At 56.4% G+C, this 69,428-nt stretch overlaps 2 protein-coding genes across 2 annotated transcripts; one reads left to right on the forward strand and one right to left on the reverse strand.

Moving 5' to 3' along the window:
* Window positions 1-19,740: 19,740 nt before the first annotated feature.
* Window positions 19,741-45,173, forward strand: LTF (lactotransferrin). Its single transcript, XM_028518622.2, is given in 18 exon segments — window positions 19,741-19,892; window positions 24,025-24,194; window positions 26,992-27,100; window positions 27,416-27,598; window positions 27,917-28,064; window positions 28,974-29,029; window positions 30,006-30,184; window positions 30,627-30,801; window positions 31,695-31,715; window positions 31,718-31,848; window positions 33,128-33,218; window positions 34,985-35,032; window positions 35,966-36,121; window positions 36,764-36,905; window positions 39,855-39,922; window positions 41,787-41,971; window positions 43,187-43,376; window positions 44,940-45,173. Coding segments are annotated over 18 exon segments (2,130 nt in total). The 5' UTR covers window positions 19,741-19,849; the 3' UTR covers window positions 44,975-45,173.
* An 8,602-nt stretch (window positions 45,174-53,775) lies between these two features.
* On the reverse strand, window positions 53,776-54,926 carry CCRL2 (C-C motif chemokine receptor like 2). The gene has a single exon (XM_028518624.2). The coding sequence runs from the start codon at window positions 54,894-54,896 to the stop codon at window positions 53,832-53,834; it is 1,065 nt and encodes a 354-aa protein (XP_028374425.2). The 5' UTR covers window positions 54,897-54,926; the 3' UTR covers window positions 53,776-53,831.
* Between the last annotated feature and the right edge of the window lie 14,502 nt (window positions 54,927-69,428).

Here is a 69,428-nt window from a genome sequence, read left to right on the forward strand (position 1 = left end):
CACTTCCGGTTCAGTGCTGCAATCGATTCTTGCTCAAATAAGCTCTTAAAAATGATAATATGCCTCAGTTTATTTTTTCAACAGTTCCAATCATGTCTCTGAGTGGCAGAGGATGTTTGTACGATCTGTCTGCCTGCCTCTCACTGCCCCCTGAAGAAGTCAGTCCCAGGGAGGGAGGGACCTGCATTCGCTGGCATTTCCTTGGCTGAGCCCAGCCCTCAATGTCAGCTGGGTGAGGGGTGCCAGGAGCCCCTTGGGCTGTGTCTGAGTCTCCGGGAAGGAGGGGGCGGCTGCTGCCATGCACTCCCCCCACCCCTACTTCAGGGCCTGGCTGAGCTGGAGAGACCCCTAGATTGTTATTTTCAGGAGTTAAAGCCCGGACACGCTCACCAGGCCTGAACTCCGGCTGCCTCAGCCTCCCACCCTCGACTCCACGGAGGGCACTGGACACAGGACATCTGCTTGCTCACCCTTCCCAGGGGTGTCCAGCTTTCCTGGCCCACGGCTCTCTGCCTTTCAGGACAGGGTCTGATTTATTTGAGAGACAGACAGAGACAGACACAGAGAGAGAGAGAGAGAGAACAACATAATTATTGACCATTTCCACAAAACTACTCACTCCCCCACACCTGTTTATACAAGCCCAGCCCCTTCTGGGGTGTCGCAGGGCCACTATAGAGGAGACTCAGGTGTCCTTGCAGTCGCAGAGGCATTGGGGGACTTCAAGCGCTTTCCTGCCCTGCGGGTGAGGCAGCCCTGCCTCTCCCTGGAAACCTCCACGACCCCTTGGCAAGTTGGGTGGAGTCTGCAGTCCCTTGACAGAGGCGGTGGGGTGGGGGTGGGATGGGGTGAGGAGGGATGCGGGCAGGTTTGGGGGAGAGCCCTGCTCCTGGAGTCCTAGGTCCCTTGGAACCTCCCGGGGAGGCCCGAGGAATCAGGAGTGGAATCTCAGTGACCAGCAGTCCTCTTTCCTACACCCTCCCACCCCACCTCCTTGCGCCCCTCCCTCCCGGGGCCCTCCCCCTTCCCGCCTCCTTTCTCCCACCATCCCTTCTCTCAGGCCTCTGTCGTGTAGGGAGGGGCTGCATCACAGCAGCCGTATGCAGCTTTTGGGGGTGGCAGGCGGAGCAGAAAGGAAGACTGGAACCCACAGTCCTTCGGGTCAGAGACTCTGAATTGTCTGTGCCAATTTTTTTTTTACATAAATGATCTAATCCTCACTACAACCCAGAGATATTATTACCCCCATTTTATTTTTTTAATTCTATTTTATTGATTATGCAATTACAGTTGTCCCGATTTTCCCTCCTTTGGCCCCCCACTCAGTGCCACCTACTCCCTCAGGCAATCCCCCACCATTGTTCGTGTCCATGGGTCATGAGTGTAAGTTCTTTGGCTTCTCCATTTCCTGTGCTGTGCTTCACACCCCCATGGCTACTCTGTAAGTACCTACTGGTACCTCTTAATTCCCTCACCTCTTCACCCATTCTCCACCCCCCACCTCCCCTCTGGCAACTTTCTGGCAACTGACTTCTGTCTTTCTTTTCTTTTTTTTTTTAAGATTCTCTATCTTTAACCTTTGGCCTTTTAATAATGACGTGTCTTGGGGTGGGCCTCTTTGCATCCATCATAACTGGGACTCTCTGTGCTTCCTGGACTTGCATGTCTATTTCCTTCACCAAATTAGGGAAGTTTTCTTTCATTCTTTTTCCAAATAGATTTCCAATTTCTTGCTCTTTCTCTTCACCTTCTGGCACCCCATGAGGTGAATGTTGGACCCCTTAAATTGTCCCTGAGGCTGTTTGTACTATCCTCATTTTTTAAAAATTCTTTTTTCTTCTTGTTGTTCTGCATGGTTGTTTTTTGCTTCTTATGTTCCAAGTCACTGATGTGATTCTTGGCTTCATCCACTGTTGTTTCCCTGTAAATTGTTCTTTACTTCAGTTAGTGTAGCCTTTGTTTCTGACTGGGTCTTTTTATGCTGCTGAGCTCCTCACTAAGTTTCTTGAGCATCCTTATAACCAGTGTTTTGAACCCTGCATCTGATGGATTGCTTATCTCCATTTCATTTAGCTCCTTTCCTGGAGTTTTGATCTGTTCTTTCATTTGGGCCATGTTTCTTTGTTCCCTTGTTTTGGCAGCCTCCCTGTGTTTGTTTCTATGTACTAGGTAGAGCTGCTTTAACTCCGTGTCTTGGTAGTGTAGCCTAATGTAGTAGGTGTCCTGTAGGGTCCAGTGGCACAGCCTCCCCCATCACCCAAGCTGGGGACTTAACATGTGCCCTTCGTGTGGGCTGAGTACACCCTCCTCTTGTAGTTGAGACTTGGTTGCTGTTGGCAGGTCAATGGGAGGGATTTACCCAGGCCAGTAAGCTGCAAGGACTGGCTGTGACCACTGACCACCAATCTCCACTGTCCTCTGTCCACTGTCCAAGATCAGCTGTGCAGGTACAGGGTGGTGATTCTCTGGCATGGTCTGTAGCTGTCCACTGGGTGTGCTGGCCCTGAGTTTTCTCAGGTGGTGCAGACCAAGGTCAGCCCCCACCTGTGTTCTGCCTGGGCCACCCTGCCTGAGCTATAAAGCAATCTGAGATGGCTGCTACTTATGCTGGGCTTGGAGACTCCCAGGTGAAGCCTAGCTGTGACTCTAACCTGACTGCCACTAGGGGTCGCTGAAGCCAGCTGTTCCTTGTTCAGTAGGATTCAGGAGCCAAAACGAGCCATTCTTACAGAAAAGCAGCTTGGGTGGGCCTGTGAGTTGGGTGGGGTAGAGCCTCTGTAGATCTCCAAGCTGGGTGACACAGTGTCCCAGGTTGACGGAGTCCCAGATATGGCACCAGCCTACTGTTGGGGGAGGGCTCAGCAAAGGGACAGTGGCCTCTGCTCACCCGATGCCAGACCCTTGAGTGCCACTGGTACCCTTTAAGCTGCTACCCCAGTGCTGGAGCTCAGAGGGAGCCAGTCTGAGCAGGTGAGTCCATGTGTGGGTTCCCCAGAGGAACTGCTTAGGGCTCCAGGAGCCTCCGCCACCAACTCAATCCCTGCTGGTGTTTGCAGCCAGAAGTTGTGGGGACTTATCCCCCGGCCCTGGAAGCCTGGGCTGGGGGGGCCTGGTGTGGGTCTGGGACTCCTCACTCCTGAGATACCCTTCTCGAATTTCTATCCAGGTGGGTGTGGGGCCAGCCCGTTCCATGTCTGCGCCCCTCCTGCCACTCTGGGTGGAGGTGGTTTCTTCCAGGCTGTAGATGTCGGACTTCCATCCAACTTGGTTTCTGACGTTCCTGAGTGATGGCTGTTCAATACTTTAGTTGTAATTTTGATGTGGCTGTGCAAAGAGGTGAGCCATGTCTGCCTGTGTTGCCATCTTGACCAGAAGCCTATTCCCCCTGTTTTTGGAATGAGAAAACTGGGGTTCAGACGGGAGAATTAGAAATGCTGTTCCCACAGCCCACGTGCACTGTTGGAAACTGGAGGCTGCCCTTCCTCTCGTGGCTGGTTTATGTCACCCTCAAGCACCAGGTGACTGTCCCTGTCTGAGGTCATGCTCCCCAGCCCCGTATCCCTTCTCCGGGCAGTCAGGAGGCAGGAGACCTGGGACCTGCTTTCTTGCTCCCGCCCAGGGGCAGGGGTCTGTCAGTGCGGCCGCAGGAGAGCCTCTGCATGGCACGGACCAGCCCTTCCTCCCTGGTTCACGGAACCCAGACACCTGTGCCCACTCCCTCCTTCTCCCCTCACCTTTCTGGGTCTCTTCCAGGGCTGTGACAGGCCCTCGGAGATTCAGGGGACGTTCCCCAGGAGGATTTTTCCTTTGAGCTCCTTCCTGAGTCCTTTGCACGGAGGGTGGCAGCCCTGATCTTCCTTTCCGGAGTCCACCGGGTTTGATGCCGTCCGCTGCCTCCCGGGACATGGACGGGAGCCCCCCTCACACACTGGCACAAAGGGGAAGCTCCTTGTGCTGTGGCCACAGCACATGCCTGCACCCCATTGGGCAGCCTTGGTCCCCGTGACCATGGGTGGGCTGCTGGCTGACTTGGTTTCTATGCCCAGTAAGCAGTAGCCGCAGTTGGTGTGACGGCCGATACCTGTGGGAGGCGGAGGGGCCGGTCAGCTCGAGGGGGTTCTGTGAGGGGCTGAGGGCCTCCTGCAGACCCTTTCCTTGGAGGGGGCTCCTACTCTCTCCAGGAGTCAAGTCGGGTCCCCGGAACCCCAGCCTCCACCAGCCTCGGCCTGTGCCCTCGGCATCCCCAGGGTTGACATTAAGCAGGTAGACCGTCCTCCTTCACCAGCAGCTGTCTTGGGACCTGTGGGCGGACGGCCTGCACCGCCCTTTGCCTTCTTGTCCCAGAACCTCTCACCCGTTCCTGCTCACTCTCGCTCCCCAGCAGGGAGCTCTGCTTCCCCTCCCGGGGGACAGTGTCTTGTCACCCTCCCGGCTGCTCTGGGCCCAGAGCACAGCCAGAACCGAGAGAACAAGGCCAGAGCCCAGCCAGCAGGGCTTGTCCCCGCTTCTAGGCGCCTGCCTCTGGCTCAGCCAGGCTGCACCCCGAGACTTCCGAGACCAGCTCCCATGATCCCCGAAACTCCAGCTGCACCCTGGGCTGAGGTCGGACCTGATCCAGAATCTAATCAACAAAAGAAAAGGAGGAAGGCTCACTCCTTGGGAGCTGGCAGGGGCTCAGGAGCGCAGGAAGCGGGACGGGAGGAAGCCAGCCTCAGTGGCCAATCCACAGGGCACGGCACCTCCTCCCGGTCCGGAGCTCCCTCTGCAGACCCCAGGGGGTGGGAGAGCTGGCCTGCCTGCCCCAGGGCGGCAGGTTCCTGCCCTGCCGCCTGGAGGTGGGTGGGGTTGGTGGCATGATACGAGAGCGCTACTTCATGCACCAGCACTGGCTGAGGACACTGGACTCCGTTTTTCTTTCATTTCCCTATTCCTTCCCGGGCCCCTTTGATGTCCCTGCTTCATGGACCGCGGCTAATTTTGATTGGCAGCGCTGCGATAGGGCCGCAGGTCATAAGGGCTCGCTGCCAGCGTGGGAGGAGGAGGGCCACTGGCAGAACATTCTGGAGCAGAACATTACAGGTCCTTCTGGGCACTGCCTTCTCAGTAGGGACATGCACTTCCCAGCAGGGACACCTCTACTCCCCTCCTTTTCTAGGGGCCAGTGGTGGAGGACAGCACAGCTCCCGGGCTGGTGGCAGGCTGGAGGGGGCTCTGAATTCACCTCCCTCTGGAGCCTTCCCACCGTGAGCAGGGCTCTGGGGATGCCGGCACGACCGACCTCTGGTGTAGGGGTGGCTGGGACCCGAGGGGTCCCGTACACACAGCACCCACAGCAGGGCCTGGCGCTGAGTCGGGTCTGCCGAATACCTTTGTTCCTTGTTCCTTCCTCTCTCTCTCCTTCCTTCTTCCCCCGACCCCCAGGCTATGCTCCACCTCAAACACCCATTCCACTCTGACTTGGGTACCACAACTTCCACTCATTTACAAATATCCACCCCTCCCCTCTCCTCCCTTCTCTCTGCAGCCATCCCCAAGGGGCGGACTTTGAGGGAGGAGGTTGTTTTTCCCAGAAAAGCTTTGCTCTGCGGGTTGCAGGGGGCCTCCTGGAGGAGCATTCCTGATGCCCCCAAGCAAGGCAGCACTTGGGGGTGCCCAGGGGAGGGGCCGACCTGGAGAGGCACCATCACAGGCAGTCCCCCATGTCGGGGCCGTCTGGAAGAGACTTTTCACTGGCGTAGGGCACCCATTCAGAGACGCGGGTCGGGGTTGGCGGGGCTGGGTGAGTCATCGCAAACCCACACCTTCGTGGGATCCCCACCGGCTCAGGGGGAAAACTGAATCCTGAAGCCCGGCTTTCCCCCCAGCCCCTGTCAATCACTGTCCTGCCTCTCGGCCCAGAAGTTGCCCTTCTCCCATCCTGTGACATCACAGGCCGATTTGGCCTCTTCTGGAGCTTTCTATGAATGCGGTGAGGTGGGAGGTGCTCCCCTGTGTCTGTCCCCTTTTGCTCGGGTTATATCTACGTGATGATGCAGTCATATTGACACAGGGTGCAGCCCAGAGGGGGTCCCAGATAGGGATTTGGAGTGGGGTCCAGAACTCAAGGTGTCCAGGAAACACTGGAAATATGTATAGGATGTCCTCCCCCCTCCCCCCACAGGTGTGAGTTGGGGGAAGGGACACGTGGAGCAGGAACATGCGGGGCTGTTTTGTACAGCAAGGGCTTTGCAGCTAAATTCTGGCATGGTCATTCAACATATCTATAACCTTTAACTTGGTTGTGTAGATATGCTAAATAGCTGTGGCCATGCTTTGAGCCAGGGGGATGGAAGTGACTTCCATCCAATGTGACTGGGGGGCAGATCCCCCTGGTTACAGCGCCTGCGTGAGAGCTTGGAGAAAATTGGCTCCATGACAGGGGGCCACCCCTGCCTAGACTCACGATGGCAGCCCAGTAAACTTGGAATAATACAGGAGTGCTGGCAGGCGTAACTGACTGTAGGAGGAGTTGGAAATGGGGGTGTAGAGGAAGGTTGGTGAGGGGATTTAAACACAGACTCGGCAGTCATGCGAGGAGGGAACTATACAGTTTTGCCAGAGTGGGGGCCCCTGCAGCTTTGGGGTGCTCCCTTTGGCCACATGGCTCATGGAGCAGGAGAGACTTTGCCTGGAAGAAAAAGGGTGAAAGGACTCTTGTTGGTGGGCCATGAGAAGGTGCCCCATGGCTTTGGATTAACTGGAGATTCTGGCGACGACACAGCTGATGGTGCCGGCAGCCTGAATCACAGACTTCTTTTCCTGAGATACGGTACCCCAAATTAGGGCAGAGGGAGAAGGAGGGACTGTGTGTGTGCATCTGTGGGTATCCTAAAGGACTTTAATATTTTAATGAAGACATTAGGTCACTACTTTAAGTCTGTATAACTTTAAATAAACATTTCCTTTCCTTTTCACAAATCTCTGGCATTGAGAGAACGTCTTTCCTCTGGCGGCGGACATAGCGAACCTAGTGGGGGGTCCTTTCGGTAATAGTATATCATACCCCCCTGGGCCCTGTTCTGTAACAACATTGCAGCAGGTAGTAGCACATGGCTCATTCTCATTGGTTAGTTTGCTTCCTTGTCCCAGCACCTGCCTACCACGAAGAGATATTTTGGCTGTTCATAGGTGTGTTTGTGGGTAACACACCTATGAACACTCTTGTTTAGGTTTTTGGCACGTGCACACTTCTGGAGGGTGTGTACCGAGCGAGGTGTCGCCTGGTCCCAGGCAGAGCTGTGCGGGAGCTGGCTCCTCCTGGCTGCTGAGAACCGGCTGTTAGATTGTTGGGGATTTGAACCATTTGGCGCCACTCTGACCTTCTCCCCCCTTGCATTCCTGCGGCTCTTGAGGTGACTTACGCCTATTGCCTGTGTATGGAGGGGATGCTGTATAATGTCACATTACTCCTCTCTTCCTAAATCCAAATTTAGTGATGCCCACCCATGCTGGTAGTATGGAAATGGTCATGGGGAGTTGGCGGGGGTGGGGACCTGGGGGCACTTCCACCGGCAGATGTGCCCCTGCTGTCTGGATCTTCTGTCCTTTAAAGCTGCAGGCTCTCAGCCCACCTGGAGGGAAGCCTGGGCCAGGCAGTCCCCTGGAGCAGACACCGAGATTGAGGAAGCTCTGCTTTCTTCTAGAGGCCTCTGCGACAGGCCTCATTCTCACGACTTTTGCGTCACTGTTCAGATGAATGTCAATAAATCTTCGGTGCACTGACATTTGCGGGCAGCAGAGTGGCCCGTAGAATAGCAAATATTGTCCAGAACGCACAGGAGCCCTTCCGTGGCTCGTGAATGCACCATTGTTCTCCCTGCCACCAGGGCCAGCGCTCCCTTCTGCTCTCACGGGCAGGCCATGCCGAGCGAGTGTGGCCAGTGGCCGACCGGAAATGAGGCTACGTCGTGCAGCTGGTGGAGGCAGGCTCTGCAGCAGACGCGGGCTGCACGGAGAAAGGCTTCAGCCTCCCTGGGCTCACGTGCAAGGACGGAGACACGGCATCCTCAGGAGGGCCGCTGAGCCGAGGGCTTGCGCGGGGAGCGTGGTCTGCACTCCGCCGCCGCTGCAGGCGAGGGGTGCGGGGTGGGGGCGGAAAGGTCAGAGCGGGGCTGGAAGCAGGGGCTAGGGAAGCTGTGGGGTCCTCGAGTCCCGCGATGTGAGAACATTCACGGACACGACGCAGAGAATTTCAGGAGCCTGCGCAGTCAGACACGGTATTCTGTGTAACTAGGCCTCAGCCTTATCCTGGGGAGAAAACGGACCCATGGTCCAAAACAGAATTTTAAACAAAGTTCCAGACCTGTACCTTTGACTGGTACCTGTAGTGCCAGTGACACTCTCGGTGGCAGCAAGTTAGGGAGCTTTGTTTCTTACTATCCACTTGCAGGCCCAAGGCTCTGTTGACTTCATGGTATCCAGAATGAGACATCTGGTCTACCCCCTTCCGGTGTTTCACCCACAGCCTTCCCCATCCCCGTCACTGCAAGCCCATCCTTCTGGCTTCTCAGGACAAGCACCTCGGTGCCATCCTCCACCCCTGACCTTCACGCCCCACATCCCTCTGTACTGTAAGCAAATCCCTTCAGCTCCACCTTTAAGACACGTCTAGCCTCCCCCATCTCCCGCTTCCCCACTACTGCACCCCAGACTGGGCTGTCTCATCTCTCTCCTGGGTTATTGCTGAACCCCCACAGTTGTCCCTCTTCTCCTCCCTCGCCCCTTTCCCTCTCTCTGTTCTCAGCTCCCTCCAACGACTCCTATTCCCCCCGGAGTAAAGGTGGAAGTTCTTCCAGTAACCCACAGGGCCCCCAATTCCTGGTGCCTGTAACTGCCCCCTCAGTTGTTTGGTTCCAGCCAAGCCAGCCTTGTACAGGTTGCTGGAAGAGGTCAAGGTGAAGGAGTGTGAGGGGGGGGCTTTCCCTTTCCCCTCCAGGGCTGCCACAGGTGGGAGGCCGACTCCCTCCCCCAATATAAGGTCTTGGGTACATGTCTTCCACGCCTTTTCCTGGACGTTTTCCTCTCCCCAGTGGGGGTAACTCCCTGCCCCCTTGCCTGTTGTCCCTGGGGGAGGGACCAAGTCTGACCCCTGTTGATGACCCCGGCACTGGACGAGGGCCTGGCCCAGGGCACATGCTCCAGGAGGATGTTGTCAACTGCAGTGAGCTCCCTGCCCCACCCCCCGATGCGGCGAGGAGCCAGGAGCCTGACTCTGTAGTCCCTGCAGGGTAGGCCTGGGTAGGCCATACGCCCCCTTTGGGCTTGGAGACGCCATTTGTAAAATGGTGTCGAAGGAAACATTCAGCGCTGGGGCTGACTTTTTTTGGTCAAATTATTTCATAGGAGCAACCTCAAGCCAGAATATTTCCAAATATCCTGGAAATTGCTCACTTCCCTGACTCTTTCCTTCGTGTCCAAATAGCCGACAGGTTCTGCTTCCAGTCCACGGGCTTTGCCCCCACTTCCTCTTTCTCCGAGCCATCTTCTGCTTTTACCCCCTCTCTCTCGGTCCCCCGGCAGCCACGGTGCCTCCTGCCGCTGCTTCCTCATCCAGCTGCCCCTTCCCTGGTCACCAGGAGTGATGGCTAAGAACCAGCTGGGCCTGGACTCTCCCCTTGGTCCCCAGCATCCTCTGTGGCCCCTGCCATTGCCTGCTGAGAGGCAGAGTCCATCACCCGTCCTCGGGCACCAACATAGTGACCGTCAGCTCTTGGGGAAGTGACTAAGTGGCCACACGGGTTCTGGCAAGGCACCCCTGCAGCCCAGAGAGCCTTGGAGGTGGGAGAAGGACCAGCCGTGGAGCAGGGGAAGGACGGACAGCCGGGCGGCAGCAAGCTGGGGGACAAGTTAGGGAGTGCCAAGAGGAGCTGCTGAGGCTGCTGGGAGGGGAAGTTTGAGGGGCGGTGGGGCCAAGAGGAGAGGGCGGGGGTGGTGAGGGAGAGGCAGAGAGACACACAGTGACACTGAGGCTGACAGGTGGAATAATTCCCCCGGATCTGGGAGGCGGGTAAGGGGCAGAGCTGAGTTCAAACTCCCGCGTCTGTGGTTTTATTTACTCCCATCACTGCCTCTGCCTTTTAGGGCCTCCACCTGTCTAGTGACCAAAGGAGGGGACAAGGGACTCCCCTGGAAAGGGGGTGCGACCGTGGGATGGGAAGCACTGAACCAAGGGGAAGAAGAGCACAGGGCAGGGGAGGGAGCTGGAGGGAAAAGGTGACTTCAAGACTATGTAAAGAATTCCTTTAAGCCAAGAAAACAAAACAAAACAAAACACTGACCCAGCAATTAAAAACCGGGTGAATGACACAAGCAGCTGCATGAACAAAGAGGATACCCCAGTGCCCCCACCGCACCCCCCAAAATGAAAGGGTGCTCAACCTCATGAGGCATCAGGGAAAGCTCAGATTAAAGCCAGCACGCTGTAGCACGGCTCCCTCCGCAGAACGGCTGACACTGCGAGGCAGAGGATCCCAAGCGCCGGCGAGGGGCGCGCAGCCACGAGAGCGCTCGCCCCGGTGGGTGGGCATCGGCCGCAGGGGACTCTGGGAAACTGTCCAGCAGAAGTGTCTCCAGCAGCAGCGCGAGCCGTGCGTGTGCCCGACAGAAACGAGCGCGCGTGTTTACGGCGGCACCGCGGCGAGAGCCCCGCCCTAGAAATCGCCCACGTGTCGGCTGCTGAGCGAAAAAGTTATTATTTGGTCTATTCGTGCAAACAAAGAGCGCATAGTAATGAAAACATGAGAACTGTTTCTTTATGGACCATGGCGGGAGAACCTCCTGAACAAAATTTCAAACCAAAGAAATCAGATGCATTCTGTATCGTGCCGTTTATAAAAGCCTTACACACTTGAAGTGAATACGTTGTGTGAGATGTCAGGGTAGTGGTTGCCTTTCGGGGTGGTGACGGGAAGGAGGCACGCAGGGGCTTCCAGGGGCTGGCGACAGTCTGATTCTTGAACTGGGAGCTGTTTTCTACAGCGGGTTCAGATTTTCGAAACCCGTCACGCTGTCCACTTACAAATGCCCACCAGACTGGGACAAAGGTATTTATACACACGTGCACACACACACACACACACACATATATACATGCACACAGTTTTTTTATAATAGTTTTAAAAATTATTTTATGGTTGTTCAATTACAGTTGTCTGCATTTCTCTCTCACCAAGTTTTTTTTTTTTAATGTAAGGCTGGTGTGGCATTCAAAAATAAATCAGTGTAATTCATCACAAAAGAGAAAAACCAAATGATTAGACCAATAGATGCTGAAAGTCAACATTCATTGAAGTTAAAAACTAGCAGCAACGGAAAATGCCTCAATTCACACTCACTTGACGGGGAAGGGGGAACGCCCTCTGAGCTGGACCCTACTCCCCCCACGACCCCCCCGCACTGCACCCCAAGTCTCCTCCAGTGCACACAGCGGGGAAAACAAGGCGAAGCTCCCCTCCCCTTGTTGCATTTGCGGAAATTCCCAAGTAATTAGAATTAATAAGTGAGTTTAATGAGGCTGCAAGGTATAAAGATAATATACCAAGCAGATTGTATTTCTAATGCTAGGAATTATTAGAACCAGAAGTAGAAAATGAAAAAAATGAATGACCTGACAAACATGTTGAGCAAAAGAAATCAGATACAAAGAAAACATATTGTGCAATTCCATTTACGTAGAGTTCAATATAGGTGAAACGAACTCTGGCTTTGGAAGTCAGGAGGGCGGTTGAAGTGGGGGCCGGGGAGAGGGTGCTGGTTTGAGCGCAGGGGTGAGGGGCCTTCTGAACATCGGCAACGTTTTCTTTTCTGACCCGGGGGGTGGTGCACCTGAGTGTTGGGGATCGTTTGTTAAAGTGCACGCTTATGTGTTTGCACTGACTCATTTTTTTAAATGAGTCATTTAAAAAAAATATTTGCAAAAAGGCTATTTGGCGAGCTGGAGTTAGGTGATCCATAAGAGTCTGCTGTCTGCGGCCAGACCAAAGCAGCCAGGAGGTTCGAGGGCAGCCCGTCGCAGGGCGGCAGGGCTGCGAGGAGCAGCAGAGGGTGTGGGGGGCAGAACAGGAGGAAAGTGGTCTCTTTGCACAGGAGCTCACCCAGACAGTAATGAGTGCTCCCCACACCCCGCAGCCCGTACACACACTCACGCCTGCGTTTCTCAGATATGTTGGCTTGGCCCACCTGGGTGCTTATTCAGAGCCATGATTTCAGAGTCATGGGAGAAACTCGGGCTATTTTCCTCGCCTCCCCTCCCCTCCCCTCTTATCTTCCCTTTCTTCTCTTCCTTTCTTTTGCTTTTTAAAATAGACACTATCTTAATGGACTAGCAATTCCCCTCACTAAATACAGCCTATAATAAAATAAAACAGAAAGCAGACTAGGCGGAGTGTGTGCTGGTTGGTGTGTAGGCCTGACTTACTGGGAGAGCCTTGGTTGGTTCCAGAGGAGGGAGGAGGAGGGGATGCGACAGGGACAGAGTACAGGGAGAAGAGAGGAGGGGCAGGGAGAGGGCCCTTGGAACTCCTGTTAGCTCCGAGATCTGGGAAGATTCCCTGCAGGACGGGATGGACCGCAGTGGGGGACGCACGAGGTGAGGGGAGTGCTCGGGAGGAACTCAGGGCTACTTCAGGACCGTTGAAAAGGCTGAAAAGGAGTGAGGGGGCACCAGAGGCAGGGTGGGGGAAGACAGGACGTCGGGGCACCGGCCGCACGCCATGAGTGGAGGAGAAGGGCATTTGACAGGACACACGGGTGCCGGCCCGTAGAGAGAGCGGCTGAGAGCCTGGGCCCACCGCTGCCAGCCAGGGGTGAGGAGAGGACCCGAAGGAGGGACAGGGGCTCGGAGAGGGAAGAGGAAGAGCTGAAGGGGGGGGGCAGGAGGGATCGGCAGAGAGAAGCTCCTTGATTGCCAAGTTCCCTTTGCAAATGCGGCCGCGTTGGGCAATGGCGCTGTCGGTCCCGGGCCATTGCCCCCATGCCCCCAGCTTCCTCCTTACCCCCCACCAACACCATGTGCTCCAGACACCTCAAATCTCTTTTCAAAAGGCTCAGCCAGGTGGCTGAACTTTTAGAGTCTCATCCCAAATGGAGTTTTCTGGAAATTAATACTCCCTGGAGAAAGATTTTGCTCAGGATCAAGATCTGCTCAGCGGATGGAGAAAAGGGGCCACGGTCTCCCCCCCTCTGCCCCGCCCTCCCTTTCACTGTGAACACGCAGGCGGTTAAGGACGAGTGCACAGGGTGCTCTGGAGAGAGCCCGGGCCTTCGCTCTCTGTTACTCCCCTGCCGTGCGGCCGTGGGAGAGTGTTGTGCCAGTAAGAGTACACACTTTAGGAGCACATGGCTCGGTTCACATGCAACACCTGCTAAAGGGACCTGAACTTGTGCTGCCTTTACTTCTGATTTTGGCTGAAGGACAGCAGAGGGAGGAAAGGGGAGGGGAGAACCCAGAGCTGGGAGGGGATGGAGGGTGTCCCTGGAGAAGACCCACACCTGGAAGGTGCTGGAGACAGAGGTCCTGGGCTGCTAAGGACCCCTCTGGGGTCACCCACAAGCCTTTGACTGAAAGCTAGTCCACTGAGATGAGGACGTCTCCGGCCTCGGAAACGGGGTGCATTAGAGTGTGGGGGGTCTGACTCCCGCCTCTGTAGTTCTCACAGCCCATCTCCGGGGTGTCCCGGGGTGCTGTCTCCTTGTCTTTGGACGCTGACGTGGCTGTAGGGGAGGAGAGCGGCCTTGCATGAGAAGCAGGTCCTTGTGTCCCTGCAGGAGGGGGCTGGGGGCTGGGGTGCTGGAGGAATCTCTTCCCCAGCCTCTCCCCTCAACTCCCTGCTGCTGTGCTCACACCCACCCTCCTCAGACCACCCGACAGGAAGGGGCCTCCTCTCAACTGTCCCCGTGTTTTCGGACAGGGCTCAGCCTCCTCTGCCCTGTCACACGAGGGCTCAGATTCTGCACAGCTCCCACGAGCCTGCTTCTGCCTGAGGTTGGGGGGAGGAGCAGGTGGTCTGGCCTGCTGGGCCATCTCTGCAGGGCACAGACCGGGGGCAAGGAACATCAGGGTGGACACGTGCCCCCCCCCCCCCCGCCCCTACACACTGTGCTCGAGCCAGAGCTCCAGCCACTCTCAGGCGCCAGCCCCGGGACGATGAGAAGGGAGGGAGCCGTCAATTAGAGTTGTAGCCAAAGGGTCTTGAGGGGTCGTGGCCTCTCACCCCACGTCTCTTTACACTTGCCTGGTCAACAAGCCCCCAGTGAGGCTGTCCCCGGGGCCAGGCCTTGAACTGGGAGGATCCCTAGGGAGGATCCCGAGATGGATCAGCCGTGGTCTGTTTCCTCCTGCAGCTCCGAGCCAGGGGCTGGACGCGGGGAGACGCGTTGGTCATCACGGGACTGTGACAGCGGGAAGGTCAGCCAGCGTCTGAGCAGGCTCCCGTGGAGGGGCGTCCCTGACACCTGTAGGCACACCTGGATGAGAGGGGCGAGAGAAGGAGAGGGCAGGAGGCAGGGGTTAGAGACGGAGGCATGGAGAAGGGGTGAGAGAGCAGGGCGGGGCAGGACGGAACACTCTAGGAAACGTGGGCAGGCGGGGGCAGCCATTGCTCTGTGGGAGGGAGGGGCCACTTCCCGCTCCCTGTTGTACCCCTGTGCCCGCAGGGACCCACGCAGCGGGGCTCAGGAGTGTCGGCAAACACAGGCAAGAGTTTGTCGGAAGGGAATGCTGAGCCAGCATCACAAACGTCAGGTTTTGACTCTGTCCCCCTCCATGAGGTGGGCAGGATTGGTGTCCCCTCTTTTTACACACGGGGAAGCCGAGGCTGACACAGGTGGAGAGGCTGGCACTGGCCCAGGCGGCTGTTCGGGGTGGAGTGGGGTCAAACCCAGGCATCCAACCACATTACCTCCCCCGTGCGCCCCAGCCTGCCAGGTCGTGGAGAGGAGACAGGGGCGGAGGGACCGGGAAGGAAAGTCCGTCCAGAGCACAGGTCAGTGGCTGGACACTCCCGTCCTGGAGGGGCCGAGGAGGTGGCGCCCTGGTGCTGCCCAGGGAGGTGGAGGAGGAGGGTGGCTCCTTGACCCTCGGAGGGTCCAGCTCCAGCACCTTCTCCATGAAGGCTGCATGCCTTCCCTGAGCAGGGAGCAGGGAGCAGACACGAGGGTCGTCTCCGGGCAGCCGAGCTGCAGACTCTGAGGCTGCAGAGCAGGCCCCTCCCTGCCAGAGTGCAGCCCCCGGGGAGGGGCAGCAAAAGGGGGCCAAGGTCAACCATCTCTCCGCCTGGAGGTTTCCCTGGACAGGGACCTCATTCCTTCTGGGAAGGTATTTGCACGGCTGGCCCTGTGCCAGCCGCTGGGGCTGCCCTGGGCTGGCACCTTCCTGGAAGTCTCCCTGGGCCGTGCCTCCTGCACATGCTTATCTCGGGGGTTGTGGGATCCGATGCCCAAGGAGATCAGATTTCTGCCCCGGGCGTGGGGCACTACGCTGGCTGGAGGCTGGGAATCTTGCAAACGGGAAACCGGGTTGTGATTAGGAGGGGCGGGGGAGGGGGAGGAAGAGAGCTGTCGGAGGAGACAGAAGCTCCTTGTCTCTGGTTGTTTTGTAAATTGGGCAACATTTGGCAACAAGCTATGTTAGTTAATAAAGTCACCATTTTCCCGCCTGCCGGCCTTTGGCTGAGCTCCCTCCCGCAGGCACCCACCCACAGGCGCACCCGAGGACCCTCCAGGACCTTCGGCTCTGTGTGAGGAGCCCACTCAGAGCCAATGGGAAGGCCTTGTTCTGGAAATCACGGCCACCCGAGGCGAAGAGGCAGGGCACCCCTCTGTCCATCTCTCCCTCGTTCTTTTTCACTCTCTGCTCTCTCTTCGGGGAGCAGCAAAGGGATGATGAGCAACAGTAGGGGGCCCCTGGGGAGGGGTCAGGGGTCAGTGGCAACTCTTGAAGTCTGCAGATCTGCCACGGACCCCACCGTGTGGCTGTGGACAGGCTGCTTTGTCTCGGTCCCCTCACCCGGACAACAGGCCTAACGGGGCAGTCTGCATGTTTCCGTAAGAACCAAAGCCACGGCCAGTGTGGGGGAAGGGCTGGACGGTGCCTGGTCCGCAGAAGGGGGTCCAGTCCTTGCTGAGATCAAGAGCAAAGGCCGCCACCCCGGGGCTTCCGCCTGCCCGGAGCGCTCGGAGAGTGCTGGGCCCCGTGGAAGAGAGCCCGGGTTGGGGGAGGCTCGGGGCTAGCCGCTTTGTGTCTGCAGCGCACGCACTGTGCGGCCACAGGAAGCCCTCCGCGTACCTGTGCTTAGGGCAGAAACAGCGACTTCCTTAAGGCACAGAGCCGTCAGGGTCACAGGCGACGAGAGCACGGACAGCCCTCTCCGGACCGAAAAGTGCCACCCCGGTGTTAGGGGTTACTACCTTGTCTCTCTCCTGGGAGCCCCCCATCACCCCACACTAATACAGACGCCGCGTGCTTCCAAACCATGCCACACACCGCAGTGGTGTGCCGCCCGCTGGCTCTCCAGGGGCAGAAATGCCCCGATGTACAGCGTCTGCTAATTTCCATGGTGTAAATGCTCCCACCGTGACTGGTTTGGAACCACCAAGGGCTTAATGACCCACCACCAGGTCTTAAACATAGAACGGGTGGCTCCCTACCCAGCCAGGCACCTCACACCACTGGCAAGGGCAGGAAACGCGGCCGGGGTCCCCCCGTCGGGCAGCCCGGAGCCCTGCATGAGTGTGTCTCTTGGGAACTCTGTGTGTCCTTTGTTCCATCGGGAGCCAGTTCCGCCCAGAAGTCTCGCTTCCCTTCCAATAGTCCTCTTGGGGTCAGAAGCCAGAGGCCCCCCTGGAAGGCAGGGGGTGGGGTTTACTTGCCCGTTAACCAGCTCCTGCCAAGTACACGGCGGTTGGCACCGCGGCCACCTTCTCCACACTCCGTACGGTCACATCGTGCCTCTGTCTCAGCGTTTGGCAACCTGCGTCCTACCTGCCTGCAGGCTGCCCGAGGTCTGGTCCAGCTCCCGTGCGCACCCAGCTCTGGGCGGCCGGCACGGCCAGCGCTGGCCCCACTGGTCTTCAGGCTTGACCCACTGTAAACAGGAACCTTCGCCCACCTCCTGCCCCTCCTCCGCCTCGCTCATTCATCCATTCAAACAACATTGACCATCAGGGGCCCGTCACATGCCCAGGGCAAGCTGGCTGGAGGACTTGAGGATGACTCTGAGGCTCTCCATCTAAGGGTTTGGTGGAAAGGGGTAGGGGTGTGAGAGACGGGGCAGGGGTGGAGGAAGTGGGCGAGTTCCGTATTCAATGCACTGGACTTGGGCCCTGCGGGCCCCGCAGGGGGAGCTGCCCACGGGCACCTGGTGTGGAGGTCAGGGCAGGGGAGACGATGCCGACCATTCCAACAGGACTTCCAGGCTGGAAAGCTCAGAGTGACCTTCTGTTGTCCCTCATGCCCAGGTCAGTGGCCACTGGTCACTGAGTCCATGCTTCCAGGCCTTTGCTTGGCTGCTCCCTCTACCTGAATGCTCTCCCTGCAGGAACCCTACCCCTTCCTTCAGGTGCCCAGGTCAGAGGCTCTTCTTCAAGCTCCTCTGCAGACTCCATGATGGGAACTGGCAGCTCTTTGCTCCTGTGGGTGCCACCGGCCTTGCTTTTCCCAGGTGGCCTGTATGGTAGACCTGCTTGACTGTGTCCCCTGCCCCCAGTCCCCATCGTGCCATGAGCTCCTGCTGGCCTGGACGGTCCCCTCTTCTCTGTGTCCCTCGTGGCACCCACCAGTTCTGTTATGAATGAATGCATGCACGAATGCATGCACGCATGTTGGTAATAGATTGGCTGAACTTCATTTTCCGGGCAGTTCTACATCAGCTTCCTCTGCAGACGGCCTCAGAGGGCTGTTCTGCGTGTGTCCAGCCGAGCACAGGTCTGGCCTGGGGTCTGGTCGTCCCCTGCAGCCTGCCCTGCTGCCGACCCCGGTCCCACCTCCAGGGCGCCCCTCGAGTCCAGTCCCGGGTTCTCTGTGTTCCTGCCAATGCTACGCCAGACACAGCGGGAACCAGAAGCCCCTGGCCTCCCATCCCAACCTTTTCCTGGTTTGCACCCAGAGATAGAGATGGGGGTTGTGCTGGTTCTCGATTCTTCTAGAATCATGGAACGGTGACGCTGAGCTGCTTCTTTGGGGACAAAAATGCTTCAGCGCTCCCCAGCATTAGTCAACTTTGCATTTCCTCACTCTTTTTGAAAGAGCTTATTGCAATTATTGATGAAAGCCTCTTTTAATGTTGCGATACTGCATTTCCAAATAGCGAGGGACCCTGGCCCTGTCCCCTGGAGCCCAGCTGGTGAAGCCAGCACCAAGCCCGGGCCCCGGCCTGCGCCCACAGAGCAGGATCCCCGGTCAGACCCCATCCCGTGCTGTGGCACGCTCCCCTCCCAGGGCGGGGGCCCGGGAGCTTCCACCAGAGCCTCAAAGACTCGGTGGGGTCTGCGTCTCCATGGCTGAGGGCCTGCTGCGTGCCCACCCTCCCCAGCGCTGCTTCTCGGGGGGCCGACGCCCATCTGCTCCAGGAAATGCAGAGCCAGGACCGGCTTTTCAGGGTCACATGCTGGCCAGGCTGCTGGGTCAAGAGGGCGTGTTCAGGTGGTCTGTGATTTCCCTCCCTGTCAGTGCCTTACGTCTTCACTCAGCTTCTCTCAGAGCTAAGGCCACATCAGTGCCTCTGGGGTGGCCTGTCCTCGCTGGGGCCCCCTGTGTGTCCCACTGCGCACACAGCACCACACTCCGTGTGACACCTCCCAGAGGCGGATGTTTAGTTTGCTTCCAACTGGTTAACGACCCGCAGGGCTGCCCTGGAGACCCTCGTGTGCGAGCCGCCGTGCATCGTGGGAGTGCATTTACAAGACCTCTTCCGGGGAGCAGAATTCTAACTCTAGAATTTAAAAACAGCTCCCCGAAGTGGGGAAGGAGCTGGCCAGCTCATGTGTTGAGGCCTAAGCAGGACACTTATCAACATGAGGTTCCATTTCCTACCTCACTGCGTCACAAAACGAACAAAACGTGGAGTGGAACCTCCTCCCGTTTGGCAAAACGGGGACAGGGAGACAGCCACTGGGGCCTGGGTGGCAGGTGGGCTTCCCCTCTGAGACCTGTGGCTCTGTTTTCTGGGAGCCACACTGTGGTAGGGCCAGGAGGGACCCCGTGGGCGGCCCGGGTCAGCCTCTGGGCAGCCACTGTCATCTCTTCATCTCTACAGTGTCCCAGGCTGCTGCCGACCTCAGGTGAGGCAGTGGGTTTGCTGTGGGGCTCCAGGCTGGCCACAGAGCCGGGGGAGTAGGCGGCCCCACCTGCCCTAGCCGGCTCCTGGGCAAAAGGACAGGTCAGGGTGGCAGTCAGGATGATTCACAAATACTCATCTTGGGACCCCTGCTCTGTGTCCCACCCTGGAGGTGGCACTGAGACCAGGGGGCAGACAAAACCCAGGGGCTGCAACTCTCCAGGGGCTTCCAGACTAGCGGGAGGGAAAGGACTTCCCAAAGGGAGGCAGCCCCGGGGGCAGACCTGTCAGGTGGCTGTGGGCTGGGTGTCCTCTCTCTCCAGGTGCGAAGCCCTGCCCAGGCCCCTTTCCTTCCCCCGCCCCCCATCCAGGGTTCTTTAGCCTCCAGGAGCCGGCTGGGGGGAGGGGGCGACAGGGGCGCCTGCTGGGCCACGGGGCGGGGCCAAGCCGGTGAGGTCAGCAAGCCCTAGATAAAGGGAAGCGGAGCGGGCGCAGGTGGCAGAGCCTTCACTGGCGGGAGTCTCGTCGGGACCTCAGACATGAAGCTCCTCTTCCTCGCGCTGCTGTCCCTCCTGGCCCTCGGTGAGTGCGGGTCCCTGGGGGCGCGGCCCGCCGGGTTGGCTCCAAGTGCCTGCAGTCACCGGGCACGGCCGTCCCGCCCACCCACCTGGGGAGGAGTCGGAGCCCGCGCTTCTGAGCTGTGCCGGGGGCGAGCCGAGAGCCGCTCGGAGCTTCCCAAAGGGCCGCCTCCGCAGGCCCTGTCCCCCGTCGCCCGAGCAGCACCTTTGGCACCGTGGCGCTGTTGTTACACCCGTTTTCAACGCGGTTTACCTGGGAGGCAATGCGACCCAGAGCAGGAGCGTGACTTGCCCACGACACACAGCAGACCTGGGACTCAAGACCCCAGCTGCCGCCAGGGCTGTGCCAGCCTGGGCCGGACAGAGCCTCTCTGAGCCGGCTTCCTCTCTGGAAAGAGTGGTCCACACGTCCGCCCACGCAGCTGTGCGGGCGGCAGCAGGGCGGCCCCTGCTAGGGGCAGGCAACGGGTGCCCTCGCTCCCGCCCCCCACCAGAGAGGGGCAAGGCGGTGGCGCAGACCCCCTGGTGAGACCCCTTTCTCCGAGGGGGAGGGAAATCGACGTCTGGTTTCAAATGTGCCCAGACTAGAAGAGACTAGAAGGCACCCAAATATCTGAAGTGGTTTCTGGGGTGCCCCACGGGCACTCACCGGTGACGGATGTTGGTGATGTAAGTGCTGGAGCTCGGGGCATCCTCAGGGAAGGGCAGGGTCCCAGGCAGCAGCCAAAAGGGCTGTGACCGCAGGCACTTGGGCGGTGAGCCCCGGGGGCAGGGTGAAAGCCTCCCCCACTCCCTGCCCAGTTCCGTTCCAGCCCAGCACACCCCCTCCTGTCTGCCGGAAGGGGGTCGTTGGAGAGCAGCCCTGAGCTATGCCCCCGAACCTAGGGAGTACGGTGCTGCCCCTGTCTGCCCCTGCTTTCTGGTACCTTCTCCACGTTCCTCTCCGTGGGTGCTGCTCACCCCTCTCTTCTCCAAGGCAGGAGCTGGCTGGGCCAGGACGGACTCCCTTCCGCTCCCTGGATGTGGCCTGCTGGGTGCACAGCACAGGTGCGGCCCCCTGGGAGGGGCCGAGAGGCGAGGAGGTGGTCACGGGCCAGGGGCCAGGGCTCTGGCTCAGAGCTGCTTCCGTTTGCACCTGTGTCTGCAGCTGTCTTGGCCCCCTCCACCCCTCCCCAGCCCTGGGAGCCACGGGTCTCCCCATCCCAGCCTCCCAGCCTGCCTCTGACACCTTGGGGCTGACTCAGCAGGGTGTGGCCCATGAGCAGGGGAGGCAGAGGGCTGAGGGTGCTCCCCAAAAGCACACGCCATAGGGACGGGGGCTCAGGCAACCCAGAGTTCCTGTGTTTTGTTTGTAACAGCTTTACTGGCTTGCATTTTACAACTCACGAAATTCACCCGTTTCAGCGACTGTCAGCGGTTTTTCCAAGGGGTGTGACGCGCCCCCCCCCCCCCCCGCCCCCATCAATCAGGTTCAGCACATGTCCATCCCCTTGCTGCGATGCCTCAGGACCACTTATTTACACGTCCTCCTCCCCCCAGCCTCCGGCTACCACTCCTCTGCTCTCTGTGTCTGCCAAGTGGCCTCTGTGGGCACGTCACAGGAGGGGAGTCACACCGCGCGTGCCCTCCTGTGTCTGGAGTGTGAACGCAGCTCCCTGACCTTGTGGTGCCCACCAGCCAGCCATTCCTTCCTTCTCATCACCCAGGGCGGTCCCACGGGAAGGGTGTGCCGCTCACCGTCGGCGGGCACCCAGGCTGTTTCCGCTTTTCGGCTGTTCTGAATGTCCATGCAGCCGTCTTTATGTGGACAGGCGCTCTTACTTCTTTCTAGGTGTCTAGAGGTGGGGTCGCCGGGCCACTCGGTAACTCTGTCTGTGTTCACTGCTTTTCCAGAGTGCAGACCGCTTCCCATTCTCAGCAGCACATCAGGGGTCCCCTCTCTCCCCGTTGTCGTCCTCTGTTCTAGTGGTCACCATGCCAATGGCTGCGACTCGATGATCTCATCGCGCTTCTAATCTGCATTTTCCTGGCGACTAAAAACGTTGAGCATCGTTTCAGGTGCTTAGCAGCCATTCACGTGTCGTCTTTGGAGAAATGTCTAATGTCTCTTCCTCTCTTTCGCCCGCTTTTGACTGGGCGGTTGGTCTTCCTGTCCTGGGGCTCTCCAGGGGTCTTTGTAGACGTCTTCTTCCAGCCTGTTGGACTTCGTTTTTATTTTCTTCGCTGTCTTTCGAAGCGCAGCAATTTTGAATTTGGATAGGTCTCGTTTATTGATCTTTTAAGGGATGGGTGTGCTCTTGGCGCCATGCTAATTAATCTTTGCCTAACCCAAGGCGGCAAAGTTTTTCTTTTGTGTTTTCTTCTGAAAGTTTGTTTCCTCTCTTACAGTGAATTCTGTGATCCACTTTTGAGTTGGTTTTTGTGGGTGGTGTGAGGCGGGGCTCTGGCTTTGTCTGTTTGTATGTGGGCATCTGATGGTGGGAGCACCCTTTGTTAGCAGACCACCCTTTCTGCCATGTGCCTTAGCACCTTTGGGGAAAAAAATCAATTGTACAGATAAGAATCTGCTTCTGGACTCTTAAATCTGTCTCATTGAACTGTGTGTGTCTATCTTTATGCTAAAACCAAACTGTTTTGATGGCTGTAGCTTTAGAGTATGTTTTAAAATCAAGAAGTAAAATTCCTCCAACTTTGCTCTTTGTCAAAATTGTTTTTGGCTTTCCTACAGATGTTATATAAATATTAATGATAAATTATATAACTGTGGGGGCTATTTGCTATAAATTTATTTGTTTCTTCTGTATAAATTTTAGAACCTGTTTACCAAGTTCTGCAACAAATGAAAAAGCCTGCTGGAATTTTGATAGGGATTGTGTTGAATTTCTGTATCAATTTCAGGAGAATTACCGTCTTAACAATATTGAGTCTTATCAAGCATGAATATAAATGTCTCCCCATTTATTTAGATAAATATTTCCTTTAGTCAAGTTTTATAATTTTCCTTGGACAAGCCTTGCATTTTTCTGTTAAATATTGTCCTGGGTATTATTCTTTTTGATGTTATTATGAATAGAATTATATTTTTAATTTTCTTTTTGGATCATGCAATTGTTTGTATGCCAAAATATAATTAGTTTTTGTATATTGACCTTGTGACCCATGACCCTTTGTACTTATTACTTTTAATAGTCTTCTGGGGACTCCTTAGGATTCTCTACACAGAGGATCATGGCATCTACAAAGACCATTTAACTTCTTTTCCTGCCTGGATTTTTTTTCTTGCCTTATTGTTGTGGCGAGGACCTCCAGTACTGTGTTGAATAGAGGAAGTGCGAGTAGAAATTCTTGCATTGTTCCTGATATTAGGGGGCAGAGCATTTAGTCATCACCATTTTAGTACAATGTCCACTGTAGATTCTTCATAGATACCCTTTACCAGGCGTCCATGGGGTTTTTAGGAGCTCTGGGCCAATCTGGTTCAGCCCTCTCCCTGACTGCGTAGATTCCAGCAACAAAGCCGGGCTGGGCATTGGAATCTGTCTTTCTGACTCAGAGGTGAATGGTTGTAACTCAGGCGCACTGACCGACTTGGTACACCACTTACTGGGGCTCCTGACAAGGAGTCAGGTACATTTTCTTTAGTTCCCTTGGCATCCCCTGGGGAGATGCCTGTAGACACAACAATCTATGGGGACCTGGATTTTAGGCTGGACTTTGCCACTGCCGAGCAGCCAGCCACTCAGCCTCCTCAAGAGCCAGTGTCCCCATGAGGAGCAACAATCCCTTTCCTGCCCACCTCCCAAGTTCAAGCGGGACAAGGCAGGTGGAAGAACTCCATACACTGATGCAAGGGGCCACCGTCATGTTTCTAGTCGCAGGAAGGAAAAGAACCCAGAGGTTCTGAACGTCTCCTCTGATTTATTGAGAATCATGGTCCCCTGACCAGGACAGGGTGCTCATTATGAGGCCAGCGAGACACCTCCACCTGAGCAGAGAGGCCTGGCTGACCCGCAGGCTGGAGAGGGAAGGGGAGGGGCGGAGAGAGAAGGCGGGGTCTGGAAAACGCCGCCCGAGGGTTAGGCGGTCTCTTCCGCGAGCAGCGGTAGAAGCCTTGCTCCTTGGCCTTTTCCTCCCAGGACCGAGTCGGGCCACACGCAGGAGAGGCAGAGGCGTTCGATGGTGCACCATATCCCAAGCAGAGGCAGCGAAGTGCTCCAGGCTGAAGCGGAATCTGGAGCGGGTGCGTGGCCCCTCTGTGATCTGCTCGAGAAGAGACTCCTACCTCCAGTGCATCCAGGCCATCGCGGTGAGTCGGTGCCCTGCAACCAAATGGGCACCAAAGCCGGGCAACCAGATGGAATGGAAGGGAAGCGAAGGGAGGGGAGGGGAAAGGCGTGGGATAAAATGTAAACCCCTGCTCTCCCCTCCTCCCTTTGCTTTCCCTCCTGGGTGCTTGTCGGTTGGGGACAGTCCTCTCTCACAAGACAGGAGGCCCTTTGGAATGCAGAAATCAACATTCCAAAGCGGGGAGACCGTGCGTGGTGGGGGGAAACTGGGACCCCAACATAAACAGCTGTGCAGAAAGGACACAGCAGCAGTTACACCAGATGGCCTGTAACACTGGCAAGCGTCAAGGTCACCCTGCAAGGTAAAACCCCCAGAAGGCTGTGACCTCTAAGCCCTGACAGCAGTGAGCTCAGCCGGTCACAGCCACCGACATCGTGTTGCGGACATGAGACACGGCGCACGAGGCACAGGAAAGACACTTGTCCAAGACATTTCCAGAGAGAGATAAGAGGATCGTGACTTTTGGATGACTTCAGATTCCGTTTGTTTGCTGGGGTGCAAGACCTACTGAAATAATTTTTGCCGATTCACCCCACACATATGTCCTATGTGCCATGGTCAAGGGTACTGGTCTCCAGCACAGAGCGGTAACCCGTGTAAAAGTCTTCAAGAAGAGCTGGGTTGTCAGAGCCAGTACGTAGGGGAAGGAATCTAGTTGGAGCAACGTTTTAGGAATAATTTTGTAACTACGGCCTGTGGACACACAGCTCCAGCCTTTCTTGCCCGTTTAAAATGCCGATTCCTGGGCTCTGTTCTGACCGGTTCAACCTGAACACCTGGGAATGAGGTCACAAAATCTGCCTTTTTCACCAGCCTCTGATCTGAAATCAGTTTTACATATCATACATCAAACTAAAGTTGGGATCCATTAAATGATTAAAAAGGAAACATGCATTATCGAAAAGCTAGAGGATTGATTAATCAGCAGCACCGTAGCAGAAAGAGGCATCGCTTAGCTTTTAGGCAGTAAACTAAATGATGAGGTAAACTGACAGATTTTAAAATATAAAATTATTGGTTCATAGCCAGTAGAAACATTTACACAGAAATTTTAGAAAGCACCAGAGTGAATATGCGTCAGCTTTGATCACAATTCACATTCTGTAAAGAATGGATTCAAACAGGTAAGAAGTGTAGGATCACACGAGAAAAATGATAGGAATGGAGTATTCTTAGGTGGAATTCATAATTAATAAAAATACCTGGCTGGCATAGCTCAGTGGATTGAGCTCGGGCTGGGAACCAAAGTGTCGCAGGTTCGATTCTCAGCCAGGGTACATGCCTGGGTTGCAGGCCACGGCCCCCAGCAACCGCACATTGAAGTTTCTCCCTTCCCTCCCTAAAAGTAAATAAATAAAATCTTTAAAAAAATAAAATAAAAATACTTATACATTTCCCTTGATAATCAGAGAAAAACAAACCGAAGCAATTTGTTAGCACTTTCTTTTTTCTTTCTCTCTTAAAAAAATATTTATTTATTTTTAGAGAGAGGAGGAGGGAGGGAGAAAGAGGGGAGAGAAACTTCCATGTGAGAGAGAAACATTACTTGGTTGCTTCTCACACCCGCCCCAACTGGGGACCAAACCCCCAACCCGGGCAGGTGCCCTGACTGGGAACTGAACCCACGACCCCTCACCTTGTGGGACGACGCCCATCCCACTGAGCCACACCGGTCCAGGCAACACTTGCGTTTTCTAAAGTAATAATGTACTAAGGTGAAAGCCTGTCCTGCCGGCGACTCTGTGGCAAAATGATCCTTGCTCTTGGTGGCGTTCTAAGCTGGCATCACGAATCTTCTGGAAAGCAGCCTGGCAGCAGCAGCAGCAGCCAGAGCTGGGAAGATAAACAGGCTCCTTGCCCGTGTGACTCCACCCTCAGATGCCCGCCACGTGGCGACAGGTCATCGGAAAGAAAGAAAAGCCAGCCGCGAGGACAGAGCTGCTCCTGCAGGCACCGTTTCGGCAGCCGACGCGTCAGAAGCAACCCAAGTACGGGACATGTGGGGGGATTGTTTAATAAGCTGCAGAACCACCACATTGTAATGAAACAGCACGAAGTCAGTAACATCCACAAAGGCTCTACAGCAGTAAGAGAATGGGTGGTTTTAGATGAATAAAGCAGTCGACAAAATATCACCCACGCCAGATTGCAGATGCAAGAAATACGTGAGCGTATGAGAAAGAAGTAAGGAGCCAAAGAGGATCAAGATAAACACAGTGGGTTAGGACTTCAAGGTGTCTTAAGAACTACATTTCCTCTTCCATAAAAAAGAGCTTGAAGTGACTCTGGAGCAAAAGCCGGGGAGAAAGTGTCCAGAGCGTGAACTTGAAACATAAGCCCCTGCGGAAGGGTGTGCTCAGGAGAATTCCACGGGGTGGGCGGAAGTAGGTTTGCAGTTGTTCGTGTGCGAAGTACCTCAATAAATAACCAACCGTAATAGGACAATAAACTGTGTCTCACATACTCGCTAGTATAAACCTGCTTTTGCCCCGCCCTGCACGGGGGGAGGGGGGGGCAGGCCCAGGAACGAGTCAGCAGGCCCCCCTCAAGGGCTAAAGCAGCTGGGCTGGTGCTTGTTGTCCCAAAAGAGGGACCCTCAGCTGGTGCCCCTGTCACGGGATGTCAGCGGACATGATCCAAAGCTGACCCTTTAGAGGAGCCCCCCAGCCACACAGAACCTCCTGACGCCCCGCAGGCCCCTTGCCTGGGGTGGGGAGGGCTTCCTCCTGAAGCCGGTCGGGCCTCTTTGCTTTCAGGCGAACAAGGCAGATGCCATCACCCTTGACAGCGGTCTGGTGTACGAGGCGGCGCAGGACCCGTACAGACTGCGGCCTGTGGTGGCGGAGGTGTACGGGACCGAGGAGAGTGAGTGCTCCCTGGGCACCCGGAGCTGGGGGCGCTGCGGCCTTGGCCCCGGGCTTCCATGGAGTCAGAGCAGATGAGACCCCGGGTTGGGGTCTTGGCGGCATCACACTTGAAGGCAGGGAGTCCCTGGTGGGCGCTCTGGGGCGGAGGCCGACCCACCGGAGGACAGCCTGTGCTCCCCGGGGAACCAGGGCGGCAGGCCCCGGGCAACTCTGCGCCAGGAGAACCTGCAGTACCCGGGTCCCCTGCCCACCGGGGGCCGTTCTTCCCCCTGGGGCCCAGGCTCAGCATTTGTTTCTCTCTGCCCCTGGGCAGCACTTCAGACGCACTATTATGCCGTGGCCGTGGTGAAGAGGGACAGCAGCTTCCAACTGGACCAGCTGCAAGGCGTGAGGTCCTGCCACACTGGCCTCAACAGGTCCACCGGCTGGAACATCCCTGTGGGCACACTCCGTCCGTACCTGGACTGGGCAGGGCCGCCCGCACCCCTTCAGGAAGGTGAGCTGGCCGGGGATGGCGGGTGGTCTCAGGCAGGGGTCTCTACTCTGGTTCACACACAGCCACTTAGGAGTCACGCAGGTGAATGTCCAGGTGACTCCAAGGCAGGGGCGAGGTTAACCTGGCGGGTTCGCTGCACCGGCTGCCCTTGGGAGCTGGTCTCTGAGCTCCGAACGTCAGCACAGAGGTCACACACCTGGCAGGGGTGGAGGGAGGGGCTGCCCCCTGCCCCGGGCCCGAGGGGAGGGCACACTGGGGGGCGTGGCTGGCTGCGGCCAGGGCTGCCTCACGCTCGGTCCGTTCCTCTGTGTCCCGCAGCCGTGGCCAACTTCTTCTCCGCCAGCTGTGTCCCCTGTGCGGACGGCACACAGTACCCCAACCTGTGTCGCCTGTGTGCGGGGGCAGGGGAAGACAAATGTGCCTGCTCCTCCAAGGAACCGTACTTTGGCTACTCCGGCGCCTTCAAGTAAGTGAGACGGTCGTCCTTTCTCCAGCGACCCGGGTGCCACACGTCCTCAGGCCGGGAGACCTTTTCTCTGGCCCCCAGTGGAGCTCAGCCTGCCTGTCGGGACCAGCGAGGGGTCCAGCCCCCACTGCGGTGCAGACAGAGACCCTGCGCACCAGGAGGAGGGTGCCGACTCTGCCCGGGGGGTGGCCCCTCGCCTCCACTCCAGAGGCGGTGGTCCCCTCGGTCTCTCCGGAGGACCCTGAGTCTGGCTTTGCCCTGTGTGGTCCTGGGTTCTGCCTGCTGACGCTGCCCCCTCCCTCACCACGCAGATGGGCGGGAGGAGCCTCGTCATGAGACAGCCAGTCCCAGGCTCCTGGCTGGGCACAATGGCAGGGAGTCTGGGCTGCTGTTGGTCTGCCCCACCTGGGCCCCTCCTCCCTGAGCTGGTGACAACGAGCCCTGCCTGCCCGAGTGACGACCCTGTGCCCTCTCTGCCCCCAGGCAGAGGCTGGCGCCGCTCCCCTGGCCCCTGTCTGCCTCCTGGGCTCAGGCAGTTTTGCAGAGGGGGGCCTCCCCACCTCTCTGCCGGCCAGGGCACGTTGGCCCACTCAGTCCTGGGGGCAGGAACCACGTGGCCAAGGATATCGAGACTCTGTCTTCTGGCGTAGAGGCTCTAAAACTCTCTTTTACACAGGAAGGGAAAGTTTTGCCCTCTCAGCTCTCAGAGCAAAAGGTGGGGTCCTCTGGCCAGCAGCAGGGTCCTTCCTCCTCAGGACGCACCTGGTCGTGGCCCCTGCCGCCCGCCCAGTCGGGCTGCCCCTAAGCCTCCGGGCCCCGCCCTGCGAGAAGCAGATGCCCACGGGAGACAAGCCCCCTGTTCCCCGGGGAGGCCACTCCAGGCTGACCCCCCTGTACCTTCGCTCACAGGTGTCTGCAAGACGGGGCTGGAGATGTGGCTTTTGTCAAGGACAGTACGGTGTTTGGTAAGAGCAGCGAGAAGAGCTGCGGGACAGCCTCCTTTCACTGTATTTTATCGTAACTCCGCATATTGAGCGAATTCGATGCTGGCACACTGTGTATATGGGCTCCATACAGGGCGTGGCGCTGCCTCCCCTCCCCCCCTCGCAGACACCATACCAGGGTTCTGGGCGCCTGTGCTCGGGGTGTGTGTGGTCTTGTCACTGCCCGTGTGGGGCTGGGCTCCTGGGCTCCGAGCTGGCGGGAGTTCCACTGGGCGGAGGAACCTCGGGACTGAGCGTTTGTGACTGCCCCGCTGCCCAGATGTTCCGCCCAGCGTTTTGTTTCGGAGGTTTCTCTATGCCCTTGCACGCGTGTCCAGTTCGGTGGCTCTGACCACGGAGAGACGCTCCTCGGAACGTGTCCACCAGACATGTCCCTCGGGATGGCCTGGGTCACCCTGCCCTCCCCTTCCCCGCAGACAGCTCCGTGACTCACGCCTTTAGTGTGTCCTCTTCCTGTCTTGCTGGAGAGTGTCCCCGAGGGGCTACACGCTGAAGCACAGTAGCTGGGTGCCCACGGGGGCAGGCCTACCGCACTCCATCTGTTTTTATTCTCTCTAGAGATGTGGGCGAGGCAGCGCCCCCTGGCTGGTCCCTGGGTTTGTCTCCATCGTGAGATGCTTGTCTAGGTGGGGTTGCCATGGAAACAGGTGGGGTCAGACGCAGCTCCCTTGACCCACCGGCACCGAGGCAGCCCATGTAATCCAGTCACAGCATCCCTAGGTGGAGCCCCAGAGCTGTCTGAGCCCTGTGTTTACCTTTCTGAGTGTTCTGGAAAAACTGGGGTGTCTTTCTTTCTGACACCCCCGTTTTGTCAGCTGGGCAAGACATCGCCTTGAGCTCAAGTTCCATGGCAGGGCGGGGGGGATGGCTGGCTCAGGGCTGCTGCCTGGAGCAGGCTTGTCTGGGTCCTCCAACCCCTCCCCTCTCCCTGCCCCAGAGAACCTGCCAAACAAGACGGAGAGGGACCAGTACGAGCTGCTCTGCCTGGACAACACCCGGAAGCCGGTGGAGGAGTTCGAGCAGTGCCACCTGGCCCGGGTCCCTTCTCACGCGGTCGTGGCCCGCAGCATGAACGGCAAGGAGAACGAGATCTGGAGGCTGCTCCGCAGGGCACAGGTGCCCGCACCCACAGTCCCCCCGCCTGCTCGGGCTGCAGCTGGGGCCTCCCTCCTCCCCCAGCCCCCCGCCACGCTGGACACAGAGCTGTGACCCCCCCACCCCCCGGTGCAGCAGTGTCCAAATCCAGGAGGGTCCTCTGGACAGCAGACGCTGAGAAGCCCTCTGGGGTTACTGACCGACAGCGTCTCGTGGGCTGGAGGGAGGACCACGCCACGTGCTCGGGACTCTAAGGGGCTCGGAACCCAGCGGCACTCTCAAGACTGAGCTGTGTCTCAGAAATGGCCCGAGTCCCTCACAGGAGGAAGTCAGCCACGGTTCCCACTCTCAGAATCGCCCCTCGTTCCAGACGCTCTCTTTCGGCGTTGTGTGTGCGTGTGCATGCGTGCGTGCGTTTCCTTACTGACCACCGACGACATCGACTCTCTTTTCCCTTCATTAGGAAAAGTTTGGAAGAGGCAAGTCAAGGAGGTTCCAGCTCTTCAGCTCCCCTCGCGGGCAGAAGGACCTGCTTTTCAAAGATAACGCCCTCGGATTCGTGAGGATCCCCCCGAAGGTGGACGCTGGGCTGTACCTCGGCTCCGGCTACCTCACCGCCATCAAGAACCTGAGGGAGTGTGAGTGAGGGCTCAGGTGGCGAGGTGGTGAGCTTGGCTGATTCCCCCAGGGAGAGCGCGCCACACCCCCCGCAGCGTGGGCAGCGGGGCCCTGCCCCCTAGTGGTCACTCCCCCAAGTCTCAGCCCCTGGACGTCTTGAGGTTATGTTTGATGCAGGTGCAGGTGCCTTCTGTTGACCAAGTAAAGGCACTTGAACATGTGGGAGAGTCTTCACACACGCATGTGTCAGCCACGTGGTTAATACTGCCACATGTCCCTGTGAGCCTCAGACTCCGCACTCCTGATTGAAAAATCAGTTTTCCTCCTACGAAGGGGGACATAGGAACAGGAACCAGGAGAGCCAGGGCCCCTGGTGGGGCGAGGCCAGAGGCCGGGACGCACACCGCCCTGTGCCTGGGCTCCTGTTTGGGCTCAGGGTGCCACATGGGCCTGCGCAGCCGTGGTCCTTCCCCTGAGGGGGGCTCGGGGTGCAGTCTGGTGAGCCCCGAGGCTGCACTGTGGTTGCTGGTGGTGACCGCCAGCTCTGGGGGAGGTCCGAGTGGAGCTGGACTCTTGGGGGCCGTCACTGTCTCCGCGTTCCCGAGGCTTCATCCTGTGGGACTGAGATACTAGGCGAGTTGTCACACTGAGGGCGGAGGGGTGGGTTAGAAGCCAGGAGAAGAACGGGGTTCGGAAACAAAGGGGGGGGCGACCCTGCCTGAGGAAGGCGCTGGGTGCAGACAGTGGAGGGAGGGCGGGGCGGGTGCGGAAGGCTCTTCCGTCTGGGAGCAGGGGCGGTCGGGCAGGGAGGGCGCTCAGGGTGGAGCTGGGCCCCAGGGAGGTGAGCAGGGCTGGGTGCCCGGGTCTCCGGGGCAAGGCGCAGCCCCCTGCTGACGGTGGTGCCCCCGCGCAGCGGCCGCGGAGGTGGAGGCCCGCAGGCCCGGGTGGTGTGGTGCGCGGTGGGCCCAGCGGAGCAGCGCAAGTGCCAGCAGTGGAGCAGCCAGAGCAACAGGACGGTGACCTGCACCACGGCCGCCAACACCGAGGACTGCATCGCCCTGGTGCTGGTAGGGGCCCACCCCCACCCACGGGGGAGCCTGTGCCGTGTGTGGGTGGGGCCGCGGGCTCTGCGCAAGACCCCAGGTCGTGGGCTTCTGCTTAGAAGGGCCTGGGCACTACAGACACACGTTGAGGGGGTCAGGTAGGGTGGGCCCGGGAAGGGCTCCCCGGGGCGGCGCACAGTGTGCCTACAGGCACAGCTTCCTGTTGAAGAGCCATGTCCTGTGGGCTCACGGCTCCTCTGATTACAAGAACAGCTCACAGTGACTGCAGGTAATTTGGAACATAGAAAGGTGTGGCATAAAATAAATAATAGAGGCCAGGTGTGACCTCACACACGGGGACACCACAGCGGAAGTCCGGGCAGTGTCCCACCGAGGGTTTCTGGGGGCATCGGTGTCACAGGCTGGCCACGGCGCTGGCTCCCCCCCACCGGCTAGGTGGGTTCTGAGTTCTTGTCACTTAACAGTGTATCATGGCCCTTTCCCCGTGTGAATGCAGGGTCTTTGAAAACGCTTTTGAAACAACGATTTCAGGGTGCCTTTTGTGAGGATGTGGCTTGGTCGTGACCCTGTTCCTCGTTGTCCCCTTCATTTGTCATCATCGATGACCCCGTGATGAGCATCCTTGACTAGAAATCTTCATGCACGTCTCCAGTTATTTTCAGTACCTTTGCAAAAAACCTATCACTGGGCCAAAGGGGAGTCTGGGATCTCGATACATCCATGCTCCCGGGCTGGAGCGTGGGCTCATCCATCCCAACAGTGAGCCAGTTTGCTTAGAAATTTCTGCTTCTAAGAAATTTCTGCAGGCAATTCGGAACTATAGAGAGGTATGGTGTAAAATACCTCTAAAGAGGCACATTTAGGGGGTCAGGCAGGGTGGGCCCAGGAAGGGCTGGGGCGGCACACAGTGTGCCAGCCCGACTTCTGCATAGTCCGACTTCTGTGTAGTCCTCCGAGTGTAGCCAGCTGGCCCCCTCTGTTCCCTGAGCGCCGGAGGCCGGCCCAGGAGGGGGCCCCAGGCGTGCAGAGTGCAGGAAGGGATCCGTTCAGGGCACGGAGGAGTGCTCGTGCGGCCTGGGCCTGGTCTTCCCAGCGGAAGTGACAGCATTAAAGGCTCTCGGGGGCCGGCCGAGGGCCAGTAGTGCACGTGGTGTGTCCTTTGGGTGCCCTCTGCTGCTGCAGCGGGACGGCTGACACAAGGCCGTCCTCACAGAGAGCTTTCGGGACAAGCGGGGCGTGAGACAGCCTCACCATGATGCCGAGACGCACTCTGTCTTTGCAGAAAGGAGAGGCTGATGCCTTGAGTTTGGACGGAGGATTTATCTACGTCGCCGGCAAGTGTGGTCTGGTGCCGGTGCTGGCAGAGAACCAAAGTAAGTGGGGGGCGTGCCCTCCCTGGTTCGTTCCGCCTGGGCCGTGGGATGGGGGCGTGGAGGGGTCGCCCCCCATGGCAGGTCTGGTGGGGGGGAGACACTGAGAAGGATGGATACGCTGGAACGTGAGAGTGTGTCACCTGATGAAGCACACAATGGCTTCCTCTCCTTTACTGTGTTTGATAGTTTAAGGTGTTTTAATAGCAGCAGACAGGAACGGCACAGGGGACAGATGACATTAAAGACATGTCCTTGCGTGGAGGACAACACGGAAGAGTGTGGTAGTAAATGGATGGAATCGGCTGTGGGGTAGAAATGCTACCAACACCATTCAGTTGCCATCCACAAGAAATGTACTTGAAATTTACTTGTTTTTATTTTTTAAAATCCAAATGCTGGCGTTGTCCACACAAAATTTAACAGGCTCATTTATAACTGTTATAAAGTCGAAGTGCCAAAACGTGTTCGCTGAAGCATTTGGGCTCGCATCAATGCGTCATGGTGCCGCCCGTATATTTGAAAATTCACACACGAATGAAACGGAAGAGCAGCCGGCGCCTGATCCTGCCCCTGTTTTCCACTTGCCGCGTTACACTCAGGCCCCTTCAGACCCCATGGAAACAGAATACCTGGCAGGCAGAGCTACCAAGGACAGGAAGCAGAGATTTTTTTTTTTAAAGAATGAAATGTTTCCTGTCCTAGTAGACTCTTAGGCACGTGCTCCGCCTGCGGGGCTCACTGGCTGGGTGTCTGTCGCCAGCACGGAGGAGGGTAGCTTCCGAAAGGCGCCCCACCTGCCCCTGCAAGGCACCAGGAGCAGCTGCACTCTGGAAGCACAGACCTGTTTTGAAGGCCTGAGCAATTTCCCGCACGGGACGCTGGGGGTGTGTGTGTGTAAAATTTGCAAATCAGACGTTCAGTGGACTTCTGAAAACGTCCAATTTCGTGGAGTGCCACGGTGCTGGGCCTGTAACAAAGAGGTTCCTGCACCCTTCAAGCGGGGTGGAGGGGTGCATAATGTTAATAACTAGTTTATGTCCACAAGATGAAAAAGGTTGAAAATTGCTGGGATAGAGCCCTCTTAAAGTACGCCCCCCTCCTTCCGCTGGAGCTTGGCGGCACGGCCGTGGCTGCGAGCACAGTGGCCCCTCTTCCTAGTTTTTGAGAAGCTTTTAGTGGAGTATCACATACGTGTAGAAAGGGCGCGCAAGGGTCCGACTCAATGACCTCCCACACACGGGCGCAGCCCCAGGCGCTCGTGCCCAGATCGAGACACAGCCAGTCTCCCGAGTCCCCCTGTGTCTTCCCGTCACCGGCCCCCTCGCTGCAGCGCGGGTAACGACTCCTGGCCTCCACGGGCGCAGTCAGCGCTGCCTGTTTCTGAACCCCACGGGGCAGGGGCCGCACACACGTGCTGTTTCGTGTCTCTCGCTCAGTGTTGGATTTGTGCCATTCCTCCGAGGGGTGCGTGGTTGTAGAATGCCCAGCCTTGTTGTGTAGCATTCGGTTGTGTGGCTCTGCTGCGGCTCTTCACGTGTGCTCCTGTGGGCGGGCGTCTGCGTGATTTCCGGTTGGCGGTGTTGTGAACAGTGCCGCGGCGAACGCCGGTGTCTGCCTTCCGGTGAACCGGTGGACGCACGTCTGCTGCCTGGAACCACCGGGACGCTTTGTTTGTATTTGATGCTGCACGGCTGAGCTTTAGAAGTTTGTGATTTCCCAACACATCTGAATGTTCCACGACCTTTTGCTTGTCTTTATTCTTTTAGGATCCAGAGAAGGCAATAACTTGGATTGTGTGAATACACCAACGGAAGGTGAGTTGGAATCATGTTCAGGGTCAAGGGTGAGTTCTTGTTGCTGGAGGAAGAGGTGGCAGGAACTTAAAAAAACTCACAGAAAGAGATGCAGCCAGAGTTCTTTTGAAGATGCACATAATTCACAGATACTCATCACTGATGTGTACATTGACCTTCACACTTGGCCGCATCTTGGCCGCGTGGGAGGAGAGGTGCCCCAACCCCGTCTCTATGGATGCGGATGCGGTGGCTCAGACTGCCTCCCGGAGTGCCCCGGGTCTCGCTCACGGGCAGAGATGACGATGCTGGGGCAGCTTCTGTCTCTCCTGTGACTCCTGTGCTCTGGTCCCAGCCCCACCTGCCCCCGTCCCCCTGCCCCCGGAGCCGGTGCTTGCTCAGCTTTGGAAGAGCTCCGCACCACCCAGAGCGGGAGTCTGTCAGGTGCACCAGCAGGAGGAGGACAGCCACCACACTGACGCCCCCATCCCCAGTACAGGACTCTGCACAGGGTGGTCCTGGAGACACACCCCGGCATCCAGACAGCCCTTCGCCTGGTGGCCGCCATGGCTCTGGCCCGGAGCATGTGACCGCTGGGGATCTGGGCACTACTGGGGTCACACTAGATGCTCAGTGTTTGCTGCTCTAGTAGCTCACACCGGAGGGTGGATTTGCTGGTTTATAACTCAGGGACAGGGGTGGCTGGCCAAGGACGGTCCGCAGAAATCACTTAAACGACCGGCTTTTCTTCCTGTCTCATTTCCCAGCCCAAGTTAGTCTCACCCTAACGTAGGACAGCAGCGTAGGCCTTCTGGTCCACCTCACAATGTATTCCCTGGGGGGCCGTTGCTGAGGGTGCTTCCTGGCCTGCTTTGGCCTGAGGTGCAGACAGATGCCCCAGCGTCCACATGGCAGGCCCCCCGGAGATTAAGACTTGCTCTTCTGTCCTCCAAGGGTATCGTGCTGTGGCGGTGGTCAAGAAATCCAATGCTGGCCTCACCTGGAATTCCCTGAGGGGCGCGAAGTCCTGCCACACCGGTGTGGGCAGGACGGCAGGCTGGAACATCCCCGTGGGTCTGCTCTTCAACCAGACGGGCTCCTGCAACTTCGGTAAGGAGTCCTGAGAGAGGAGGGCGGGCGTCCTGGGGGGCGGGAGCCTCAGGGAAGGGCGGGCTGCCCTCCGTCCTGCGGCGTGCACTGGCTCTCTGCACAGCCGATCATGCCCCGGGCACCCCTCTCCGAGGTGAAACGCGGGCCTGTCCGCCTGTTTCTCCGCACCCTAAGAACGGGTGCAGGCTCCGAGCGGTACAGGCGGTACTTTCTACCTCCTGGCGCTCCAGGTCTAAGTTCCTCAGCAGCACGGGCTTCCGAATTTGGGAGAAGGCGCTGTCTGCCCCGTGTGACTTCTGTTACTGAGCAGAACCGATTTCTCGGTCCGCCCTGCAGCGGCGGAAGGAGAATAGGACCTCAAGGCTTCCGGCTCCATCTGCTCCGGGGCTCCTCTCTGCCCGCCCCACCCAGTGCCTAAGCCCCGCCCCATGCCTAAGCCCCGCCCACCCGTGCCTAAGCCCCGCCCCAGCTGCCCGGAGCCTGGTGCTGTGGAGGTGTGTGTCACCGCTTGGGACAGTGACTGTGTTCTCTCTGTTCTGGGCCACAGAAGGAACCCGCACCCAGCCGCGTCCCCTGCTAGGGAGAGGCCGCACGCGTTGACTCAGGTAGGAAGAGCTGACTTCCCGTGCTCCTCCTGTGCAGGTGAATTCTTCAGTCAAAGCTGCGCCCCTGGGGCAGACCCGAACTCCAACCTCTGCGCCCTGTGCATTGGCAACGAGCAGGGTCAGGACAAGTGCGCCCCCAACAGCAACGAGAGGTACTACAGCTACAACGGGGCTTTCAGGTGAGTGCTACGGTCCGGCTCCCGCAAGGCAGGGACATGTGCCCCCTGCGTTTCTAAGGGGCCGGATCTGGCCTGTCACAGCAGCGGGCGGGGGGGGGGGGTCCCTTGGCGGTTTGCTGATGGGCAGCGCCGATGAGGGCTCCTCCCGCCATACTCACCGCCCTAGAAAGTGGAGGCGGGCCCTGGGCTGTCTGATCTCGGCTCTGCTGGGCTCTTCCCCGGCGCCTGGAGGCAAAGCCAGCCTCAGTGGTGGGGTGCCAGGTCCTCATCCCCAAATCAGACGGAGAGAGCAGGCAGTATCTTAAGTCCTATCTACAGCTCAGTTTCGTGGGGGAAGAAGTGTTCTTTCTTCCACAGTCACCACCCTGCCCCCTACTCTGCCATTGTGTTCCACATGCCACTTTTCTCTCTGGTTTTGGCCTTGGACACGACAAAGAAGACAAGCAGTATTGCAGCGTTGTTCTCCACGGGTGAAGTGGAAAATGGCCCCCAAATAGGTTTTCAGAATTATTTGCAGTGAATATGCACCACCCACGTTTGTAACCCCATTCACTGGGACACTGGGCACGTACTGCCGTACTGCGTTAGGCAGGGGTTTGAAGGACAGAGCCCTCTCCTACCCTTTTCCTCCGAGAACGCATTTCGCCACCAGATGGCGCCGTGTACCTGAGAGTGACGGGTCGGACTGTGGTCTTCGAACTTTCTACATTATGAATTCAGTAGCCTTCTCTCTAGCGAGGAGATGATACAAAACGAACTTTTATAATATTACACTCTGAGTGACTCAAAAAATATTTTGTGAATGTACAAACCTATCTTTCAGGGACTAAGGGTTTGCAAGTGGAAAAGTTGTGATGGGATTTGACTCAGAAATATTGAATAGACACATCTCTGATACAAACCCAAAGGAATCATTCAGGGTTTGTTTGTTTGTTTTTTCCCCAAACCTATGGCAAGGTACGATTTCCCTGGAAACACCTAGTCTTCAGCATCCCTATTTGTACTCGGGGAAAAGGCTTTGCCCTTTTTTTTTTTTTTTAAGATTTTATTTATTTATTTTTAGAGAAGGAAGGGAGGGAGAAAGAGAGAGAGAAACATCAATGTGCGGTTGCTGGGGGCCATGGCCTGCAACCCAGGCATGTGCCCTGGCTGGGAATCGAACCTGCGACACTTTGGTTCGCAGCCCGCACTCAATCCACTGAGCTACGCCAGCCAGGGTCTGCCCTTTGTTTTTTTTTTTGACTTTTACTTTTTTATTATTTAGAAACTTCTCAGGCAGACATTCTTCCTAATACTATCTACTTTTCCCATTTTTCACTGGTGTTTATTATATTATTAACTTAATAGGAAACTGGGGGCTGCTTCTTTGCCACTGAAAAAACTCATGTAAGGTTCTCATTAGAACCCCACACTTGCTTTGCCTCTTGTTCAAACTGAAAGCCGGAACCAGAAGTCCTGCTTACCTCTGTGTCTCTAACACCTGCCCATGGCCGGTTTTTCATGTTTCACTCTCGGCCGTGGCTGGCGACTTCCTCCTCAGGGAAGACGAGATCTGGCCTCTCATTCTGTTCCTGTGCTGCTTCTGCCCACAGCCCCAAACTTCGTTCCCTCTCAGCTCCTTTCAGCAAGATTATGTCATCTTCGGTGCTTAGATTCTTAGGAATATGCAAATATTAGTCTCATGAGTGTGTGTTCTAATAAGCTATTTCTCTTACTGTGCAAAGGGTCTGTACGCGCTGCACAAAGGTAACAGATGCCCCACAGTGAAACGCCACCAGTTGACGCCCAGGAGTGAGGCCCCATCTCGCCAGGATGTGGCGGCCGGCGCAGACCTAACGATGCTGGTGCCTCTCTCTTAAAGTGGACGAGCCGCCGGAGAGCCCCAGCTCTTGGCAGAACTAGCAGAGGCATGGAAACCAGAGCAACGACAGGCAGGGGACCCAGGGACGATACAGGAGAGAGCATGAAACTGTTTTATTTACGCTGCAGTTAACTTCATTGAAGAGGCGAAAGGGGGTGCAGCGTTCACGAAACGAGAAGGGGAAGATCTAAAAAAGGAACAGCCAGACTGCCAACGGAGCTTTTAGGAAGTAAAAAAATAACCATAAAAATTCTTTAAAGTGACATCATGATGAGATTGTGAAACTGAGCGAATACCTCAGACGCTAAAAGGGAAAGAAGGGCAAATAATACAAAAATATAACTAGATGGAAAAGTGCAAATTAGGCGGTCATCCAGGAGAGTCTGTCCTTTAAGAATTAAAGTTTAAAGAGAAATCAGAAAAAGAGTACTGAAATGATCAAAGAGCTAATGAAGTAGGGGGCTATGATTAGAGTTTCCAGGCTACAGATTTCCACTCCGTCCCTGGATTCCGTGTGGGGGTTCTGCCCTCAGCTGTGTCTGCTTCTCTGGTCCACAGCGGCACTCAGGGTCAGTCTCCCTGTGAACAAACCTCCGGTCCTGCCAGGGCGAGGGGGGCGCTGCGCTGGACGGGGGGAGCTTAGAGGCGCCTGTGGAGGCTCGGTCCCGTCCTCCTGTTCTCAGCCGTTTTCCACGGCCCTCTGGTTCCTGAGCCTCTCTGGGGCTCCGCTGTGCTGCAGCTTTTCATTGCTCTGCTGGGCCGATTACCGCTCATCCATTTCCTCTCTGACTTCCATCGTTGTCATTATTGTCTTCTCTCTTTCTCTCCTCACGCCGCTCACTCTCACGGGTGCATAGCTTTAAAAACATCCCATAAATGTCATTTTACTGGGGCTTTAGAAGGAGGGAAGCCACACATATGTGTCCAGTCTTCTATTTTAAACCCCAAGGTCCCGGAAACATTTGTCTTTATCTTTTCTGTGTTTACTGCAAATGTTTCAGATTTTGGAGTGTCTATTGCAAACGTCTATGAAAACTCTAATAGTTTCTCTTCTCTGGCCGTGTGTTTTGTCTTCCGGAACGTTCCAGGTGCCTGGCTGAGAACGCCGGAGACGTGGCCTTTGTGAAAGCCTCCACCGTCCTGGACAACACGAACGGTGAGCGAGGGCATTTCCCCTGCCCCTCGGCGCAGAGGCTGCGGCCTCGTGGCACCGCCTCGTGGTCATGCTGGCGGCGGGGAGGAGGGCACACGGTTTTCCAGACCCTTGCGTTAGTCTCAAAATTTGTTACTTTGGGATGCGACATGGTGATGTGTATAGTGCCACATTGACCCTGAAACAGTCCTCTCTCTCTTTCTCTCTTACACACACACACACACACACACACAGACACACACACACAGACACACACACACCAGCAGTACTCCAAAGCAAATGTCTCCCGGCTTTGTCTAGACAACCACAGAAACATACGTCTTGCTGCCCCAGCCTATGGGAAACCGAATGGGAATGATATTGCAAAAACAAACAAACAAACAAAAAACACAAACTTACGCAAATAAAATTTCCCTTTTAAAAAGGAAGTGGGGAACCTCCATTCAGCCCCATGTGAGTCCCCGTCTGGAAACTCCTTGGGAGTGAACGGGGGCAAGAATCGCAGGCAGAGGCGGATGGTGGAGGGTGAACCCCCAGCCCATGTTGAGTAATTGCTTTCTCTCTGGGCATCTCTGAATGAAAACCACAGTGACCAAGTTCAAGGCTCCCAACGGCGCCCCTCCTGTTGGTCCTACTCAGCCTCCCCCCTCCCCCACTCCGCAGCAGGGGCCTTGCTGTTCGTCCCCTGAGTAAGAACTGCTCGACTTTCTGCCTCCTTCCTTCAAGGATATCGGTCACGGCTGCTCCTTCCTCCTCACGCCTTTTGGGAGAGGGATCGAGGCCAGCCATGTACCTGTGGAATGACCTCAGTATCAAAGGGACAAAGCCAACAGAAGGAAGGGGTGGGGTGCTTTCTGGAGGGGAGATGGCAGGCGAGAAGCAGGGGCCCGAGCCATGACCCCGAGTCTGGACGCATGCAGACCTACCTACATGCGATTCCGTTTAGAATTGATGAACCATGCACCTAAGTGATCTCCCGGGATCAGGCGTCAACTTTAGTCATAAACTTCTGCAGGGTTTTACAACTGTACTTTGTTGGAATTGACTAAATACATTGGAGAAACCCAGAAAGTTTCCTCCTTTTCTCTGGTCCCACTGAGAGCACTTGAATGGGAAAGGAGAGAGGAAATGATTTCTCCTTGAACAGAAACCAGCTGTTCTTTTTCTGGAACTCACTGAAAAAAAAATATGGCACAGAGGGAGGGTTTTTTTTTTTAAAAGCTAAAAAATTGGACAGCTTTATCGAGACACAATTCACGTACCATGAGCCCACCCATTCAGAGTGTAGGCTCCGAGGTCTTCTGTGCATCCACCACCATGGCCCCATTCTAGAACCCTCACGAACCTGCCTAAAGGAACCCCCCATCCCCACGAGCACTCGGCCTGGCCGGTACCTTGATGTCAGCCCTGGAGATGCTCAGAGCAGAAAACACAGGCACTCAGTAAGAAAGAAAAAGGAAGAAACGACCCCCTGTAGCTGTCGGCAGTCACTTCCTCACGCCCGTAGCCGGCAGGCATGCATCCGCTTTCCGTCTCCCTGGATTAGGCCGCTCTGGACAGTTCTCGGGGGTGGAACCCTGCACGGCCTTCTGTGACTGGCTTCCTTCCCCGAGCATCACGCTGTCAAGGTTCACCTGTGCTGTGGCGTGTGCGAGCACGCCACTCCTTTTTCTGGCTGAGTTCCAGCCCGCCGCATGGATGCGGCGTTACCATTCAGTGTGTTTGAACCTTGCACAGCGTGTGTGGGACAGTGAGTTCTTCTCTGTCCTTCGCATCCCCGAGACCCCAGGGCGTGCGTTTCAGGAGGCCAGTGGACGGTGACACCCAGAAGGACCCTTGGCCTGACGCCACCTTCTTCTCTCCCCAGGAAGGAGCACCGAAGCGTGGGCTAGGGATCTGAAGCTGGACGACTTTGAGCTGTTGTGCCTAGACGGCGGCCGGAAGCCTGTGACTGAGTTTGAGACCTGCCACCTGGCCAGGGCCCCGAGTCACGGCGTGGTATCCCAGAGTGGCAGGGTGTCATTCGTGGAGCAGGTGCTGCTGGACCAGCAGGTGGGACCACCAGGGCCTCCTGCCCTCTCCTAGCTGCGTGGGCTTCTGTCAGCTGGGGCGGTCACGGAGCTGGGTCAGCCAGCCCATCCGGAGCCTGCCTTCCCAGTCCCTCTGCTCGGAGCTGGTAGTGACAGTGATTGTGTCCTCTAGACTAGCGGGGGACCCAGAGTCCCAGTGAAGACAATAGCGGCTTCTGTCCCGGGATTTCTGGGACTGACCTAACCTCCGCCGGCAGTCTCATGCCCCTGACCTTGTGCTCCCTGCCCGGCTCAGACCCGGTTAATCTCCTTGTCGTCGCTTTTTTTGTTCTTCAAGCCAGTGAGGGTGACCACTGAGCCCTCCCCCGGCAACCGGGTAGAGTGGCTTCCTCAATGCGCCCTGAGTCTTGGCTGAGTGGCCAATGCTCTGGACAAGGCAGCCATGTTTGTCCCCCCTAAAGACACCGAACCCAGAATTTCTGTCGCTTTAAGGCCTCCTATGAGAAGTGGGGGTGTGGGAAATCCCACCGTTTCCTTCAAGTCTGTGACTCTCCATGGAAACTTCTAGTCTTGTATTAAAACATCATGTCTCTGGGTGTGCTCTAAAGATAGGGCCCTGGAATGGCACCCAGAGGCACACTGAGTGGCGGTTATGGGGCCCTCGTGGTGGCGCACGCACGCGCTGGGGCTGGCGGGAGGTCGGCTGCCGTGGAGACGCTCAGTGTCCCAGCTCAGCCTGCGGGAGCTCCGGGTGTGGAGGGGGGACGGTGGCCCCAGGAGACCAAGGGACCTGATCAGTGGCAGAGACGGTTTCCAACACAGACTGCCTTTCCGAGAGAGCTGGCCAATTAGAATGCCCCTGGTGGCCCACTTTGGGGGCAGGTCCCCCAAATCCTCCGCTGTCACTTAGTCACCCACCCCTAACAAGTTCTAAGGGAAGAGGCCACAGATTAAGAAGGAAGGAGGGATGGCGGGAGAGGAGATCAGAGAGGCCGAGGGCCTGGGTGCTGCCCACCCAGGGTGGGTCTGCGGGCTGAGCCCCGGGCAGCAGGAGGACACTGGGCAGGGGACACTCGGCCAGGGCAGTGGGACAGCTCCAGAACTCAGCTCCTTTTGGCCCATGTTTGTCCCAGTGTTGACCCTGGGGGTGGGTAGGGGGAATGTCCTTGGCCTTGAACCCATGAACTTGCCCGCGCTGTCCCTCGTCCCTCACTTGCTGTCGGCCCCTTTGGCACAGAACAAGTTCGGAAGAAATGGCAGCCGCTGCCCAGGCGCGTTCTGCTTGTTCCAGTCGGAAACCAAGAACCTCCTGTTCAACGACAACACCGAGTGTCTGGCCAGACTCCGGGGCAGACCGACCTACGAGCAGTATCTGGGCCCGGAGTACCTCACGGCGGTGGCTAACCTCAGGCAGTGCTCCACCTCCCGTAAGTGCGCCTGCGGTGGCCTCTCTGAGAAGCCAGCACGGGCGGGCGAAGGTCAAGGTGGGAGGGCCAAGCGGCTCTAGGGAGGAAGGTGGGCGTTAAGAGGTGAAGGCAGTATGTTATCTCTAGGCCTCCGGAAGGTGTAGTCCCATTGATGAGGTGAAAGAATGAGAGAAAAAAAGAAAGCAGATAATATGCTCAATTTTATAATTCTGGTCATGGCTGTTACGGAGTTTTAAGAAACCGATCATTTTATTTAATAAAATGAAATGTGGGTGTATGTATGTAAATGTGTATATACATGTATGTATGTATGTATACATGTATATACACATGCATATAGACACACATATGTATTTTTAAAAGATTTTATTTATTTATTTTTAAGCAGAGGGGAAGGGAGAGAAAAAGAGGGAGAGAAACATCAGTGTGTGGTTGCTTCTTGTATGCCTCCTACTGGGGACCTGGCCAGCAACCCAGGCATGTGCCTTGACTGGGAATCGAACCTGTGACCCTTTGGTTCACAGGCCGGCGCTCAATCCATTGAGCCACACTAGCCAGGGTGACACATATATATTAAGAAATGACAAATTCTGATTTCTAGACAGTTTCCATAAATACCAACGATAGAGAATACAAATGCTCAAGAAATACTTTAGCTAGAAAAAATAGACTGACGATAATTCAATCCTTTAAAAGCATTTGGGAGACTCCGGAGCACTGTGAGGCTCTAGCTGGGCGATGATGCTGAGATTCCAGCACCCACAGTCTCCCCTGTGCCAGGCACTGGCCCCCCTGCCCCATCCCGAGTCAGAGCGCTGCATGGAGGGGGCGGTGGTCCAGGCTTGGAGGCAAGGCCAAAAGTCTCTCTCTCACTGGCTCCCAACTCAGGTGACTTTGCCCTCTAGGGGACACAGGGCAATGCCTAGAGATACTTTTGATTCTTATATGTTAGGGGACGCTAAAGGAAGCAGAGAACAGCCCTCCCAACAAAGATTTCCCGGGTGGCACCTGTGCCCCAGGGTGGCGAAGCCTGCTCTCCACCAGCTGCGGTCCCAGGAAATTGTGCCGCAGGTGTTTCTGGGAATGCACCTTGGGGAAACCTGGCTGTAGGTCGTTCTTGCCAGCAGCCAGCTCACACTGGCATGGACCGCACACCCTGGAGGGCAGCGCCCGTCTGTCCCAGCTGACCCCTTGGCCCTTAGCAGCGCGGTGACGCATTGGTGCATGCAGGAGCCTGTGAACACCACTGCAAACAGAGCTGCATAAAGATGACACGCCAGTTGCTCACGGTCCAGAAGTTGGGGGACCATCAGTGTCAGGGATGAGGTGCAGGGGGGCGGGTAGGTCGTGTCACCCAGGCCAGAGCAGGGAGTCAGCCAGGCCGGCGAGGGCCAGAGCAGCCGTGTGCGCCGCCTTGGGCCGTGGGGACGTGCGAGTGGAGCATCGGCCTGCAGTGGTGGGGGAAGCCCGGAGGAAAGTGTCTGGTTTAGTATCATCCTTAATTGACATGTGGATTAAAACAGAAACCGGGTTCTGAAGCTCCTGTTCCGTTCTCTCCCACAGCACTCCTGGAGGCCTGCACCTTTCTGAGGGGTTGAAACCCAAGAAGGTGGCCCAGCCCCCTGCCACCCCCACCACCCCACAGCCGCCACTGCAGCCGCCACTGCCCGGGCCCCATCCCCAGCCGCTGGGGCCCGCTGCTCCCTTCCCGAGGGGCAGCTCGCTAGGCACACCTGTTTTCACAATTTCCTGCTGTCGTCGCAACAAGAAATAAAACCGGAAATGCCGTTGATTTTCGTTCCTTATGAAGCATCCTTCATCTTTTCTAGAATTTCATACTGAAACCTCGCGTCTGACCAAGTCCCTGCACGGTGGGACCTTTCCTGCCGAGGTTTTCAGTTCCGGATGGCCCTCGTTCCTGCAGTTGTGGGTGTGCGGCCAGATGGTGTGGGGCCTGAGGACAGGCCGGGAACCGTTCTCCCCACGGCCGTGTGGCTGGACGGCGGCAAAGTGGTCCCCGCGTGTGCGGCCGTGCAATGCCTTGTGTGAGCGTGTGTGTGAGTGTGTTTCCAGGGCGTGTGCGGCTGTGCAATGCCTTGTGTGAGCGTGTGTGTGAGTGTGTTTCCAGGGCAGGGGGAGGGGACAGAGGACGGGAGTCACGGGGTCAGTGGAGGAAAGTGGGCGTCAGGAAGATGGTGTCTGGTATTTGAAGTAAACAGCAGCGGCATGGTAAATGCACACAGTACAGGCGTCGTAGGAAAACGTGGAATACCTCTGTCCCTTGGCCTTACTGGCCCTCGCCCTCTGGTTGACCTCTAGTTGCTAGTTTCCCCTCCACCCCCTTTCCGCAGCCAGCATCTTCGAATGTGATCTAAGTGGTCACCTTCACCCACTTCCGCAGGTAGGGTGGGCGGTTGGGTCACTCAAGCATTCTCCCCCCTTCCTCCCGCGCCCGATAATTTGATTCTAACTGTTCCCTCTCCTGCGGCGTGGTCTGGGAAAAGGACCCCCCCCCCCCCCCCCCCCGCCTTCCTGGACTGCTAGGCCCAAGAGCGTTCTCAGATCTCTCCCTCCGGAGCCCCTCGCTGTTTCCGGTCCCGTCGACCACACGCTCCTGCACGAAGCCCTGCGCCCTCGGCGTCCGTGCCTCCTCCTCTCACCTCCTTGGTCTGCCTTTCGGGGGTCCTTCAAGTGTATCCCCCGTGGCTTTCCCCTCCAGAGTGTTGTTTCTGACCCCCGTCTCGATGCCACGGAAAGGAATTAAGGGAGAACCAAGTGGCTGGGTGCCGGCTGCAAATGCACAGACTGTGTCACCAGGGCAGTGGGGTCCGGTGCCAGCAGGCACCTGCTCCCCGGGTGCGTCCACCGGGTCAGTGGTTCACGGGTAAACATCGGGGCGTGTGTGCATGTCAGGGAGGCGCATGGACAGAGGCTGGCAGCCCCCAGGGAGGAAAAGGTGGTAGAGCAATGACGAGGGAGCGGCGGGGATGTGGGGGGGGAGACACCCATCAGGGAGTGCGGCCCCCAAATGCATACAATGCTGAGAAAGACCCCGAGCCTTGTGTAGTGCGGGAGGTGGATGCCAGGGGTTGTTATCTGGATTTTAAAGGAGAGTCTCGCCCTGGAAAGTTGGAGGGTATGCAGACTCTTGCGTCAGGCAGGGGTAGATGGAGAAAAAGGAAAGAAAAAAAGCACACTTTCTCAGCTTCCGCTGTCCCGGGCAGCACTCGGCGCTCTCTGCTCTTTGAAAGGAGCCGACCTGTGGACTTGGTCTCAGCAAGAGGGACGCCCCTCCGAAAGGCTGCTGAGAAGTGTGTCTTGCAGCCTACGATGGGGTAGGGGGACCAAACCCCAAACCCCAAACCCCAAACCCCATCCCCAGGAAGTCCCTCAGACAGCCACGCTCACACCTTCCTGCAAAGGTCAGAAATAGGCGTGTGGAGCCCCCCAGCCACTCGGTGCCTCTCTCTCGGTCCGCTCCGTGGCCAGGCCGCACGGGTCAGATCCCAGCCCCACAGCCAGCCCTCTGGTCCCTGCAGTCACACCTTCTCACACTGAATGCAGCTCGGGCTCTGCCCTCGGGCCCTCCAACACCCATTCCTCCCCGTCTCCAAGGGGAGCTCGTGCCTCACAGTCCACACAGCCCCCAGTCTCAGAGTGGCCTTCTCTGCCCCCCCCCCCCCCCCCCTGCACAGCAGGGCCATAGGATGTCCCGGATTATCCTGTGCATGTTACCGTGGCCTCTGCCTTCCTGCCTGAAATCCCCTCCGCCCCTGGGCCTGGTCCCTGGGGAAGTCTGCCTCCTGGCCTTTGTCCGTGTGTCCTGGTGGAGAATGGCCTCCAGCAGATTCCGGAAGGTCATCTGGCCTCCTTGATGTCAGACCTTTGACCTCAGAAACCCACAAGGATATGCTTTCTCCGCCCAGGGCTCTGCCCTAGGCCCCGTGTTCACAATGTTGCATTTCCTAGAGCTCGGTTGTGCTGGTTGAACTGCCAAGTACAACAGCAAACCAAAACAAACCCCCCAAAACAGTCTTAACATTCTGTTTCCTCCTCACTGAGCTGGGAGGGAGCCCGAGGGGGTCATTTCCGGGTCCTACCCCAATATTTCAAATCATTACACTTAAGATACCTCTTCTCCTCCACCCTCTACTGCCAGAGAAAGGGAGAGAAGGAAGGCCAGGCAAGGAGCATATGGCCTGCAGGGTGAGAAACTCTTGCCCCAGCGGGCTTGGCTCCCAGGGATAAGAAGAAGCAAACACCCTTCCCGGACGAGGGCCAAGGGCCGAAGAGATGCGGAGCAGGAGGGGCCTTTCCCGCAGCTCCGCCCCTCTGGCCACCTTCTGCCCACTGGGCCCTGCCCTGCAGAGCGGAGGGGAAGGGCGAAGACGGGAGAGAGGCGTGTCCTCTTTTCCGAGCCCTGTCAGAGGAAGCAGCACCTTCCTCATCTTCCCTGAAGTGGAATTCACCTCCTACACATGTCAAGAGTCTTCGGCCAAACCGAACCCCCGAGAATCCCACAGGAAAAGACCGGGCACACGTGCACCCACACAGGGCGGGCCGTGCGGGGGCGCGGGGGGTGCTTTAGAAGCAGCAGCTGCAAAGCATTTCATGGTGCCTGGTCCGAGAGTGGGCAGGGGATGGCCTTGCCGGCCCACGAGGGCCCCTGGGCAACGTCCAGGGAAGGTGGCCCTGTCCTGGGGTGTGTCCTTGGCAGGGATGGTGCCCCTGTGTGCCCCGTCACCTGGATGCCATGGGAGGGCTTGGCCTGCACAGCTGCTCCGGCTGCCCCGGAAGCGGAACACTGACCAGGCAGGAACAAGGTAGCCCTGGACCCCCCACTTCCCTCTCCCAGCGACTTCCACGCCCTTTCACGGGTTCACTCACAGTGATGCCACTTCCCCATGCAGAGAACCAGAGGGTGGCTTCCCAGGCCGGTGTCCCCGTGGGGGAGTCACTGGCATTGCATCTCAGACGCCCTCCCGTCACGCCCCTGCCTGACCCCGTTGTGTCACCAGTGACTCGCCCTGGCCCTGCAGGGACGCCCTTCCCCCGACTCCAGGCCACGTCTGTCTTTGGGACTGTTTTGGGTACATGTCCTTATCATTTTTATATCTGACTAGTGGGCACTCTCCGTGGAATGGGTGCAGCGATTCTGAGATCTTTTGTGTGTGTGTAGGATTGAGACAATGAGTCGGTGTGTTGACCTGGAGCCGCTGGGAAAGAAGGAGGGACGATGGACACAGACGATGGGGCAGAACCCGTGTGCTGACCTGGGATGGGAAGTATCAGGGCAGACTCCTCACTGGGCTGCCCTTGTTTTGTTTTCCTATAATATGGGTCTGTCTACTAATGAGAAGAATGAAGTTCTTTTTGGGGGGGATACAGTTTTGCTTAATTGGGGTTCAGAATCAGTGTTCTTTATTGTGAAAATGGATTGCAAAGGTTCATGGGTTAATACTGGTCTGTGGTGAAATTTTACACGAATTCATTCTTGAAAACGTCTTTTCTGGTAGGCGCTGCCGTGTATGGCTGCCAGCCTGCAAGCGCACGGTTTCAGCTGTGCGTGTGGGTCGCCGGGGAGGCATGTACCAGATTGTGTTGGGTTCTTCTCTCAGTGTTTGCCTCTGAGCGGGGCGTGTCATTAAATTGACCAACACTTCCAGCTGAAGATCAGGTCTTCCATGGCGTAGGTTGACTTTAAAATACGGAAATCTCTCTGGGTCTTGCACTGAGGTCTGAAAGACACACGGGCCAGTAGTCTGAGCTCAGAAACTATGCCCAATACAAATGTGTATAAACAAGGAGGTCTCCTTTGTCTGAACTTTTATTGTATGGGCAATGTGGCTTCACACTTCTTGAGATTCAAACACTAGTTGTCACGTTTCTTCGCTGCGGTGTATGTTTCGTGTTAAGTGCGGTTTTGCCTCGTGCTTCTAGGTTGAGTTTATTAAGAAACACAACTCATCTTGCAGAGCCTTTCAGGGTTTGTCAGGTAGACAAGGATGGCCCTTCTTCAAAAAAAAAAAAAAATTCAATCCTGACTCTGACTGCAAAATGCCATTGTGAAACGGCTGACCGTTGCTAAGCCCTCAGACTGCTGTACAGGAGGGTGAATCAGGATATTAAACTTTCATTTCTGAAAAAAGAATTCACAGGACTTGATGATGGTTAAGTCCGTAAGAGCAAATGAAGTTCGTGTTGGCACCACTGGTTTGATCCACATCCTGAATTACCGGTAAAATATTTTCCTCAAAGGACCACTGATGAACAATCCCAGACATTAAACACCTTCCATTTAAAAAAAAACAAACTTCATAAATTTGTCCAACTGAGACTCTTTTTGCTCAACATACGTGTTAGCCACCATCAGTTGTAACACATCTTAGCGGATTTCACTTCAGATTGTTGTGAGTTAGTATTTTCTCAATTTTCTTTGATGACATTTTTGCCTGTAGCGTTTCCATGCAGACTATCTATGGAGGCTAGTTCTTCAGTCGCTTCAAACTCACCGCTGACCCCTCGGACAACAATGGACAGCATCCGTAACATCTGCCAACCCACCAAAAGCCAAGGAAAACCACCAAAATAATTGGCTTCATTTAAAACAAAATGACTATTAGTATTGTTCCTAATGTCCTTGATTCTTCCAGCAACCGTCATCAATGAAAAGCTAATGGACTTAAATGAGTTTATTTTCTCTGGACACTTTTTTTTTTTTGCTGCTTCAATCAAACATAACTCGATGAACTCAACGTAGTTAAATGGCTTTCCTTGCTTGGCTAAGCAATGAGCCATTCAGAAACTTGCTTTGCTTGCAGCCTGGTGCTGCGCAGAACGAGTTAGTAACAGAAGTACTCCCATTATGAGAACGAGACTATTTACATAACCTTTAAAATCATGAAAAACAACACTACGTCTTGCCTATGGGGACCTGTGGTAACAACAAAACAATGTGGTGGGGAGGGAGGGAGCAGATCCAGGAGGCCCTGGGTAGGTGCTTCTGCAGCTCAGAGATGCAACAAGGGGGTCCCTCCGGCAGCAGCTCCTGGGCACCCTCGGGCACTGGGTGGGACCTGAGGTCGGGAATGCTCTCCCCCGGGGGTGTGTTGCTGGCCTTGCTTCTGATGGTCTGTACTGCTAGGGCCAGAGAAAAACATTGTCACCCGCAGAGCAGGTGGCAGGGTGGACATGCTGAGGTATCCTGGCCTGCAGATGCAGTCCCCACCTGGTTAAGCTGACGGCGGTCCTCGGGTGCCCTCCAAGGCCCACCGGCCTCTGCACAGACCCCGTCAGCCATTCCGACGGCGGCGCACGCCTTCGTCCTTCAGGTTGCTGCAGGACTCCCTGCAGACGCACAGGACTGTTGACGGTTAGCGCTGTGGCAGGTCGAGGCTGTCCCACGGGCTTCCACTCGGCCTTGCCCGTGATGACTGCCCTTGCTGCACGGGTCAGGGGATCAATGCCTGTAGCTGAGTGTGTCTATTCTGGAATCGGGAAAACAGCTGGTAGATTGGATCAGGGACCCTCTGGGCCCACGGTGGGACAGGCCTGGCTAGCACTGCAGTGGCCCCCTGATCTCCAGCATCCCTGCGAGGAGAGGGCCTCCCCCCCCCCCCCCCCAGGTTGTCTGAGGCTCAGGGAGGTGGCCAGCTGCCTTGCGTTAGTTCTCACAGGAAGAGACAGACACCACTTCCCAGTCTCTCGTGAGCAGCGGCCTCTGGGGAAGTGACCCATCCCCCAGCTCGTAGCTAAAGGCCAAACCTCGGGGCAACATCAAGGGGTTTAGAGTCTTGAAATTGGGATCAAAGATTTTCTTCTGTTTGTTGTGCCAGGGATAGCTCTTTGGAGAAGTTTGCTTTTCTCAGCGTCTATAAACGGAAGGCCGAGGGAGGGGAGCAGCGGTCATGGGACCTGCCCTCCCCTGGTCCTTCGGATGGCTGTGAGGAATGCAGTGCAGTGAGCTGGGAACCCACCCTGCCCCGCAGGCGGGAGAGGAGGCCGGGGGCGGAGTCAACGCGCAGGCGAGGAAACGGCGCTGATGTCAGAAGGTGACAAGCCGGGATTGTGACGTGGCAGCTGGGAGGTTTAAACCTCAGTTTCTACTTTCCTAAAAACCAGACTGATGAGACTCAGTTTTCCCAATAGGACTGTTACACGGTGCAGATGAGATGTCTGTGGAGGCACTCGGTCAAGGATAAAGGTCTACTGAGGTCTGGGCTGGGGGTGGGAGCCTGAGGCCAGGAAAGGGTCAGCAGTTCCTTGGGGGGGGGGCGGTGATGACAGGGGCTCGTGTGACTTGCATCACGTGAGAAAAAACGGGAACAGACACGATTATTTATTGGTAAGGGAAATCCAAATTTAACTGGGCATCCTGTATTTTTTTTTCAACTTTTAAGTGTTACTCCCTTTTCATTCACTATATTAATCGTGTTTCCTGTTTCCAAATGTGTTTCATTTGTGCCCACCAACAAATAGCATCGAGGGGAGTAGAAAATTGTTCACGGGGTTTCAATTGTTCTCTCAAATGCCCCAACTCAGAATACCTTGACTGGGTAGGAACATTTTTGCATTAGGAAATAATTTACAGTCAAAGAAGAAACACAGTTTTTCTTAATACACTAGCCCGTCTCTTTTCACGGGTTGTTAGTTTTCAAATGCAATCATTTGTAGAGACGTGTGTGTTATTTTTACCCTCAAGACAACTAACTGGCTTCTTACTCTGCCACGGGAGGAAGGCCTCGCTGAATCGTTAGCGTTCTCACCGTCAATGCCTGAGGCTGTGTGGCTGGATTGTCCCTCACGGAGTTTTGAGTGTCAGTAACCGGTTCACCCTCAGTCACTGTAAGCGTTCGCAGACCTTCATTCTCTCCGCACTCTATGTTTTCATCCTGAAAACCACAATAGGATTTGTTCTTTGAGTTCATCCCTGCATCTATACTCAGCTGCCAAGGATGTCATTTCCTCTGAGGTCCGGTCCCGAGTGTGCTGGGAGAGGTGGATGGAGAGTCCAGACCCACATGGATAAATTCCTGAAAAAACCTCTGTCCCTTTCCCTTCCTTTCGTGAACAACGAGACCCTCTTTTCACGTCTGCTGGGCTGCTTTCTCCCGTGGTCTTGTTTTTGACACGTCATGGTGTTTTTATTTGCTATTCCATGTCGTCCTGGAAGGGTCTTGTCTGAGTCTGCTTGGGCTGCCCTGCAGGATACCATGGACTGAGAGGCCTGAGCCACAGAAATGTATCCTCACTGTCCTGGAGGCTGGGGGTCTGAGCTCAGGGTGCCGGCAGGGTTGGGTTCTGGGGGAGCGCTCTTCCTGGCTTGCCTGTGGCCACCTTCCCACGGGGTCCTCGCGTGGTGGAGGACAGAGAGAAGGAGGAAGCTCTCCGGCATCTCTTCCTAGGAGGGCACGATCCCATCACGAGGGCCCCGTCGTTGTGTGACCTCCTCTGACCCCAGTGACCTCCTGGAGTCCTTATGCCCCAATAGCATCCCACTGGGGGTTAGGGCTTCCACATATAACCTGGGGGGCATGGTTTCTCCACATTCCCACCAAGACATGGAGGAGCCAGGGCTTCTATAGATTGTGTTCCTGTGGGGTCTCCCCAGGGGTCACCTCCTCTGCCTCCCTCCTCAGTGATGGAGGTGAAAGGCTGTGGTCCACAGGCATCCTGTGTGTCCTCCGTCATCTGTGCTCGGGACAGGCCACAGAAACTCGGGCACTGGATTTCCCCGGGCAAATGCTCATTGTGATGTTTTATAGCCACGGGCTACTGAGGCCTGAGGCATATATGTTCACTGAGTAGGACAAAACACGTATCATGTTAAATGTTTCTTAACCTACTCGCACACCTGCTGTGGTTAAACGGTGGAAAGAACTAGAAACATGGGGGGCTCACAGGTTGGGGGCCTGGGGGCGTGGGGAGCACGTCACTTCACCGCCTCTATCCCCCGCCTCCAGCCGGCTGGCTCCTTCCACGACCTGCAGGAAAATGTGCCTAAAAATTGTTTCTGTGCGAATGGGTCACTTCTAGTCTGAAATGTGGTCCCACTGGTTTTAAAAGTGCATATTCGTCTCACGGGTTTCCTCGCCCAACATTTGGAAGCTGGGCAGGCTGGACACAGCACAGACTCTGGAGCGAATGCCACCAGGGCTGTGTCCCAGCCCTGCCACTGTGTGCCTGCCTCCTTAGACACGTTTCTGACCCTCGGTTTCCTCCTCAGAGGAATGAGGCGGACACCACCCGCACCACGGATGGGAAGTGAGGCTCGAAGGGGCTCCCGTTGTACAGAGCCCCGCATGGCGCCCCAGGCACATCAGTGCTCAGTAAGCCTCTGCCTCCCCTCCCCCTTTTCCATCTGACTTCATATCCAAATGCGTAAAACAATCATACAAAACAGTGTGGCAAGACCCAGCAGCCATGTTTATTGGTCCCACTTTGACGGAGGCTGGTTTATATATCAGTAGACTGTTCAGGTCCTTCCCACGGCCGGCCGTGTGCGGGGTCCTCAGGGGGTGGCAGGGAAGTGTCACCACCCAGGCGACAGCGGCAGCACAGGTGTCTCCGAAATGCCTGGTCCAGAAGCATGTAGAGCAGCGGGTTGACACAGCAGTGGGTGCTGGCGATGGCTCGGGTCACCTGAACACCTCTGTCCAGGCTGTAGCTGCTCCGGCAGTCATGTAGGGAGAAGTGTTTCTTGAAAGTAGACAGGAACAGTGCAACGTTGTAGGGCCCCCACATCAGAAGGAAAACAACCATTACGGCGAACACGAGCTTGACAAGGTTGTTCTTGCTGTCCCCGGGCCTTAGCGTTTCTCTCCTGCGCATGAAGAGCACGGAGCAAAGTATAAAAACCAGCAGCGGGACAAGAAGCACCACAATGTTCGTCCTCAAGGTCAGAGAGCGCTCCCAGGAGGGGTCCTCGCCCGGCAGGAAATGGGGCCTTATCAGGAGGCACTGGTATCCCTGGGTTTCCACCCGAGACTTGTGCGCCAGGAGTTCAGGCAAAGTGACCAGAATGGCCACCCCCCAGGCCAGGACGCTTGTGACGATGCTGCAGGACACCTTCCTGGCGGCTGAGAAGAAGCCGCCCGTGTGGAACAGCACCAGGGAGCTGTGCAGAGTCAGAAGGACACTGAAAAACGCCTCACTGTGCAGGCCCACGGAGGACAGCGTCACGAGAATGATGCACATGGGATGGCCCAGGACCCCCCCGTGCGAGGCAGCGTGAGCCCAGAAGGGTAAGGTGAGCAAGAAACACAAATTGGAAAAGACCAAGTTTAGGAAGTAGGTGTTCTCCACGTGTTTGAGCCCTTTGTACTTCACCAGGGCGAGCACAGCCAAGAAGTTGTCCAGGAGCCCCGCCAGGAACGCCGTGGTGTAGAGCGGGGGGACCACGTGGGCCAGGAGGTCCTCGGCGTCGTATTGGTGGCATTGCTCCGTGACACTGTTATTCAGGTCGTCCTCGATGAGGATGTCATAATATTCTTCGTCTGGTGCCAGTGTGTAATTAGCCATCGTCCGGCTGCCCCTGCAGAGAAATGAAAAATTATTATTATTATTTAATCCTCACCCAAGGATATATTTATTGATTTTAGAGAGAGATCTAGGGAGAGAGAGAGAGAAATATATATATACATGTGAGAGAGAAACACTGAATGGTTTCCTTCTGCATGTGCCCTGACCAGGGATCGAACCGGCAACGTTTCAGTACCCAGGATGAAGCTCCAACCAACTGAGCCACCCAGCCAGGGCAAAATAAAAAATTGTCTTCCTGCATACAGCTGCGTGGTCCTGGAGGGAACACCGAAGAGATGAGTGCCCATGTACCCCTGCTTCCCCTCCCCTGGGGTGTCATTTCGGCCAGAGGAGGTCTACAGTTCAAACGAGTGAAAATAAACATCTCTGTAACGCACCCCTCCTTCCCCAGTGCGGCTGCAGTACGGGATCCGGTCACTGCACACCTGGGTGCTCAGGAGTGTGCTAATGCCACAGGCAAACCCAGGTAAGCAGGACACTTCTTCAAAGAGCATCGTCCTCTGGCCAGGAGCAAGACTGCCCACTTGGAGACAATGTGTAAGCAACACGCCACGAAAGACAGCCAAGGACAGGTTTTGCTCCATGGGTGCCGCGCGTGACAGCTGCACGTTTAAAAAGCTTGCTCACCCCCGGAACAGCTTCCTGTGACGGCCCGAGAGGTCTGAGCTCTTCCCTCGGAGGGCATGAACAAACGTTTGCAAAAGCGAAACCATCCCAGGTCCACACAGACGTCGCCGGCTGAGGACGGACGGAGGTGACTTACCACTCGACCCAGCTGCTGTGGGAACGGCCCCGGGCAGTGGAAAGATTGGCTTCCTTCTGAACACACTAGACTAGACGGTCCTGACCCGCAGGGGCACGAGAAACCGCTGTGTGTCCCCGATGGCTCTGGCCCAGCACAGGGGGAGGTCTCAGGCGCTAGCTGAAATAAAGCCACGTGAACGCTCCCCCAGACTCTCAGCGTGTTTCTCGAGCCTCGGAGGGAAACCAGGAAGTTGTTTTCTCCTCCGCCTCCCCCCCCCGTACCCCGCCTCTGATTTCCCCCGGCCTTTGCACGGGCCGGCGTCCTCCTGGCTGCCCAGATAAGGGAACTAAGTTCTGCTGCTCCTTGCTGATACGGAGGGAGGATGGGAGGCTCTTCTGCCTGACACGGATCACCCAGCAGGGGACAGCCACCGCGGAGGGAACAGGGTCACCCACCGTACACCTGCAGACCCCAGGGGCCTGGCGGTCGGCTGCGGCCTCTCATCACCGGCGGAAGCCCCTCCCTGAGTCCATACGGGCTTCCAGAACTCGCAGGGAGAACCCCCACTGACCGGCATGTGCTCGGGTTTTTATTGTCACTTTTGGGAGAGGGAGGTGTGCTTTGGCTGAGGGACGGGGTGTTAGGGAGAGGATTTCACCGCAAAGGCAGCCAGACTGATGTGTGCTGGGAAGGGTGGGGCGTGCAGGGCATGTGGGGCTGCCGTGAACCCTGACAGGGGGCGCCAGGGGGCGCCAGGGAGTTAGGTGGCTGTTCGGGGGCGCTGACCCTGCTCCCAGAGGGGGAAGCCAGCGCAGGAAAATCCCATGGTCAGGCCCCGGGGGGGGGGGGGGTGTCATCAAGTCGGGGCTGCGGAGGCTGTGAGGGGAACAAGCTGAACCGCAGGCGAGGCTGGGGTGGGGTGAGGCTGGGGTGGGGCGAGGCTGGGGGCCAGAGAGAGGAAACAGAGACAAGCGTCCGCCTTCGGGGTGGTGGGAGAGGGCGAAGGGGAAGGGACGGGGATGCTTCGGAGGAAAGATGAACTGAGAAGAGGAACTGGAAGTCACTGAAGGGTCTGGATGACCTCCCGGGTCAGGCCTGCGTACCTGCGTACCTGCGGCTGGCCCCGCGCGGGGACCAGTCCTGCAGATTGGTTTAGCAGTCGCGTCGCCGGTTAAAAGCGCATCCTGCCGATGCCAGAGGTATTCGAGGGAGCCGTCGATACAGAACGTGGACCTGTTAAAACAGAACTAGAAGTAAGGAAACTAGAACGAGAAAGGAAAAACAGACATAGCAAGGGCCCAGCCGAACAGGGGACTGAGCATCAAATTGAACTCCAAGGGAAGCAAAGGCAGGGCTTTCTTTGCTGCACAGGCAGGGGAGGGTGCTGCTGGGAACCGGCGCCGGGACGCATTCCCAGCGAGTCCTCCGCCTCCCCCGCCCCCCGGGATGGGCTTCTGCGAGTGAGGGAGGGTCACTGTACCCTGGGATGCTCTGTCCCCTGGTGGCAGCCTCAGCCCTGGGACCAGCACGGGTGGGTCTTCCCTCCTGGGGCTGTACCTCCTGCACCCCGGCTACTTGGAGCCACGCCCCCCCCCAGCATTACCCCGCCCCCAGCCCCTCGGACCTGGGTGAGTAGGTGACCGTGGTGGGGGCTCCTGATGCTCTGTTGTCTGATGGCCACTGGCCAGTCCCAGGCCAGGGGATGAGAGTCAAGTCCAAGGTAGAGACTTGGAAAACCCCTAGGAGTATCTACCCTGCACATGACATGGTTAAGTGGAGGGAAATGCCAGGCAGGAATCACGAGAAATGTGAAGTTTTTCTAAGAAAAACAATTTTGTAATCCAGAACACCCTAACTTCCGGATACCAGCATGGATTTCGGTTTCAGTATTGTTTTGGCTCGATCCCCAGCATCCTGCTCATCCACACGCCAGCCATGAGACTGTTGTTTTTTTTTTAACTGTTCTATAATTGACACGGAACCTTGTGTATTAAAGTGTGCAGCCTGCTGGTCTGATACGTGTATGTAGTGACACGGTGGCCACCGTGGCGCTGGCACCTCTGTGGCTTCACGTCCTCACGCACTCTCGGGCCGGGGACAGCGAACATCTAGTCCCCTGTGGAGCTTCGTGTTTATGATACCGTCATGCTGCCCGTGATCACTGCACTGCGGATCAGCGCTCCAAGGCCATGGGGTTCTGGGATCTCTAAAGTGGTGGGAAGGAATGGTTGACAGGTCTGAAGTGGAGGCAGGAAGAAAGTCTCATTTAGCACGTGAGCGTCTGGAGCCATAAAAGGGCCGTCCTGTCTGAGAAGCGGCACCGCGTTCTGCAGCTGTGGCCGGCGGCTCACAAACCTTACCCCTGAGCGCGAGCCAGCGCCTCCTCATCGCCGTGGGTTAACCCCAGTTTCAAGTCCAAGAAGCTATTGTGTTGCACGTAGGTCTCGTTTCCTGGTGCCCATAGATCCCCGCGTATTCGATTCATTTATTTAACGAGTATTTATAGAGCGCCTGGTGTGCGTCCCGCACTGTTCCGGGCACACACACACTATAGGCAAACATCCAGTCCTCCGTGTGGCTTACATTGTACGGACAAAAGCCAAATAAACCAGTACATCGTCGGGTGGTGGGGGAGGCGTCCTCTGGAGAAAAACAAAGCAGGGAAGGAAGCCAGGGAGGGCCAGGGTGGTCTGGGGTTCGCGCTGCCTACCGGATAGCCAGAGAGGCCTGGCTGGTGAGGAGTGCCCCAGCAGCCCACGATCGGGTCCCGTGATTAATGCTCATTTTCCTGTTCCTTCTTGTTACTAAACTCTCACATCAGGGAGCTTGGCTTCTGGGAATGATATTTTACTCCCTCGTTAAGGATCTTGATTCCTTACCAAAGTTTTTTCTTTTGAGATTTTATTTATTTATTTTTCGATAGAGGGGAAGGGAGATAGAAAGAGGAAACGAAACATCAATGTGCGGTTGCCTCTCGCACGCCCCCTACAGGGGACCTGGCCCACAACCCAGGCATGTGCCCTGACTGGGAATCCAACCGGCAACCCTTTTGGTTTGCAGGCCGGTGCTCGATCCATTGAACCACAGCAGCCAGAGCCCTTATAAAAATTTTGATCAAGCCATGAGTTAATCAAATCTTCCAGGTTTAACTGTGCTTTGTGAAGCTGCCTACTGTCTCATAGGGATCCATTTCCTCGTGAGTTTGTAGTCTCCACGCAAGTTCCTCTTTCCTGGGGATGATTTTCTTTATAGCAGCTTTGTGTGGCCTGAAGGGGGCGCACTCCCTTTTGGCGGAGTTTTGCGTTTGTTTCAGCCAGAAGCTTGAGGGACACCAAGGGCCTGAGATGAGTTTTCTTGGTCTGGGTTTGGGGGTCTCCCATGTTGAGAGTGTTATAAAAATGGAACCTCATAGTTGCCTGAGGCACAGGTGCTGATTTCCAGGGGAGATTCTCCTTCTACCGCTTAGAGCCTCGGCAAAAACGTCCTTATCGTCCTCTGCCCGTGGGCGAATTTTTCCCAGTCCACCGCCCCCCCCCCCGCCCCGCCCCCTCCAGCCAGCCAGCTTCTGCCGGGACCGCTTACTTCCTGCTCCCCAGTTCACACAGCCCAAGGCTCGGCTGTCTGCCCTGTGTTGGAGTCACACTTAGTGGCCTTAAAAAAAAAAAAGATTTATTTATTTTTTTAGAGAGGGAAGGGAGGGAGAAAGAGAGAGAGAGAGAAACATCAATGTGTGGTTGCTGGAGGCCGTGGTCTGCAACCCAGGCACTTACCCCGGCTGGGAATTGAACCTGCGATACTTTGGTTCTCAGCCGGCGCTCAATCCACTGAGCTACGTCAGCCAGGGCTTTAGTGGCCTTTTTATGTGTGTGGCTTTTGACTTATCTACACCGATCGTGACCAACATGATAAACATCCATTGAGTAGCGTTTCAGTACAAACGTGTCATTTATTTTTCCTTCTGTGTCCACTCTCCTCTACCCTGCTTTATGTCCAGGGAGACTTAGCTTATTAATAGCAGGCCCTTCCCCCACCCCCTTCACCCCCTGCCTCTGATTATCAGCGGGGTTTGGCCAATGGGGAGTTTCAGGAAGGACGCTGGAGAGTGACGTCAAGGGATTTAGCTCCCCGGCTCCTTCCTGGTGGGGTCTCGGAGGTCTCCTCCTTGGTGGGGCGGACATGTCCCCTGACCTAGGGGCAGCTCTCGCCAGATGGCACCCTCCCGTTGCCCCTAGCAGCGGCCAAGGCAGCCCGCTCTCGCCAGCACCCGGTGTCGCAGCACCAGGTGCTGAGCTCCCCGTGCCGCGTCTAAACCTTCGTGCAGGGCCCTCCCACCGGCAGTTCCTCGGCTGCCCCGCTTGAGTTGCCATGTGTTTTCTAGCAAGACCGCAGGACACACTCCCAAGGGCCGGGAACTTCCCCCTGGGAGAACAAGGTGAGCCCCTGAGCCCCCTTCGCTGCCCTCATGGCATTGACCTTCTAGGGCAGCAGTCCCCAACCTTTTTGGCACCTGAAAAGTCTTCCACGGACCAGGGGCGGCGGTGCGGGGAGGGGCCTGCAGGGGTGTCAGGAGGCAGAGTTCCGGCGGGAATGTGAGCGGAGCTCCGCCCACTCACCCGCCGCTCACCTTCTGCGAAGCGGCCGGGTTCCTAACAGGCCAAGGACCGCTGCCCCGGGGCTTGGGGACCCCTGTTCTAGACAGAGATGGTCAGGTATGTAACTGATTATAGTTCAGGGGGGCACGTGCCATGCCGGGGAAGCACGTGGGAGCGAAGGGGCAGTCAGCAAGGGCACCTGGCCCTGCCCAGAGGGCCAGGATCCCTCAGGGCCGGCGTCATCTAGGCTGAAGCGCCGATGGGAATTAGCCCGGTGAGAAGTGCATGTGAGAAGTGCTTCGACCCTCTTTCCTCCCTTTTCCTCCCATTGTCTCCTTTTGCAGGGCCTGGAGGGACCCTTGATGTGTGTGTTGGAAATGGGTCAAGGGCAGGGAAAGTAACACAGTTCAAGGCGAGACTTGTATTGCTTCCTGGCGGCTGTGGCTGAGAGCTGGTGGAAGAGAAAGTGGGAACCAGGATGCAGGCTCTTCTGGACACAGCCCTGGGAATGCCCAGTTCCCAGGCAGGGGGTTCCCGGAGGTCTCGCTGGGGAGGGCTCCCCGGAGACCGCCTGGGAGGGACGCAGCTGAGGCAAGCCCCAAGAAAGGGAGGAGCTGACCACAAGGGAGCCTCAGCTGACCCTGCGAGGAGGGGCCCCGGAGCTGGGCTGGGCCTGCGGTGCTGTCCTACCCTGAGGGGAGGGGCCTAGGCTTCGGCATGCAACATCAGCCGGTCACTGGCCTCCGCTGTCCCCTGGGAGGGGGCGCAGTCTGGCAGGCAGGTCCCAGTGGCCGAGGGCGGTTCCCAGGGAGCGGGGCAGCCTCCCCATCCCAGCAGCAGGGAGGGTGGGAGCATCGACCCTGAAGAGGGGACCCCAGCAGAGCCCACCATGCCCACTGCACACGCCGAGTGTCCTGGGTCTCCTGCAAAGGTCAGTTACCCTAACGACAAGAAATGGAAGCTGAAATGCACAACGCCACTGTGTCGTAAGACCACGCGACCGTCCGCCGTGTGTTTGTGCAAGAGCAGTCACGTGAGCGCATGCCGCGTGAGCTCATGCTGCGTGAGCGGCCAGTCCCTCGGCTGCCCACCTGTGGTCATGGGGACATGAAGAGAGGAGTTGATGGAGAAGTGACAAACGTCCCCCCCCCGCCACCCTTGGCACCACCCTCCACCTCCATCGAACTGGTCCCTTGCCAGTCCTCGCAGGGTCAGGCGGGTTGGACAGTCACTGGATCCACCTGAACCGCATTTTGAAGACATAAGATCTTTTCTTGTGAACAGAGGTGAGAGGTAGTCAAGGAAGCAGCATCCTCCCTTCGGAGATATTATTCCCTTGAACAAAATGAAACCACGGCAGATTTTAACTTTGCAAGACTGGGTTGGGCCCTGATCCTCAGCCCGGGCAGTCGCTCCGGCCCCTTTAGGGCCCAGGCAGGGGCCAGCCCCATGCACTGGGGACTGAAGGCTGCGCCCCCTCCCTGCCCCGTGCTCCCCCAGGGAGGGTCCCCGAGGTCCCCCCTGAGACTCCTCAGCCATTCCTATGACTCCGAGGACTTGACCTGAGTGGGCTGCTCTGGGTGCCCCCGAGTCTGAGGTACCCAGCTCTTTCCCATCTCAAACGGCTCAGCCACGCCCTCTGGAAAGGGTCCTAGCAAAGGGACCCTCCCTCTCCCAGCAAAGCAGGACCTTCAAACCACAGAGACTGGTGCTGTCCCCTCCGGAGAGACCAGAATTTGGGGACCAAATGCTTTCTGAGGGGGAAGGGGAAACAGGGTTCTGAGCTCCTCTGCTGTGAGCCGGTGCAGGCAGGCACGGGCCGGAGCTGGGAGGCCGGCTTGTTTTTCTGATTGCGTTGCAGACCCAGCCGGTATTTTTTCCGCCCTTATCTCGCTTGGCGTGTCCGCAGCATCTGGCATTGCTCACATTTCCTCTCCCCACCCCGAGCTCTCCCCCTGCCGTGGCTCTGCCCGGCCCTGCACGCCTTCCCCTCCTCTGGGCTCCTTCGTGTCTGTGTTCCTCAGGGTCTGTCCTGAGCCCGGGTCCCCCGACAGACGCGGTTCCCAATGAGGGAAAGCATGTTTCGTTGTGACGTGGCTTCACCTGGGCTCCTGAGCTGGGGCCTGATGCGAACACGAGATGTTGGAAGGCGGCCCAGGGGTTCTTGGGCTCTAGCCGAGCCGTAGTCCCCGCCAGGAAGCCAGCTGGATGCGCACCCCGGCGCCGGGGAGCGTCCCTGTTTACCCCCAGGTCCTGTCTCGAGACTCTTACGTCACCCCTCAAATATGGGAACTGGGGCCTGCGGCCACCCTGGCAACACCATACTGGCTTCTCAATACGCATTGGGTGAATAAATGGTTCACTTATTTATTTTTATTTTTAATTTTTAAATATATTTTATTGATTATGCTAGTACAGTTGTCCCATTACCCCCTCCATCCCCCTCCACTCTGCACACCCTCTCCCACCCACATTCCCCACCCTTAGTCATGTCCATGTGTCATAAGTTCTTTAGCTTCTACATTTCCCACAGTATTCTTGCCCTCCCCCTGTCTATTTTCTGCCTACCATCTATGCTACTTATTCTCTATACCTTTTCCCCTCTCTCCCCCTCCCACTCCCCTGTTGCTAATCCTCCATGTGATCTCCATTTCTGTGGTTCTGTTCCTGTTCTAGTTGTTTGCTTAGTTCCTTTTTGTTTTTGTTTTAGGTGTGGTTGTTAATAATTGTGAGTTTGCTGTCATTTTACTATACATGTTTTTTTATGTTCTTTTTCTTAGATAAGTCCCTTTAACATTTCATAAAATAAGGGCTTGGTGATGATGAACTCCTTTAACTTGACCTTATCTGAGAAGCACTGTATCTGCCCTTCCATTCTAAATGACAGCTTTGCTAGTTGGAGCAATCTGGGATGTAGGTCCTTGCCTTTCATGACTTTGAATACTTCTTTCCAGCCCTTTCTGGCCTGTAAGGTATCTTTTGAGAAATCAGCTGACAGTCTGATGGGAACTCCTTTGTAGGTTACTGTCTCCTCGTCTCTTACTGCTTCTGGGATTCTCTCCTTCATTTTTACCTTGGCTAATGTAATTATGATGTGCCTTGGTGTGTTCCTTCTTGGGTCCAACTTCTTGGGACTCTGAGCTTCCTGGACTTCCTAGAAGTCTATTTCCTTTGCCAGAATGGGGAAGTTCTCCTTTATTATTTGTTCAAATAAGTTTTCCACTTGTTGCTCTTCCTCTTCTCCTTCTGGTACCCCTATAATTCAGATATTGGAATGTTTAAAGATGTTCTGGAGGTTCCTAAGCCTCTCCTCATATTTTTGAATTCCTTTTTCTTCATTCTTTTCTGATTGGATGTTTTTTTCTTCCTTCTGGTCCACTCCATTGATGTGAGACCCAGCTTTCATTCCATCACTATTGGTTCCCTGTGCATTTTCCTTCATTTCACTTATTGTAGCCTTCATTTTTTCATCTAATTTGCAACCAAAATCAACCAATTCTGTGAGCATCCTGATCACCAGTGCTTTGGACTGTGCATCTGATAGGTTGGCTATCTCTCGGTCATTTAAAAATACTGGTGTGATGCTTTCACTTCTGTTTGAGCCATTTCTCCCCACCCCCCTTTGGTCTGGTTGTGCCTCTTACGTATGAGGGGCAGAGCCTAGGTATTCACCAGGGCTGGGCACCCCAGTCGCTGGGCTGTGACATTGTATGTGGGGGTGGGGACCGAGAGGGAACAATGGCACTTGCTCCGCTCTCTGTGGGACCTCAGTCCCTTCTGCCGCTTCTCCTGAGCAAACTGGACCTTTCTGGTGCTGATTCCCATGTGGGTGGGCTTGTGTACCCCGTGGGTCTTTCCAACGACCTCTCCTGTGAGGCTGGGAGTCTCTCCCTGTGCCTCAACCCCCACAGGTGTTTTCAATCAGTGCCCCAAGGCTCTATTTCCCGGCACTGGGATCCTGGGTTGCGCACAGTGCCTTGCTTCACAATTGCCGCCTCACTGGGTCTGCCAGCTGCCGCTTGTACGCTCAGGGTCCGAGGCTGCGGTCTTGCATGCCCCGGATGCCTTATGCGCCCGGTCCCAACACTTTCCATGCTGTGACTAGCGTCTGGTTGCCCAACTCCACCCCTCCTACCGGTCTGGATGAATGTGTCTATTTTAACTTCTTGGTTGTCTGACTTCCATACAGTTCAATTTTCTATCAATTCTGTTGTTATTCTGTTTCTAAATTGTTGTTGTCCCTATCTTGGTTGTGCAAGGCACAGTGTGTCTGCCTATGCCTCTGCCTTGGCCAGAAGTCTCAGTAAGTGGTTAATTTAAAATGCAGCTCTCCTGAAGTAACAACTCTTTCCACTTACTCTGAGTGAAGGACAGGAGAGGAGGCGAAAGATGGGTGGTGGGGGTGGGGGAGGCAAGAGTGACTTTTTTTGTGATTAATATGAAGCAATTTCCAAAAGGATAGGCGAACACCTTGTGGAAGAAATGCCGATGTCTCCATCAGCGCGGTCTGCTACAGCTGATCACAGCAGGCTGGGTGGCTCAAACAACAGACTTCATCCCTCACAGGCCTGGAGCCCAGGGTCCAAGGGTCCAAGGGTCCAAGGGTCCAAGGTCAAGGTGCCAGCAGGTCCGGTGTCTGGTGGGAGCCCGCCTCCCGGTTTGCAGACGGCCGTCCTCTCCCCACATCCTCCTCACACAGGCACAGCAGAGACAGCAAGCTCTGGTGTCTCATTCGTCAGGGCACTAATCCCACTCGTGAGGGCTGCACCCTCAGACCTAAGCGCCTCCCAAAGGCCTCACCTCCTGACACCATCACCTTGGGGGGCAGCATTTCAACACACGGAGTTTAGGGGTCACGAGCATTCAGTCCCCAGCAGCCGGTGAACAGATACCTGGATAAGGAAAGGGGCGGCTAAAAGTGGGGAGGGGAGAAATGCTCCTCTTGGAGCGGGTGGGAGGCGTGGGCACTGGGCATGCGCATCGGCGAAGGTGCTGCGGGTGCTGCAGGTGCAGTGGCAGAGATGGGCTCCAGCTCACCTGGCTGTGAAGGGGGCGCTGCGAGATTCTTGGGGTCAGTCATGGGAGAGGAGGAACAGTGGAGCACCTGGCCGCAGGAAAGATGGGACCCAGGCCGGCTGTGTTGCGACACCTCCCCCAAGTGGTCACGAGCCTCCTCTCCAGAGCACTGGCAGCCAGGGTGGGGCCCGTCACGGACATTATTTCTGGGGTCCAGGAGGTGACGGACTGGCCCACATTCCACGGTAGGCAGGTGGCCTCTCTGATTTGTGTCCCCAGCAGTGGCCCTTGAATGACCACCAGAGGCTGATGGGGACTCGGTGGCTGACCTGACGGCCCCTGAGCCCGCTGACCAGGGTTCACATCACAGTAACAGTGACGGTGCCCCACCCCCACTCCCGGCAGGTGAGGCGGAGCAGTGGAAGGCCCCCCCCCCCCCCCGCAGAGGGGTCTTGCCGAGGAATCGCACCCACAGGTGCCGACTGCACGTCCAGAGAAAACACAGGACACGAGTGAGTTCTGCGTCCGTGGGTTTGCTTCTGTCTCGTTGGTTTGCTTATTTTGATTTTGGGCTTCCCCTGACCAGGGAAATCACAGGGTGCTTGTCTTTCTCTGTCCAGCCTGTGTCACTCAGCTCTACACCCCTAGGTCTGCCCACATCGTCACAACTGTAAGACCCCATTCTTTTCTACGGCCGAGCGATATTCCATCATATGTGTGTGCTGCATCTTCCTCCTCCATTCGGGGGCGTCAGAGGGCCAGGCAGAGGCGGCGAAGGGACTAAGGAGTACCAGCCGACGCTTACAGAACAGTGAAGGGGATACACAGTGCAGCACAGGGAATATGATCAATATATTGTCATAATGACGTACAGGGTCAGAGGGCGCTAGACGAATCTGGGACGTCACTTCGGAAGTCATGTAAACGTCTAATCCCTGTGTGGTGTACCTGGGACTAATATAATATTGAATATTAACTGTATTTATAAAGATTAAATGTAGGGTTATCGTTGCCGTCTTCAGGGCTGACACAGACTTCCAGTTTTCCAGCTCTTCAGGGAAAATGTTTTTCTGGACAGAATCAAAGGGATGGTTCCCCAGAGGAAGGAGAAAGTGGTGGGGGAGGGGGCGAATCCTTTCACCAACATACGTGAGATCTGTATTCACTGGTAAAGTACCCCCACAGCACCCCCTTTTCTGCACGAGAGATGCCCTCTGGAGTTTGAAACCACAAGCTCAGCATGGGCACCAGACACCCCACTTTTATCAACATTTCACTTGGGATGAATGCGTCAAAGCACAGTGCAAACCCAGCCATGAACGTGATATATTCCACATTCCATTGCAAACGTCAGGAGCAGAATCTAGACTCTTGCTGGATTCCACCCACTTCCCGCCGGGTCGGGTCTTCCTGGGGCGGCAGCCCTGGCTCCTGTGGGCTCAGCAGGACCGGCTTGAAGCAGGAGTTTTCGGACGAGCGACCCTTAGAACCCCCAGGGACTTCTAAAAGTCAAAAACGCACAGGCCCTACTGCAGACCGATTCCATCAGAACCCCTGGGGGTGGGAGTCAGGTGTCCCTGTTAGTAACTGCCCCCCACCCCCGCCGTGACTGCAGGGTGCAGCCTAGGTTAAGCATGGCCCCTCCCCCTAAATTCCAGACCCACCTGTCCTGCTCCCACCTGCCCTACGCAGGGGCTCCCTGCTGGCTCCACACATGAGGAGGAAAAACAGCGTGACCGAGACACGTCACACCTGTTACACCAACGGCTCTGGAGCTGGCGGGGTGGGGGGGGGGGGCGGGGGAACAGTGGGGGGCGCTGCTCTTTCTCTGTAGAGTGAGTGGGTTGGGCTGGCTGATCTTTGCAACCTTTCTGGTTTCAAATTGTATGATTCCGTAAGAGTGATCCAAGCGAGGTGATCACAGAGTGAGGGAGACAGGGGGTGTGAATGAAAGCCAGCTGCATCCCAACCGTATTTGATGGCTTCGAGCACTTGGCCCCCCCCAGAGCTATGTGGAAGGGGCTTGTGGCGTTTTAGGGGCCATGATGAACAAACTTTGTCACCAGACCTTTTCTGACCCTGTTGCAAGATGGTGAGCTCAGCGGTCTGCAGGGATGGGCAGGGGCACGCCGGGACCTTTGCTTCACGGCAGGCGCCCGCTTATGCCCTCCCCCCGGGGCTCCTCTGGTTCTTCAGAAACTACAGCAGTGCCCGCAGAGACAAATCTGAAACAGCTGCCCGGGAAAACCGCGGGTCTTCATCCCGCGCCACGCCCTTGCTGCTTTGCTGAAGCCGCCACAGGGGGGCAGTAGAGCTCTAAGTTTTTCACGCCTTTGCCGGCCTCTCAGCTGAATCGCGTTTGAAAAAGACTTCTACACCTATACTTAAAAAAACTAGTTACACCTGGCTGGAGTAGCTCAGTGGATTGAGCGTGGGCTGCGAACCAAAGTGTCGCAGGTTCGTTTCCCAGTCAGGGTACATTCCTGGGTTGCAGGCCATGACCCCCAGCAACCGCACATTGATGTTTCTCTCTCTCTCTCTATCTCCCTCCCTTCTCTCTCTAAAAATAAATAAATAAAATCTTAAAAAAACAACTAGTTACCACGCTCAGAAAAAGAAACGAAAATGAATTCCTGAAACACGATCACATGACAATGACACAGAACTTAGAGTCACATGAAAGTAGGAACAATATGGAGTCAAACAGAAGTTAAGACTTGTAAAAATGCTCAATGGAGCAGAATTTGGCACAATTATGACATAAAATCTAAAACATTAAAGTCTGACGACATTTTGGAAACATACAAGCAAGATTTCTGTAGCAAATGTCATTAGAAAGCAAAGGGGCTGTGGACATGCGTTCCTGTTTCGGCCTTTTCTGTCCACGCTCGCTGGATGGACGCCCCCCACGGGGCCTGTGCGAGGTTCCGTCAACCTGGTCGGGAGGGCGGCCAGAAAGTTCCCGTGTCCTGGTGTGTCGTGCGCTCCCTCGGGAGGGTTAGCCCTCGAGTTGATGTTTGTGTTTGGGAGTCTGTCCTCCCCTCAGACGAAAGAGAAACGACTTGGAAATGCAGTCCTAACTGTGGACAGGCATTTCAACGCAGAGCTGTTTAAACTCAAGAGCCCTAAGAACGCAAGCGTCAGTGGGATTCTTACTCGTGAATCCGTGCCCAAGCCCCTCCCTGAGGAGGACGGTCGCCCTTACTGTGGCTTGTCCGTGGTCTGCGTGCCACGCCCTCCTGGGCGGGGCCCCGTGCGTGGAGGAGCAGGGTACGCTCCACCAGAGGACGGCGAAGAGGGTCAGGACTCCAGAGGGGAGTGGGCAGTGGAGGGTCCGGGCGAACCAGGAGTGAAGAAAGGGGGAGGGGGAGCTGCGGGGGTTGGTGGGGGGGACCCTGGTAGCTATTATTTCGTGTTAATTCCGGAGTCACTAATCCTCAGCCCTAAAGGTGGACACCTTCCAAGCTCCCTCTGCAGCTGCCCTCGTTGTGCGGGGCAGATCTCCCTTCTCCTGCAGCCCTTCCCTCTAACCCCCGCCGCCTCTCCGCTTCCCTTGACTCATGCCTCCTTTTGGCTGAGATGGAAGGCAGCTGCCCTTCCATGTTGTCTGGGAGAAGTTAGCACCTTAAGAACCTGCTCCAGCGGTCCTGGCCTTCTGCCCATTTCGTGGACCTCCAAGCAGGATGGTCGCTGACTCTCCTGCCACCTGCTGGAAGGGGAGAGCACAGCAGGCTGAAAACCCCTGTGTTCCCAACTATGCAAGCTCACAGCCCGTCACCTCCACCTGGAGCACCTGTCCTCTGTGAGGATGAGAGACACATGCACAGACATCCACACGGGGACCCTTGTCATCACCGCAATGACAGCCAGGTTTTGGGGAGGGATTTTAAAGGGAAGAAAAGCAACCTTTATAGCGACCAGCCCCATCCTCCTGCATCGCATTGAGGCCACGGCACTCCGTGTTGGCCTCATTCTCAAACACACACAGCGGCCGCACACGTGGACCCACGTGGGTTTTCTTCTTTAAAAGCACGTGTCAATTCTTTTCCTGGTGTCGTAGAACTAAATTCGAAACCTGAGCATTTTGGGGGGCCAGTTGCTCAGAAACTCCATCCTGGGGACGGCATCTTCCCATACAAATTATTCTGGCCATTTGAC

This window comes from Phyllostomus discolor, chromosome 7 (assembly GCF_004126475.2).
Source record: "Phyllostomus discolor isolate MPI-MPIP mPhyDis1 chromosome 7, mPhyDis1.pri.v3, whole genome shotgun sequence".
NCBI classification, from domain to species: domain Eukaryota; kingdom Metazoa; phylum Chordata; class Mammalia; order Chiroptera; family Phyllostomidae; genus Phyllostomus; species Phyllostomus discolor.

Excerpts from the sequence above, each read along its gene's own strand:
- CCRL2 (XM_028518624.2), bottom strand. The coding sequence starts at position 54,896 with ATGGCTAATTACACACTGGCACCAGACGAAGAATATTATGACATCCTC.